Genomic DNA, 72,089 nt, shown 5'->3' with positions numbered 1-72,089 from the left:
AATGTTTATCTAGCTGTGTAGCGGATATCTCTTTATCTAGCAGTGTTGCTGTGTCTCCCTTTTCTTTAGTCAGCTTTAGAGCTGGAACCTTTAATTTCTATGGCATTCTAGTTACTTGGCGATAGGTTGAGAATACGTATGTCCTCATAGCTCTTTGGATACTTGTGACCAATTAGAAGTCTTGGTTTTTTGGGTACACCTCTGGTAAACCCTCCCGACATTAACTCGGTTTTATTTTTTATTAGTTTTGCTCGAGGACTAGCAAATAATAAGTTTGGGGGTATTTGATAGACGCATTTTTGTGTCTAATTTGTCCTCAATGTTTCGTATTGTTGGTACTCGATTTTGTACTAATTTTGGCGTTTTGTGTGTTTGTAGGTATTTTTGGGCAATAAATATTTTTGGAAAATTCGGCTCGAAAAGTTGCTAAAGGCACCCGGAGGACGCATGTTATTCGGACTCTAAGTTTTGGATAAGGGGCACCTTAATTTATAAGGGGTACCTTCGTTACTGTTCACATCCCAGTGCTATCGGCACATCTATTCTGGATAGGGGGCGTCCTTCTTCTTCACCTAGTTTTGGCGGGAAAATGGAGTTTGTAGCTGCGTAACTTTCAGGGCAAGATTGCACGTGAATTTTGCCGAGTTTCTCTCGGTTTTGACTTGGAATGACACTGTTTTACTAAAACAGGAAAGGTATAAGAATTAGTGTCGGAAGAAAAAAAAAAGAAAGAAAGAAAACAGAGCACGAGATATACTCGGGATTCTGTTGGATGAGTTTTACTTGTTTGGAGCGTGTAGAAATCTTCCTGGAACGAGTTAGAGTCGATCTTGTACGAGAACATAGCATGTCGGGTGTGTGTCTACATCAACAAACACTTGAAGAAGGAATAAAATCTTCGCAGAGAAGGAAATTATACCGTGGAGAATAAAAACAATAATGGAGAAGATACGGGAATTAAACTCGATTTATGTTGATCCTGTGAGTATATATAGGGTGTTGGGGACTCATATAAGGGGGATGGCGTGATTGGGTAGAGTTTAGAGCATAACAGAGACGATTTCAGAGCTGCGAAATATTTTTTCTGCTGCTGCAATAGAGGAAGAACACGAAGAACATTGGACTCCAGAAGACAGTCTTATTTCTTACCGCAACAACGACACCTCTGGAGTAGATGTAAAGGAACAGTGACATTGGCAGTTATTATCTATCGTTCTTTGTAACAACTCGGTTTGTAACAATTATAAATGTTACAAATCCGTTTTTAATTATTTTTCTCCATTTCATCATTTGTACACCTCTTTTGAGCAATAAAAATGAATTTTGAGCGTGTTTCCAACATGATGAGCTAAAACCAATCCTTGGGGCGATGGAGGAAGCTGTTGTTTCGGTAAAAGTGATACATCTTTATTTTAATTAATTATAACAACTCTACTATGATTTTGCATTGAACTCAAAATTGATTATATGATTTTTATTAGTTAGGTGTATTTTCTCTTGATAGAATATGTTTGCTTTAGTGTTTTGATATTCTATGCTTGATCTCTCGGATTGCTCCATGAACCTCACTACGATCCAGGATAAGAAAAAGAGAAAGAGAACCACACGGATGCAAGCCATGAACAAAAGCAACAAGAAGTAAAGTACTCACATATTTAACGTGGTTCAACAATATACACGATGTGTGAATATTGTCTACATCCACCAAACGGCTACGACCTCTTTCTTTATTATAGAACCACCAATCGAGAATTACACAAAAGTTGAATAATCAATTAATCGATTCACCACAATGTGACCAAACACAAGAACTCTCACAAATGCCCTATAAATCCAAAGTAGTGTCTTCACCCATACGAGATAATGTTTACCATATTATCAATCACAACAAGACGATCTGCTCTACACCCTGACATAGATTACCATGGACGCCTTCAGCTCAACACCAATAATCTAATCCAGCACCATCAAGATGATCTTCTCCTTAAGAAGATGTCTTACCAGCATCTCCATACAAATACTCCATAACAACATATCTTCCAACATCGATAAGTACTCCATAAACACAGTAATGATGTAATTCCACCATTAATGGTCTCTCATATCCACCCCAAGAGGTGGGATGAATTCCTCACATCTCTAATGAGAATTTTCCTTGAGAATTCCATAGCTAAAACTCATAGCCTAGACCTCCTTTTATAGTAGTCATATACTTAACCTACAACTTTAGGGTTTCCTAACTTAGCTATTAAGTTCCTAGACTTTAGGAATAAGTAATCCCTTGAGAGTTATCTCAAACTCTTGTTACCGGCTAGAGTTGGTCATCCGATTAGTTTTCCACCGACTAAGCAACTATGTTTTAGCTTATCTAAAACTCTAACTTGACCGACCTTAAATTGGTATGAGCTTTATTAAACTCAAAATCCTAATGGACCGGATGTTTCCAGAATTCTCCACCACAACTAATATCACATCTCATCCAACGATCATTATTTTGCAATTTAATTGTCAAAACAGTGTCAGAAAACAAATAATTTTTCGGAAGTCATATTTCTACGAGATTTGTCACCTCCATATTGGTGTTTTATCAAATGCAGATCATACTCGCAGATAATTCATGGATCCAGCCATATGTTGCCAACCAATCTGGATAATGATTGGATATTGCACGACAATGAAGAAAAGGTCGCAAAGGAATGTAAAAGGAGAACTTGGAAAAATGGGAGAATATAAACTGGGGAAACAAACGTCCATAAGACGGATTGTTGAGAAGCCTTAGGTAACAAATAATGAAATATTACTCTTTTACGAAAATCTCTACCGCTCAAAAATGTTTACTTTTGATACATGTGCCTCCCCCGTTTGACATAGCGAAATTAAAGGACTTCTTCTAAGCACACCACATGTGCCATATTATTAAACTTCTGTAAGATAAATAAATATGAAGACTATTATTGGGGCGTCACATTCCATTAGAAGGGCGTCACCTAATAAGATAAAAATGGGTCACCCATAAGTAATATTAAAAACCTTTTATCTCAAATAATTTTGTAATGACCAAACAATCCTTATGTAGTTAATTTTAATTTAATTAGATAATAATTAAATTAAGAAGATGAATTTTGTTAGATGGTAGAGAGTGTTTAACACGAAGTGATGATGAATCTCCACCAATTGAAGAAATAAATCAACAAAGTGAAGAACCAATGGATGAAAATCAACATGTACACCTCTAAACTATCTCCCATGGGTTCAATTTCGCCCAAAACTAGCTTAAGTACGTAAAAATTTTCAGATTTTTAGATTTTCATGGCAAATTACGTCTTGGTTGGGCTTCGTTTCCAACCGTAATTCAACTTTACGCCCGGGTTTGGAAGAACTCCAAACCATAACTGGTTTCCAATAAGACAAAAATTGAATTACGTCTGGGTTCCCTAACCCAACCGTAAATATGTTTTCCATGGGTATTTATTACCCGTTTTACGTCTAGGTTAGATTTTTGGATTTCCAACCGTAATCTAAAACGTCTGGTTTAGATTTTCTTCAAAAACCCAGACGTAGATAATTACGTCCAGAAAAAATAAGCCAGGAACCTAGACTTACACAATTACGTCGGGAAAATCAATTCACAAAACCTAGACGTAATCCAATATGAGCGAAACTCTCAAAAGATACAGGAACAATTACGTCTAGGTTAGCCTATAAGATAAACCTAGACGTAAATTCAATTCTACGGTTGGAACTAAGGGAACTCGAACGTAAACCAACATGCAAACTATTTATACGATTGGAATTTATCCAACTTGGACGTAAGTTCTTCATTAATCAATATTACGGTTGGCGAAGCTAGGCGTAGCACTAACAGTGGAGGAGAGGAAGACAAGAAAGATGAAGGAAGGAAGATGAGCAATTTTTTTTTTAGGATTAGATTAGAAAAGATTAAATCTTTATGTTTTTATTTTAGTTAAAGAGTATTCTAGACATTTTGTACCTAAGTGAAGGATATCCCATAACCATTTTTTTAGACACTAAGAATCTAAGTGAAACCTCTTTAAAGAAGTGTGACGTCCCAATAATAGCCTTCATAAATATTATTATTGACCTGATTTTGAAAAACACACCCAAATTAGCCCAGCCAAGTTCTAAGATAAAATAAGTCAGAGCACCAAGGAAGCAATGTTGCATTGGAATATAGAAAAGATGCTTTCTGTATACCTATTTCAAGATAAGCACGTAAAGTAGATGCTATAGAATTCCAAATTTGAAATGCTTAAAACAAATTTAGTCGATATATATATCTTCATACGTGTTAAATTGTAACAAATCAACATGACATTAGAATTTCTAAAGACTTCATGCATCCTCGAAATCAAAGGTATGAATGCTATTTCTTCAAATCGATGAAGTGATCCTTTTTGGTATGCTTCACCACGAAAGCGGTTAATACCTAAATCACGTAGTTGGAACACGGATATTAGACACACACAATAACAAAACAACAACTGCAAGCCATCCCCACGGTTCATTATTCTCATTACATGATGATTAAATCATGTCTGGAGTAAATTCACATCAGTAAAACTTCAACCTTATACCCAGAGAAAAGTTCATTCAAAATCTAAACTTTTCTTGTACATGATACAGAAGCATGCATGAGATGAAGCACAGTCGCATAGAGCTCATATATTGATAAGAAGATATATAAAAAAATCATAGATCAGAAAAACTGAGAAAATTGGAAACATGTACTTCAACATGTGTCCAAAAAACTGTTTAGGCAAACCTTAATTGCTTGTTGTTGACATTATTGTGGAAAATTAATAAAATATCACCCGAGAAACCTAGATTATTAGAATGGTCGTCACAGCCAGCAAAACGACGAAATAATGTTGGAAAAAATTGGGTTTCACAAAGGATGAATGAATCAGAGAAGAAAGTGTTGCACTCCAAAACTTTCAAGGCTTGTATAAATTTCTTTTAGACAAATATTTCTACCCTCCCAATAACAATTGGCGATTACAACAGGTATGCGAAATATTGCCTTCAGGATACAATGAAAGCCCTGCAACGAAAACTGAATTCAAGGTTTGTACCCCTTGATTCAATCAAGAACACACAAAGAGATTTCTGATTTCTGATGATGCTTTTTGAAACAGAGAAAACAGATTGATTTTTTCTTATATCTTAAACGAAACTGGGAGAAGCTATTTATAAAGGGTTTTGCACCTGTTGGGAATAGGTTTTTATTCGCCAACAGGTTTCTATTCACGAAACGTCAGGTTCCTTCATCAACAGACATCAATGGTGTCTTTTGGATTCGAAATTTTCGAACAGGCTTTTATCGGCCAAATAAAACCATCAATGGTGTCTTTTGGTCGACCACAGCCTGGGGGGCGATGCCCCCCAGGACCCCCCTTTGGTTAGGCGTTGAAAATATTCCAACAAATAAGAGTACCTTCTTAACATGGACAGGGGTGAAAACATTACCTCAAATAATTAATTACTGCACTCTCACTTGCATCGCAAAGACCTCAACGGAACTTTTGGCTACGCAACAATAACAACAAAATTTGAAACTGCTTGAATCAACAAAACTTTTTGCTACGTAACAGTAACAACAAAATTTGATACTTCTTAAAATATGTACAATGCACAATATCAGTTTGAGCTGCACTACAACCCAGGTCCTTGATGATCAAGGAGACCCTTTGGGTTGCAACTTGGATCTGAAGATATTTATCCCTACTGACAGGTTTTTGCTTTCAGAGTATACATGAAAGCCATCCAGCAAATACTCCTAGTAGGACAGCCATTGAGATTAGTTTATACCTTATCCAACAACCACGCTTTTCTTTGAGGAGGAGGGCACTTGACGTCAAACTTGATGCAGGCATCCAGCAAATACTTGGTTGTATCGCCTGATTGACCCAAGGCCAGCCATCCTTCTCCGGATCTCGTATCATTTCACTCCTTCTGCAATATTCCCAAAAGGCCGAGCGGTTAACAAGGAGACACGGCCACACGGGAGGAAGGCGTAACAAAGAAGCAAGTCACATGCGCTCCTTACTCCGTGAGATCCATTAAGAGCATCTCCAATGGCACATCATTAACTTCCTATTAACTAGGCCACATATGATTTATCCGATTTTTACTAACATCCTTAAACATCTATGATTTACATATAGATCAAATATTTACTTTTAAAATCAAGGGTTTAAAAGGTTCCCTAACCAATGTAAAGATATTTATGGTCCCGTTGGAGATGCTCTACGTCATTGTACGTAATCTGCAAAAGCCATATAGAACTCACACGTGGTGGACTCTGCTTTACAGACAAGTTATGTTCTCCGGTTCTAGTTAAGAGTCTTCAAGGTTGTTTTTCGGTGGAAGATATATTGGTGCTTTTTATGCTAATTGGGCTTGCAGAATAAAGAGAGGGCCCGCACCAAAATCTAGCCCGAATACGTAACTAATTTCCATATTTACGACATTAAAATAATCCCGTAACGGTGAAATCAGATATGGTAAATCAGTTTATAAGGGATTTTTGCCGGAAAACATATTGCCAATAGCAAAGAGTTTTTGCACAATCCTCTCTCCTAAATCCTATGCATAACCGTTTTTTCCAAAAAATTATCCAAATCTAGTTTTGGATTGAATCGGTGCTCTTACATTGAAATTCGATGAGAGATACAAGCATATCTTTGAAGACGATCAATTCCGACATGACGATGATCAAACTTTATATAAAGAAGATCAATGGCTATCAGAATGGATCGTGATTACAATGATTAGCGAAAACTACTTCTACAAAGAATTTCATCTTACTGAAGAAGAAACCTCTAAATGGTTGAAGATTAATCAAAATACCATTAATCAGATTAGTCTTTTCCGTTTTTCTTGGTTTCATGTAGATCAAAAAATTAACATTGTAAATTGGTTGTATCGGGGTATGTTTATCTACCACTTCTGTCATGTAACAATCCAAACCTTAATTTGAATGAGGTAATTTAATAAATATTTCTAGGGTTTTCCAAAGCCCCTCTTTCCATCGAAAAAAAAATAGCAAAGAGTTGGGCTTGGGTATGAGAAGTTAGCATCCATAGTTCCCTGGGGCCCTCACCGAGTTGAGTTGAGACTAACCAAGGTTCATTTGTTGCTCCCATATTGAGTACACGGTCTAGTCTAATTCTCTCAGAACCCATGGTATTTGCCATTATTTTTTTTTTCTCGATCTCTAAGGATTTTATGTTCGAAAACCAGGATCACACTAGTGAAATCCATAACCATTGATTTTATGTAGAGAATAACACCATACCATCTTTTGTTATATGCCATGACTGTATCTATCAGATCAAGTATTTAATGTCGCTTCCTAATGGCACAACTGAAATCCAGATTATTAGCAATCATAACTAAGGTACATGTCTGTTTAACCAATACCTCGGAATTCGTTGAGGTCCGATATAAGTTCTCCTCCAGAAAAGAATCGCGAATCATCTTGATTGACATCATGATATTTCCTCTCAAGACATCAATAGCATGATTTCCATTGTTTTTGAGAGAAAAAACCACGATGGAAATCAAGGATGATTTCTGTTACCATTGTCTTCCAAAGCAGCAAAACAAAACGAAGTACAGACTGGCGCACATATGATTTTAGAGGCTGAAAGGAAACCCTGGCGGTTTTACTATTTATAGTCATTCGTTCTAGGGTTTTTCTATCATAAAGTACCGTTTTAGTCCTTCTAAACGTGTTAGCGGTTGGCCAGCAGCTAGGGTCCGGTCCGGTACCGTACGATTAAGTACCGAGTCACTAGTTAGTAACTTGTGTTTGTTGTTCGGTCAACTCGATCCCGAAACCAGCTGCTAGATTTTTGACTCGGCAGTTAGCATCAAACTCGGTCGCCCAGACTCACCAAGAATCAACACTCAAGAAGAATATGTAACGATAAATTGTCACTTGGTCAGATTGATAAGATAGAATATTTATGCCATTGCCACCATTTTAAGTCAAGACTTCAAAACGAAATGCCTACTGGTTTGACACCTCTTGGGCTTTCTGGTTTAACAACTTCAAAACCTCAAAACAAAGTGCACTTCTACGAGTTCGTTCTTAGTTCTGTACTTGAATTCGCTCGAGTTGTGTTTATCTAAGGATGTAATAGATAAATTGTCACTTTAACAGATTAATACAACTACAAAATGAGAATATGTATGTAACCATTTTAAGTCAAAACTTCAAAACAAAGTGCACTTGTACGAGTTCGTAGTTCTTTACTTGGTTTAACAAATTATTGAGGATTGTCCTGATTTATGAAAGATAAGCTTCGACAAGTCAAATCATAGTTACATTAGAGGAAAGGACGCACATGAAGACAATCCAGAGCAGGTTCTACAAGTTTAAAACTCTTGGTCTTTAAAGTGTTGTTCGCAAATGCCAGGTCGTAGCGGCCGCCAAACAAGCTCTGCCTCATCTTCGTCTAAATTATGTCCAGTACTGGCTAATCAGATGTAATAGGAAGCATTAACAGTTTTTCCATCTTTTGGTACTTCAAAGACAGCTCTGTCAAAAGGTTAGTAGAGAGAGTTTCAATAAACCAATCATAAGTGGTACAAATATACAAAAACAATAAGAAGCAATGTTGGAATTTTGAGTTAAAATTATTTATGAGAGTGAAAATTGTTTTCAAGAATTAACCTCAAAGAGATGTGTTTGGATTATGTCTTTTCACCACAAGACACCTAGTCATAAATAGGTGTTATGGAGAGTCAACATTGGCCATGGAAAGTCACCTATTGGTAAAAAGACACCTTGTAGAGTCACTATACTCTATATAAACCCATCTCTTGTTTTAGTTTTATATGAGTTTTTCACTAGTTTTTGAGAAGTAGAAAACAAGTTTCAAAGTCAAGAGTCAGAGTCATTTAAGAGCACAGTAATTGTCAACATTCGCGGACCTAATAGTATTGTAATGCTACTTACTATAAGGCGTGATAGTTGTATCTTGGAAGGTGACATCCGTAGAACCGTGAGCACCATATGCGGGGATGAATTGTCTTTAAGTAAAGAGGAGTACCTCGCCTCAATCAACCAATCCGATAATTTTTTCTAACTCTCTTCTTGTTAGTATTTTGTTTATAGCATGAATCTGATTTCCGAGAAACCGAAACTGCATGTATTTTCCAACAAGCAAGAACAATTTATGAAGAGGGAGGCACATCATGGCAGCATGGCTTAAGATAATTAATATGACAACCAAATTTTTGGTGGCCTGCTATTATAGCAAATGGCTCTTCCTAGCACAATCAATCAAGAATTGAGATAGAAATGAAATCAAAGTAAAATCAAGCACACACAATACAAGGATTTATAGTGGTTCGATCAAGATGATTTACATCCACTCGCGAAGACAACGAAACGATTCCACTATGATTAATCAAGTTTACAAGGTATTTTCCTTAATCCCCTCTCAAAAACCCTAGCCCCCTTTTGGTGCCTCTCTTTCTCTCTATTACATGAGTTTCTCTTACCAACAAAAGGAAATAAGTTTTCCTTTTATTCTCCTGATGCGCTAGTTTTGGTGCAACAAAAGTTTATCACCTGGGCTCTAAAAGAATTAAGCCCAAACAAGACTAACACTTGTATTCAAGGCACAAATACAAGAAATCTCCACCTTGACTTGAATACCATCACCATTCATCATCATCGTCTTCGCTTAGCCCATCAAGGGCTCTCAACACTTGTTGACACCAACCAAGTCCAAGCAATGCTTGAACTTGATACTTGGATTTCCGGCTTAGTCAACATGTCTGCAGGGTTATCTGCTGTAGGAACCTTTAACATCGCTATCTTTCCTTCCTCAACTGCATCCTTGATAAAATGATACCTGACATCGATGTACTTCGTTCTCTCATGATACATCTGATTCTTGGTCAAGTGAATGGCACTTTGATTGTCACAAAACAAAACTGCACTCTCTTGCTTGAATCCCAGATCACCAATCAAACCCATCAACCATATACCTTCCTTCACCGTTGTAAGGACCCTCAAGCTCGTCGACGCTATTAGACCAGTCAACTGAAGATTTAGCCGCTAATGACTCGATCATTTAGAGACGAACGTTAATTAATAGAAACTAATATAACAACGATCTAGATATGAAACTAGTATCAGTTGTTAAAACAGGAAAAGTTATGCGAGATGGACTACTCGAACGTGTCTTTCAGATACCAGACGAAGAAGATATCATCGGAATTGTCGAAGGGAAAAATAGTCATTTCATTATCAAACCGCTGGCTTCCCGTATCAATTTCCTGGGTTCCTTAATAATTTCTGTTGGCCTTAGCACCTCCCAACGTGTCGAAGAGAATTTCATTCTCTTATTTTCTTCCTCTTTCTTTCTCTTTCTTTCTTCTTCCCTGTTATTCTTCTCCTCATCTCTGTCGATTTTTTCTTTAGTGGTTTGAGGTTGAGTCTCTCGAGTTTAGTTCGTATGAAGCTTGTAGTTGTTGAATTGAGGGTGAAAGTAATGATGTTGTTGTCGATTGGTTTTGGAAGAAGCAGAAAATTGGGGTTTGAGAATAATCGAGTTAGGGTTTCATTTGTGATTCAAAGAGGAATTAGAAGATGAAGGTGAAGGTTTAGACGATTGAATTATGTTGGGTTTATCATGAATTAGAATACAAAGTTGAAGAGTGGTTTGAATTTAATGTTAGGGTTTCCTGAGTTGGATTGGAATTCGGACTAGGTGATGGTTCAGAAGAAATTGGAGGTTGGGTTTAGTTGATTGAGGAACGAGATGAAGTTAATCAGATGCTATGGAGTTGTTCTGAGGAAGAATTGGAGAATTAAGGATTTCAATTTAAAATAACAATTTCTTAGTTAATTAAATTTTAGATCGCGTCTTCTGTGATGTGTGTGTGTTTAGTCTTCGTTGTTTATGTGCGTTTATTTTCTATGTTATTGTTGAGACTGGAAATATAATTGGATTGTTAAGATAAATTAGAGACCTAGAATTCCTGGTGTTGGGTTGTTTGTGTGTTGTGACTCCAAGTGTTTGGAGGTTTCTTTATTAATGGACTGTAGTTGCTAATGGTGTTGTGCTTGGAACTGGAATTGCTGAAGTGATAAAGAAGATGATGCAGATAGATGTGTAATCTGTGAAGTTGAGAAACTAAAGTTGTAAGTGGGTTTACAGGGGATGAAGAAGTTTTAGATGGTAGGTTTCAAAGCTTACAGTTCAGTGAGTTGTGTTTTTGACTTAAAGTTGTAAAGGGGGTTTGGTTTTGATTCAGTTGATCATGTGGTGTGGATTATGTTGGGATGGTGTAAGTATGGATTTGGTTAATTGTGAAATTTAATCACAAAGATGAAGGGATTAGGAGTTTAGTGTGGCCTGAGGTAGTTTGGGGTTGTTCTTGGTAAATTAGAGTTAGGATTTGTGACAAGAATTAGATCTAGAGATGGAAATATAGTGATTGAATTGAATCAATGAAGAGATGTTTAAACTGTGCGTTTTGTTAATAGAATTAAGAATGCTTTTTGGTTTAAGCCTTAACAGATGTGTTGTGTGTTGTTTTTTTTGTTGCAAAATGTTTGTGCATCTTGTCTTGTGGCATGAGCTAATGGCTCAGGCCTTGTGTTTTAGCCTAACCAATTAATAGTCTAGTCTAACTCGCCTGAGTCAGTTTATCTGCCTGAATCAGTCTTCTGACTGAGTTGACCCTATAACCAGACTTGACCCGCTTTGACTCAGTGACTTAACTCGTTTGCCTGACCTTGGACCAATTGAATTTCCTTGACCTTTGACTACGGACTTGACTTATGTTGACTGTTAATTGACCTTTTGACTGTTATTGACCGTTAGTTGACTCTGGTGGACTGGATCTTAATTTAATGGACTTGGGCTTAAGTTTGGTTTTCTTATTTTGATGTATTGGACCCTTAAGGTCTGTATTAATCTTTAGTTCCTTCTATAAAGTTGTAGATACTCTTTAGACTTATCAAATGGACTATAGATTATACCTAATTGAATTGGTAAATCTTTGTTATGCTAAAGATAGATAATAAAATGATGTAGAACCATAAATGTGCTTAATTAGAACCATTAGATAGTTCACATAACGTATAACTAGAGAATTGTATGAGATTATGTTATGAGTCTTGTGTGAGCCTTTTTGGCTATCCTTTAGAGTGCTTGTGTACTTAATAGTTAATCTGTATCAACAATGATCGATTCAAATGATGAACCAATGGATTATGGATCTCAAGGTATGCGAGCCTTGTAATCAAAAGAGGTGGTAATCGATAACGAAATCTCTTGTACTCATTATTGTTTTACAAATCTATATCTTATGAAATGCATGCATATCTTTGTTACTATATGATTTGTGTATGCATGTATTATTTATGTGTAATACAAACTAGTTTTCTTTTACATTTTGGGATGAAATTGGATCTTTAGAAACAACTAATATCCGTGTTTTGGGAGTACTATATTTATTCTCAAAAAGTGATTCTTTTCCATTGACTAGAAAAGTGGTTACAATCTTTACTTATTGTTAGCATGAAAGGGAGAAGGTTTTCTTTTGATTGGTGTGTGACGTGGTTGCTCAAAAGGTGTATCTATATTTATGCGCTAAAGGAGTGAAAATTGCTGCCACTAATAAACTAATAGGTGTGTGACACGTCACTGAATATTATTTTCCCTATTTCTGTACGTGCAACGCATGTCTCATACATGGATGTTTACTGTTCTTTTAAATTACTTTCAAAAGCTATTATATTATGTTTTGGTATTTGAAGAGAATGATGTTGAGAATCTTATATATGATAGTTTAACTTGTCTTGCGAGAGGTATAGAGTTGTCCATGATTAAGTTCTTCTGTCGGATATAATATTGTCACCATTGGATCTTTTTAGATACTTGATATGTAGAGTGCACGTAGAATGAGGTACTGGTAAGGTACTTATCATTTATGACTTCGAGGCTGGAAACCTCACGGTGCTTTAATGATCATTGAAGAATCCGCAACAGTCATGCCTTGTTACTCCGAAGGAAGACGTCGCTCAACTATTATTTCTATTGTGAATGTTTGCCGAATGATTGGTTGGTAGAACTTTATAAATCAGTACAACTATTATTTTAATATTCTTTATCTGTTTTTCGCGTTTTATCGGCTTTCAGTAAAACCTGCATTGTATTTAAATCATTCTATTGATTACTTGAAAGTTAGTTATTATTTCTACTGGGAACCCTTCGGGATGATGTGCTCATGCAATTCCCACTTTCAGTTCCAGAGACAGATCAAGATGCGCACATGGCGATTAAAGCTTCGAGGAATTGTTTTCGTTAGTTGGTTAGCTTCCGCTATGTTTATTTTTGTGTTTATATATTTTATTTGTAAAACAACTCATTATTAAATATGCATCACTTGAGAGGAGTTCTTGTATTTATTCAGAGAGGGTTTAGATTAGGGTTAATATTTGTTTAGAACTTCTTTCTTAATGTTTAAATAGATGTATTCGATCGTTAGTGCCTCAGTTTTTATCCAATCTCTTGGATTAGTCAGCTGCTAGCTTAGGGGGCGCTACGACTGCTTACGCAGCTGCCATGTACTCTGCGTCAGTTGTAGACAATGCAACTGTGATTTGCAAAACCGACCTCCAACCGATAGTACTACCACACAATATAAAAGTATAACATGTCAATGACCTTCTTCTATCAAAATCACCTGCATAATCAGAATCAACATAACCCATAACATTTGTTGAATCACCATAGTTTTTATCAAACACTAAACCAACATCTGTACTGCCCTTTAGCTACCTTAAAATCCACTTTACAGCTTGCCAATGAGCCTTCCCGAAATTTCCCATGTATCTACTTACCACACTCACATCTTGTGCGATATTCGGCCTTGCACAAACCATAGCTTACATGATGCTACCAACTGCGCTTGCATATGGAAATCGAGACATGTACTCTGCCTCATCTGCAGTTTGAGGTGATTGCCTTCTAGAGAATCTAAAATGAGCTGTCAAAGGAGTACTTACTGGTTTCACATTTTTCATGCCAAACCGCTCAACACTTTCTCGATGTAAGCCTTTTGCGACAAATACAACTTCCCTTCAGCTCGGTTTCTATGAATCTCCATGTCCAATATCTTCTTTGCTACACCCAAATCCTTCATCTCAAACTCACTACTCAACTGCGCCTTCAGCCTTTGTATTTCTGACATGTCTTTGCAAGCAATCAACATATCATCAACATATAAAAGCAAATACACAAATGAACCGTCTTGGAGTTTCATGTGATATACACAACTATCATACTTACTCTTATCATATTCATTTGCTAACATAAACGTATCAAAACGTTTATTCCAATACCTTGGAGATTGCTTCAAACCATACAAATATTTCTTCAACAAACATACATGGTCTTCTTTGCCAGGAACTTCAAACCCTTTTGGTTGTTGCATATAAATACGCTCTTCCAAATCAACATGAAGGAAAGTTGTCTTAACTTCTAGTTGTTCCAATTCTAGATCATTCAAAGCAACTATAGCAAGCAATGTTCTAATAGAACTATGTTTAACAACATGAGAAAATACCTCATTGTAGTCAATGCCTTCTCTTTGTGTAAACCCCTTTGCCACACGCCTTGCCTTGTACCTTGTTTCTTCACCATCTGAAGTACCTTGTTTCTTCTTGAAACCCCATTTGCTTCCAACAATATTCTATCCGTTAGGTCTTGCAACTATCTCCCAAGGGCCATTCTTGTCATTTTGCTGATTCTTCACCACCGATTGCTTCTTCATAGGTTCTTGGCTCATACCTATCAATGCTCTCACCCATTTCAAGTCCATACGCAACTAAATCAGCATGGCCATATCTCTAAGGTGTCTGACTTGCCTGCTCTCTCTCTGTCTCTTACAAGGTTGTACTGATGATCTTGTGCTTCATCTTCCTAGGCAGACTCTTGCACAATATCTTGATCATCATCATCAGAAACAACAGTCTCATTAATTATTTCCTTGAACTTGCATCTCAAGTTCCACCTGGTCACCAATCTCCACCTTATCACTAACACCCTCTTCAGCTCTTCCATCTAGATCTTCATTCTTTTGCTTCAACATCGATTGCTCATCAAATTTCACATCTCTACTAATAAGAAACTGTTTGATCTCTCTTCCAGACACCATAACCTGTAGCCTTTCACACCCTTTGCATACCCAAGAAATATACACTTATTTTCTCTCGTCTCTAGCTTCCTCTCATTCACATGAGCATAGGATGGACATCCAAAAATCTTAAAGTATTCATAGTTAGCATGTGAACGTGTCCAAACTTCATTTGGAGTCTTACTCTCAATGGAAGTCGATGTAGATCTATTCACTAAATAAGCTGATGTGTTTGATGCTTATGCCCAAAAATCCCTTGATAACCCTACATTGGAGAGCATGCACCGTTACTTCTCCATTATGGTTCTGTTAATCCTTTCTGCAACACCATTTTGCTGTGGTGTCTTTCTGACTGTGCGTTGTCTCACAATCCCTTGCTCCTTGCAGAACTCATCGAACTCATCCTCATAAAATTCCAAACCATTGCCTGTCCTCAAGCACTTTATCTGCCTATCAGTTTTCTTCTCAACCGTAATCTTCATTGCTTGAACTTGACAAAAGTTTCATCTTTGTGCTTAAGTATGAATACCCATACTTTTCTTCAGATATCATCAATGAATGTCGACATATATCTACCACCACCAACCCTAGTAGGACCCCAAAGATCAGAATGAATGTAATCGAAAATACTTGGTGTTATGAATAAATGTACTAAACTTGACTCTACATTGCTTTCCAAATACACAATGTTCACATAAATCAAGCTTACCTGTTTTATGACCATAAAGCAATCCCTGGTTACTCAAAACACCCAACCACCTTTCACTCATATTCCCTAACCGCATATGCCACAAATTGGTAGTATCATCCTTAGAACTTGAAGAACATACAGCTGCATCACCTGTCACGGTAGTACCTTGCAGCGTATAAAGACCATTAATTCTCTCTCCCTTCTTAATTGTAAGACTTCCCCTTGAGACACGAATAACTCCACCTTCACCTTGATACTTGCAGCCATTTGAATCAAGTTTACCCAAAGAAATTAGATTTCTTCTCAAGTCCGGAACATGCCTAACCTTAGTTAAAGTCCTCACAATGCCGTCATACATCTTAATTTGAATTGTACCCACACCCACCACTTTACAAGTAATATTGTTTCTCATAAGAACTTTACCACCTTCTCTAGCTTAATAAATAGTAAACCACTCCCTATGAGGGAACATGTGAAAAGTACACCCCGAATCAAGAATCCACCCGCTCTCCGAGCTTTCGGTATAAACCTTGAGAACCGTTCCATCATCCCTTTCTATTTCAACATTTGCTGCAGTGCCTTGGTTAGTATTCTTCTCAACATTCTTCCTTTTTGGACAATCCTTCTTGAAATGCCCTTGTTCTTTGCAAAAATAGCAATAGAATTTACCGGATTTAGATTTAGACCTTGACTTTGATCTACTTCTATCTAAACCACCCTTTTGGTTTCCTCTTCCTCTTACAAACAACCCATCTCCCGAATTATCTTTACCATCAGTACCCGTCTTCTTTAACTCCTTAGAGTTCAAAGCCGCTTTAACGTCTTCCAGGGAAATTGTGGGTTTTCCATACATTACGATATCAACAAAATTATCATAAGATGGTGGTAAGGAACAAAGCAAACCCAATGCTTGGTCTTCATCTTCAATTTTGACATCAATATTTGCCAAAGACAATTTTATTATAATCATCAATATAATCTATAATAGATATTCTTTCATGCATTTTAAGAGTATGTTATTTCTTCTTAAGATATAAACGATTAGTTACGGATTTAGTCATATACCTCTTTTCCAACTTGTTCCATAGCCTATCCGGTGTCGTTTCCGTCGCAACTTCTCCCAAAACCTCGTTGCTCAAACACAACAAAATTAGTCCATGTGCTTTCTCCATTTTTTCATCCTTTTCCTCATCCTTCAATGTTTCTCCTAGACCCGTTTTACCCTTCAAATGTTGGGATATATATTTAAAAACATAGTTTTGTAATATTGTACCAAGCTTAGAGACATAGTGTGGTGGTATTATTTTGGGCTCCCACACTATAGACTTGGGTTCAAGTCTCACCCCACACATTTTACTAGGTATATTATATATATCTATATTACTTAATAAAATCGAGGAGAGCGGAGCCTTGGGGCCTTGGAGGTCTGGTGATTCAGAAACTGATTTTTTACAGGTTTTAACTGTTGATTTCCAAAATGGTTTTCTACTTAATATTCTCTAATTAACTCTATTAATTTTTGGTAATTATATTGTTACCGTTTTATGACTGTTATGGAGGATTTTCAGTGAACACTAATTACGAAATTTATTTTCATTAAAAACCGTATTGATTTCTTTTTGAGATACAAAAGAACAGTTTCTGGAAAAGATGAGACATATTGTTTTTCATCTATTTTTTGAGTTCTGAGCAAGTGAAGAAAGAGTAGTTGTTGGTTCGATTTCTCATAGTGCAGAGAAATCGAACAAGAGAGTATCAGTTGTTTTATTCCATACGGTTTTCGACAAGTTTTGACTGCTAGCACAATCAAGTGGTAGAGTCGCGAAAAACCATAAAGATAGCGACCTAGTCCGCGACTCAGTTGTTTGAGATTTATTTTTGTGAATTTTCTATATTGTTTCTAACAATTTTAAGGTGTTTGGTTTTTCTATGGAGGTTGAAAAGAAGCGCGTTGATGATACCAACAAGCCATTCAAATTTAAAGGGCTGCATTTCAGAAGATGGAAGCTGAAGATGTTCTTTTATCTCAAACTCATGAAGCTGCATATGATTGTGTCGAGTGTTCATCCTGGAACCCTGGAACCTGCTGCTGATAAGACTGTTGCTGCTGATAAGACTGTTGTTGTTGCTGCTGATGCCGATGATGGTGCTACTGTTACTGATCCACCTCCTACTGGTGGTGCCAAAGACGTTGTTTCTCAAACTCCCGAGTAGAAATAGAAGGCCATTGACAAATGGGTCGATGATGACTTTGATTGCAAAAACTACATTCTTAACGCATTATGTGATGATTTATATGAGTATTATTCAACTTTTGAAACTGATAAAGATGTGTGGGATGCATTACAGAAAAAATATGACACCGAGGAAGCTGTCTCAAAGAAGTATGTTGTGAGCCGGTATTTGAGATACCAAATAGTGGATGATAGGTCAGTTGTTCCACAGGCTCATGAACTTCAAAAAATTTACCACGAAATTGTGACCGAAGGTATGAAAACTGATGAACAATCTCAAGTTTCTGTAATGATTGACAACTTACCACCTAGATGGAAAGATTTTCGTAATACTTTGCGTCACAATACTAAAGAATTTTCTCTTGAAAGTTTGATTGTTAAGCTCAGGGTTGAGGAAGAAGCTCGGAAACAAGATAAGAAGGAAGAGATTCTCATTGTTTCTAACAATAAGACTCATCCTAGTTTGAAACCTAAGAAGAAGGACCTGAAACCTAACCCGAACCAAAAGAAAGGAGGAAGGCCTAATCAAAACAAGAACCAACACCCATCAAGAAATGGACAAAATTCCAATTCTGAGTTTTTTTTTGTACATGTAATAAACCAAACCACATGGCTAGGAATTGCAGGTTTAACAAGGAAAAGAATAACGTACAAGCTAATGTTGTGGGTGACGTTATAATTGCCATGGTCTCTGATCCAGAGTTCTACATGGTTGGTGGATCTGATGGGTGGTGGATAGACAGTGGAGCTTTGCGTCATTGTTGTTTTGATAGGTCCATGTTAAGACTTATACTGAAACCAAGGATAAAAAAGTGTTGTTGGGAGACTCTCACAACACTATGGTGAAAGGTTCTGGTACGGTAGAGTTGAAATTTAGTTCTGGGAAGACACTCATGCTGAAAGATGTCCTTCACACTCCAAAAATGAGAAAGACCCTTGTTTTCGGCTATCTTCTCAACAAGGATGGGTTGTATCAAACTATTGGGTCTGATATTTACACTATAACTAAGAATAAGAGTTTTGTATGAAAAGGTTATGCTACTGATGGAATGTTTAAGCTTAATGTTGATTATATGAATAAAATTGAATCTTCTGCTTATATGGTTTGCAATTTTAATGTTTGGCATGTTAGTCTTTGTCATGTGGGTAAAAAGTTAGTAAATAACATGAGCAAGTTAGGTGTCCTCCCTGAATTTTCTGAAAATGAATTTGAAAAATGTGAATACTGCAGTCAAGCAAAAATAACCAAAACTTCACATAAATCTGTTGTAAGAGAATCCAAACCACTAGACTTAATACATTCTGATTTGTGTGAATATGAAGGTATCCTAACTAGAAATGGAAAAAGGTAATCATGACGTTCATTGATGATTGTTCTAATTATACTTATGTTTATTTGTTGAGCCATAAAAATGAATCTATTGAAAAGTTTAAGATCTTTATTGCTGAAATTGAAAATCAATTTGGTAGAAAAATTAAGAGGTTTCGTAGTGATAGAGGCACTGAATATGATTCTGCTCCCTTTACTGAAATTTATCAAACTTATGGCATAATACATGAAAGAACTGATCCATATAATCCTCAAATGAATGGAAAAGCTGAAAAAAAGAATCGTACTCTTACTGAATTGACTGTTGTTTGTTTGCTTAGTTCTGGTGCTTCTTCTCATTGGTGGGGTGAATGTTTGTTGACTGTTTGCCATGTTTTGAATCGCATTCCCAATAATAAAACCAAAATATCCCCTTATGAAATATGGAGAGGTAGAAAACCTAATGTCTCTTATTTTAGAGTTTGGGGTTGTTTAGCTTTTGTTAGAAAACCTGATCCTAAAAGACATAAGTTAGAAAGTAGAGCTTATGAATGTGTTTTTATTGGTTATGCTCAAAACAGTAAAGCTTATAGGTTCTTTGATATTAATAATAAGGTTATTATTGAATCTATTGATGTTGATTTCTTTGAAGAGATATTTCCTTTTAAATCTAGAAATAGTGGGGGTTCAATACCAAGTACTTTACCTAGTTCTGATTCTGAACCAAGATTAGAAGAACCTAGAAGTGAAGAAACTAGGATCACTGAATTTGAACCTAGATGCAGTAAAAGAGCTAGGACTGAGACAAAAGATAAAAATCCTGAATTTGAATTTTACGCTATAGAGGAAGAACCTTCTAATTTACAAGAGGCGTTTAGTTCTGCAGAGTCTAGTTTCTGGCAAGAAGCTGTAGATAATGAATGGGATTCTCACATGTCTAATGGAACTTAGCGTATAATAGATTTACCTCCTGGTTGTAATCCTATAGGTTGTAAATGAGTTTTGAAAAGGAAACTCAAACCTGATGGAACAGTAGATAAGCACAAGGCTAGACTGGTTGCTAAAGGATTTAGGCAACGAGAGAACGTAGACTTTTTTGATACTTATTCTCCTGTTACTCGATTAACATCTATTTGTGTTTTGATTGCTGTTGCTGCTGCTCATGATCTTGTTATTCACCAAATGGATGTTAAAACTGCTTTTTTGAATGGTGACCTAGAAGAGGAAATTTACATGGATCAACCTGAAGGTTTCGTAATTACTGGACAAGAACACAAAATATGTAAGCTAGAAAAATCTCTTTATGGTTTGAAACAAGCTCCTAAACAATGGCATGAGAAATTTGATAATTTAATGATTTCAAATAACTTCAAAATAAATGAGGGTGACAAATGCATCTACTATAAATCTGAGAATGATGTGTGTGTGATTGTTTGCTTGTACGTGGATGATTTGCTGATATTTGGTTCCAATTTATCTGTTGTCAATGAAACTAAAAGCATGCTTAGTTCGAATTTTGACATGAAAGATTTGGGTGGAGCTAGTGTAATCTTGGGAATCAAAATAACTAGAACTGATAGTGGTATTTCTTTAGATCAATCTCACTACATCGAAAAAATTCTGAGGAAGTATGAATCTTTTGATTGTAAACTTGTTTGTGCTCCTTTTGATCCTAATGTGAAATTGTTTAAGAATACTGGAGAAAGTGTTAGACAATCTGAATATGCTAGTATAATTGGCAGTTTGCGTTATGCAACTAATTGTACTAGACCATACATTGCCTATGTAGTGGGAGTTTTTTGCAGGTTTACCAGTAATCCTAGTTTGGAACACTGGGATGCTATTAAGAGGGTTATGCGGTATTTGAAAAGAACCACAAACCTAGGATTACAATATCAGAGGTATCCCGCAGTCCTTGAAGGATTTAGCGATGCTAATTGGAACCCTCTTTCAGATGATTCCAAGGTCATCAGTGGATATGTTTTTACTATTGCAGGGGGCGTTGTATCTTGGAGATCAAAGAAAGAGACAATTATAGCCCAATCTACGATGGAGGCTGAATTGATTGCACTAGCAGCATCTAGTGAAGAGGAAGGATGGCGGAAGAGTCTGTTATTAGACATTCCAGTATGGGAAAAACCGATACCAACCACTTTGATCCACTGCAATAGTACCGCGGCTATCGGAGTAGTAGAGAATTGTTATAATAACAATAAGAATCGACAGATACGTCGAAAGCACGACACAATTAGATAATTTCTCACAACTGGTGTTGTTAGAGTAGATCATGTAAGGTCTGAAGGAAATATAGCTGATACTTTGACGAAAGGATTAGCAAGAGAAAAGGTATGGAATATCTCTAAAAGTATGGGACTTTTGCCCGTGAGAAGTTGAGTCATTTGTAATGGATACCCAACCTAGAAATAGGTTCAAAGGGACTATACGAAGTTACAAATGATATGATAGAGTCATGCATTCCCATAGAATGATATCTTGAAGTGGGAAACAGGCTGAGTGTTTGAACTCTTAATGATGTCTATAGCTCTTAAGTTAGAGTGGGATACACAGGAGTATTCTTGATAGACTCACCTATACGGATGTGAAGGTGTGGCCGCCTTCTATGAGAACTTGGGCACTTCTCTAGACCGTTCGTTAAAAAAAAGGGATAAGCACATGGCCTTAATGTGCGAACTTAAGGACTTTACTCTAGATATAGTTGTGTGTGTTCAATAATCTAGTATTAGTTAGAGTTCAAGACGCGAGTCACTCTAGTTACCTGATACTTAGAAAGTTTAACACTATGTAGAGGTTCAAGTCGAAAGGAACCTTTGCTTATGCATAATTGTATATCACTTGCTCAATGTTTTGAAATATAAATGGGGAATTATTGGGATATATATTTAAAAACATAGTTTTGTAATATTGTACCAAACTTAGAGACATAGTGTGGTGGTATTATTTTGGGCTCCCACACTATAGACTTGGGTTCAAGTCTCACCCTACACATTTGACTAGGTATATTATATATATCTATATTACTTAATAAAATCCGGGAGAGCGGGGCCTTGGATGTCTGGTGATTCAGAAATTGATTTTTTGCAGGTTTTAACTCTTGATTTCCAAAATGGTTTTCTACTTAATATTCTCTAATTAACTCTATTAATTTTTGGTAATTATATTGTTACCGTTTTATGACTGTTATGGAGGATTTTCAGTGAACACTAATTACGAAATTTATTTTTATTAAAAACCGTATTGATTTCTTTTTGAGATACAAAAGAACAGTTTCTGGAAAAGATGAGACATATTGTTTTTCATCTATTTTTTGAGTTCTGAACAAGTGAAGAAAGAGTAGTTGTTGATTCGATTTCTCATAGTGCAGAGAAATCGAACAAGAGAGTATCAGTTGTTTTATTCCATAGGGTTTTCGACAAGTTTTGACTGCTAGCACAATCAAGTGGCAGAGTCGCGAAACACCATAAAGATAGCGACCTTGTCCGCGACTCAGTTGTTTGAGATTTATTTTTGTGAAATTTCTATATTGTTTCTGACAGTTTTCACCAAACGTTGTTGTATCAAAACAGCCATCATCTTTAGCCTCCATAGAAATCATTCCTTCCATCAAATTTCTCAATCTCATACTTTGCCCCCATCTTAGATCGCTTCCACCCAGAGCTCTGATACCAATTTGTTATAGCAAATGGCTCTTCCTAGCACAATGAATAAGTAATTGAAATAGAAATGAAATGAAAGTAAAATCAAGCACACACAACACAAGGATTTGTAGTGGTTCGATCAAGATGATCTACATCCACTTGCGAAGACAACGAAACGATTCCACTATGATTAATCATGTTTACAAGGTATTTCCCTTGATCCCCTCTCAAGAACCCTTTCCCTCTTTTGGTGCCTCTCTTTATCTCTCTATTACATGACTTTCTCTTACCAACAAAAGGAAACAGGTTTTCCTTTTATTCTCCTGATGCTGTAGTTTTGGTGCAACAAAAGTTTTATCATCTGGGCTCTAAAGGAATCAGGCCCATACAAGACTAACACTTGTATTCAAGGCACAAAATACAACACCTGCTATGGCCTCTAAAGATACACTTTCTGGTGGAACAACGCTAGTTTTGCTTCTTCAAATAGAGCGACCAACCCTAGGTATGATAACTGAGTCCAAATTAACCCTCAGTAGATACTGAGGCTAACTGGTAGTTTCAATTCTGTCTGGATACAACAAAAATGCACCAACACTCTTATATTCTTCAACTTAAGCTCGGGGAAAAACCTGGCCAAAGTATCCGATATTCCGATAGCTCCAATGGGAGTGTGTTTATAGTACTCATTGCATATATGTGCAAGTCTGGTTCAGCTTGGTATCGAGGGTTGCTTAGATTACATCATTTTCACAAAATTGTTGAAGGCTTAGTTCAGCTACTTAGCACATAAATAGTACACAGCATACCAAGGGTCGATACCTAGAAGGGAACTTCGTGTTGTGCCAAAATAGACATATTTGAAGGTGGTGTTGGGGGTTTGCTTGGTTGAGGGCTTATAATGCAATTGCGATATTTGAAAACCAATGAATGAAACAGCCAAACTAACCAAATCAACAACAATTTGTCAATAGTTATCTCCTAGATATAGATCATAATTTTGGGGAAATAGGAGTCTTTAGCAACAACATGCGCGCAAAACAAGTTCTAAGATCCCACCACTATTGGGAACCAACCTCCCACACTGAACTAGATATACATACAGAGTGAAGATCAAAATTCTGGTACCCATCATGCACACCGTCCCTGATATTAGTTATAATTAAGACGACGAATATACTAAGCAAATTCTGGAGAGCGGCATGAGTCCTATATGCTTAAGGTTAAATAGTTACATTGCTCATAGACACTTCGTACGCAAACATCAAATGTGGTTCACTCTATCTACCATGGGACAAAAGAGGCCCATTCTTTGAAGGGACCACTGAACCTGCCGATAATCAGTATCCAATGAAGTGACACTACTTCGTATGTCACAGCAACGGATCTTAACCTAGGAAATATTAACTTATTAAAATATTGGCAATCGGGGGTGGTTTTGTTGGCAGAGATCAAATCAGGTTCTCCAGAAGTATGTCATAGATATTTGTTACTGATACCATTGAAGAGTCTGGTGATTAACCACTAGAATGGTGACAAATCTCAAGCCCAAATGTGATTAGGCTGAAAACTTAGTTAATTTTCTTGCCCAGAAACTTCAACTAATAAACCCTCCAGAAAATAATGTACAAGAGGGTACATACCAAGTTATCATTGAAGTGGGAACGACACCTTTTAAATCTTGAATATTAGTAGCTTATCATCGTTAGATCTTGTTGGGTGTAGTCATCAGAAAAAGTAGTCATCAAAAAAGATGCAACTACACTCGCAAAGGCTTGCCAATTGGTTCGACATGTGTGTGTGTGTGTCACAACTTACAAATTTCTCCTTTGATTATCCATTTTTTCAGTGGATGCATATGGAAGCACCATTCTAAAACTCAACGAGGAACTAATTAGAGGAGGTACGGCTAAACACAAGAATAACAAATCATATCTTCATCGTTGATTTTTTTTCTATCTCATTGCAGTCGGCCAATTTAAAAACTACGTCCAGATCCCAGCTTACTATATCGCAAGGTGTCTTGTTTCAAAGAAAGGTGCTGTCCGAAATCGAGAAGATCATGAGAGCCTTCTGGTGAGGGCACAATAGTGATCACAGGAAAGTACATATCACGACCCCTCGGATTCCTAGACTGATTAATGGTTATGTACTGTTGGCGAGGGTCTCATCTCTCATGGCACAGCAATGTCATGGTAAGATTCTCATGACACCAATATAATAAACTTAGATCAAACAACAAATGCAATGGATGCTAGGAAGAAATTGATCTATGTTTATTATAAACTATCATGATGTATAACGTACTAGAGGCTGCTTTCTTTGATTATATCGAGCCAAGTTGCAATTGAGCGGATATGCTGACGCCGCATCCTGCGTTTAGATTCGAATAAGAAGCCGAACAATAGAATACCATTAGAAAAAAAAGTGGTTTGTTTGAGGATTCTTATTACGTACATGTGTTGTATTTCCATTTTCTTAATTCAATCCTCCGTATCCTTGCAGAAGGCGGTTAGCACAGTAATGATAAAATCGGGTTCGTCAGCACCTCGAAGGCTCATGAGCTAGTTATACTAATGCTGTCTTATCAATGTTCCCTGCTTTCATCAAACAAATACAGCATACAACGATCACATTATTAAAAATCTAACAAGATACAGATCCAACAAAAGAAAAAAGAAAAAAAGAAAGACCAAGTAGAATATACTAGAGAAGAATTTATCATACGTCATTGAAATTCCGAGCTAAGATCTGACCAAGATCATGCCCAACTGTCACTGGCATCGGTATTTTCCTGATGAAGACGATACAATGTTGCCCACGAGATGTACAATGGAGAACCAATGTGATTCCACAAGAACAAACTTGTTAGTTTGATGCGTGCCATTGAAGCCAAATTTTCAGGATAGTCTCCATTCAGTGCAACTTGTGCTACTGAAGGATTAGCTGAACTTTTTGGTTTTGGACCTTCAGGATGCACATAGGAAATTGACTGGATGCTCATCATGGAGTGTTGGAGGATTTTTGTTAGTCGAAACTGGGATCAAACCTGTGACCTCATGGTCGGATTTCGATTTCTATATACATATAGAGCCATGCATATCAGCATTTGTTTATGCTTGTTGGTAGCAAACAAGGGAAAACGGAAAAAAGCTATGAATTGGAGTCGCTAAAATGGATTGGTGAAAATCATTTTCAGTGATCGACTTGAGAGTTGAAAGAGTTATGCCAATTTATATACCACGTAAGAGCATTACATTCATCGTATATGTTATTGGATTATGATGATGCATCGTAAATATTTACTGAAGGTCCGGCGCGTATCAGTGAGCAGTTTAATGTTTATTGAATTAGAATGAAATATTTTGTGGTCATTAGAATCATATAATAAGTTCTAAAAGATACGATTGCATCAATACATACATAAATGTAAAAATTAAATTTCTTAGATAGATATTTGTTACTGATGCCATTGAATAATATCTCTAGAATGGTGACAAATCTCATGCCCAAATGTGATTAGGCTGAAAACTTAGTTTTCTTGCCCAGGTAATAAACGGATTTGAAACTTCAACTAATAAACCCTCCAGAAAATAACGTAAAATATACACAAGAGGGCACATACCAAGTTATCATCTAAGCGGGAATGACACCTATTAAACCAAGTAATAGGAGGTCCTGATGAACAAGTGCCCAATGAGATTCATCTGCCAATATACAGAGGATGTTGATGTGGTTCCTCTGGTCCATGGGTGATGGATCTTACAAAGGAGATTATTCAATTTAAAAATGTAACAGTAAACTAATAGCATCTATGCGGGCACCCTCCAAAACAAACTAGATGTAGCAGGATTCCATATACTAGACCTATTTAAACCACTTTATGAGTGCAAACAGCAGTTTTACTTATATATACAACCATTGAAGACCCAAAACAAAATGAGAGAAAGTTTTACACTCCTCATAAAGTACAAGTCAAAGCTTCTATATACAGCTCCCTTGTCATGCCATTTTTTGCTCTAGCTCCTTGGTACTTGTCGAGATTTCCAAATTTGAAAAGCATTCTCCTGCACAATTTAGTAAACATAAGATCCATGCCTGCAATGACATTAACATTTAACACTATGGGGAATTGACTAAATTAGGTGGAGATGGAATCCACATACATGAAAAAGAGCTTCTATTAAAGGAATTCAACAGGAAACATATTATGATAGCAGTTTTAGATGCAGGAAGTATGACTACTGCTCATATGTTGAGAAACTAAAGTTTTGTATTGGGAAAAAGAATGATTATCATCGGGTAAACAGAAACGGGAACTACTGAGTCAAGCATATATGAACTAACGTAATTCTGTAATTTATGCAGGAACTATTAAACCATACAAGCAGGTACTTTTTGAAGAAACAAATGCAACAGACCTACTGTCAATCACAGGTTAGACATTGTTTGTAGATCACGGCGCCAATGTCCGAGTTACCCGATCTTCATGTCTGAGTTACTGATCTAATCACACCCTTTTAATGTTAAAACAGAGAAGAAAACATATGACCATGTTTTTGTTGTTGGACTCGGTGACATCCCAGCAACTCTTGTGTTAAAAATGATGATGTATCTGAACCTCAGAATTTAAAAATACGAAAAAACTGATGCAAGCACAGAAGTAAAGATCCATTGTGCAGATAACTACATTCATAAGAAAACACGTCCATACATAAGAAGATGGCAGAATCTTTGCTGCCAACAGTTATTGCATCCTGGGTACTAGTGTGTCAGGTACCTAGCCAGAAATGAGCTTAATTCCAATAGATACGGACACGTAGCATTATCTCAAGACAAACAATTAGCTTGGTTGTAATTAACGACAGTTGAAACACAACTCAAGATAGCTATAACACAGAACCCTGCCTACTTGACACTATTGTTCTTACGACTTCACTGATGAATGATAACAAATTTAGTGTTGTTTCCTAATGCAACTTCCAAGTTTATGGTATGATAGTGATTTTAACTCGACATAGTATGCGGAGGTGCAAATTTGGATCCCCATATTACTATCACTTACACGAAACAAGATTAAAGTATGCATCACATTCTCAAATTGCATTTAGATCGAGTGGCAACAAAGTGCACATCGACAAAGCAGTATATAGCTTACCTTAAAGCAGAATAACTTGATCGAGTGGCTTTCTGTCTTCAGGTAGTTTAGCTGAATCCATTATTCCTGCATCTTTTTCTCCTAATTCTCTCAATGAAACTAGGGTCTTCCTGTGAGGAAATATTTGACTAACTCCACCAAAACGCACAAGCTCTTTGGAGGTTGAAGTCACTGAATTGTAAATTCCGAAAGACCTGGAATAAAAATATAAAACACTGCCAGTCTTAGTAAAGGAAAGTGGTTTTTCATTAGAAAGGCTAAATCATTTACTCCAACCCAATGTCTCTTGCTCCACTTGCTCTTTATTGTCATGAATATCGTTTTTCCCTTTCAGTAGCCATATCTCAGAACATCGGATATCACCCATTTGAAAGCCACATTTGATAGCATAATATAGAACCTCACCCAAAACCCCTATAGAATCGGCATACCACACACAACCTGGTGGAAAAGGAGGTGGTGAAATATATTCACAGAACTTCTCCTCAGTCAAATCAAAAACAAAGACAGTTCTTCCATGTATATCAACCCAATACAGCGCTCCATTCGCAAAAACACCGCCTTGGAGAAAAACATAGCCAGATTTAAGATCAAACCTCCCAACATTTCTCCAACCATTGCCACTTCCAAGAGTGTACACCGCAACCTCAACAATACTGCCAGACGTAAAAATTACAACAACTTTATACTCATTAGTGAAAGGAAGGTTCCAAACCCTCCCCAGTGCGAATATCTATTAAATTTTGGTAGCTTAACAAATTCTTTTGTCACGGGGTTGCAAATACAAATATCTTGGAATCCAGAAAAAACACGCCAAACCATTGATCGAACCAAGTAAAGTATAACGAGAACATTCCATTGGAGGGGTGAATTTGATCCTCCTAATACCATCAATCGGTGTTTCATCATTATTCTCATTATACTCGAAATAATAAAAATGCCTATCCTCATCTAAGACAAGAAAACTTAACTTACTAGAATCAGCGGATTGATTGAGGTGAGTTAAATGTATTTGGGAGAAGGATGGATGATAAGAAACAGGATTTCTCCACGGCGTGCAAACTAATTTACACTCTAATACGGATTCCGTTGGTAAGCGAGTGATGATGTCGAGTACTATGTCCGTTGTTAGACGACTGAAATTCTCCATTAAACAAGAGGAGAGAAATGTTAGGGTTCTGAAAAGATGAAATTGAGAATTTTGAGAGTGGAGAGTGAAGAAAGGTTCGGGGCTTTTTAACGAAGGCACCAAACATGTGTTTGTTTTTGTTAGCAAGACTCCATAAGACTTGCCTATTATGCCTCAAATCTAAGACCCTGACCAAGTATTCTGTCAAAGTCAATTGCCTACAATAATGGCATGTAATCTCATTTAGTTGTTAAACACATTGTAACAGATTGAGATTCATTTTTGATATAAATATAGTTGCTATCTACACAACAAAGGTGTGGAAGCATTCACCATAGAAACTTTTTTCTAACTTGGTATCAGGAGGGTTTGATCCCCTCGCTCATCCGCTGTTACAAACCAAATCAACACAAGAAACACACAAAAACATCAATGGCAGACACCACTAATACCCTCAGACAGGTTCAGATTCATCATTTAGTTACATTAAAACATACAGAAACTAATCATATTCTGTGGAAAGCACAGTTCAAACCCATTCTAAAGGGGTATGATCTCAATGGGTTTGTGGATGGATCCAAAACAGTACCTGCAAGAACACTACCAAACAGTGATGCTGTTAATCCTGAGTTCACGGCTTATGAACATCAGGACTCCTTAATTGTTGGATGGTTGAATTCAACATTAACTCCAGAGGTTCTCAGCAATGTAGCCCATCTCACATCTGCAAAAGACGTTTGGGACAAACTTGAATCGGAGTATGCACCAAAGACATTTCATCATCATATGAATCTAAAGAAACAACTTCATAGCATGTCCAAAGGTAACAAAACACTCAAAACCTATTTGAATGATGCTAAATCATTATTTGCTCAGTTAGCAGAGTCTGGCTGTGCTGTTACAGCAAATGAAAAAAAACAGGCCATAAGTAATGGTCTCAATCAAAGTTATGATACCATTGTCACGGCGTTAAGCACTGTAGATGACATGGACATCGACACCTTCTACTCTCATCTAGTTACCTTTGAGATGCGTCAAGAGCAGCAGTTATCATTATTGCAGACCCCAGTTGCAAATTTAGCTGCATCCCACGCAGGGTCATCCAGCAGAGGAGATCCAAGGAGGTTTAACAATCAGGGATATCAATATAACAACAACTCATCAAGCAATCGATCGCAGCAGAATCAACGCAATCAACAGATTGTAGAGAAGTGCCAGATTTGTAAGAAAAAAGGACATCTGGGTGACAGATGTTGGTTTCGTTATGAGAAATCCACCTTACAGCTGACATGCGCAACCTGTCCATTCCCCATGAATACCATGGAACTGAACAAGTTCATGTGGGAAATGGTAGTGCACTGGATATTTCCAACGTTGGTAATGGTTCTTTTACACTGAACTCACGTACTTTTATGTTGAACAATATCTATCATGTTCCTGAGATAAAAACAAATCTTCTGTCAGTTTCACAATTTTGTAAAGACAACAATGTCTTTTTTGAATTTCACTCTGGCTTTTTTGTTGTAAAGGACAAGCGCACGGGGAGTCTGCTGCTAAGAGGGATCAATAAGAATGGGTTGTATGTGTTTGATGGAGTCTGTTAGCCAAAGTTTTCAATAAAACCAACAGCACTGGTTTCCTCAACTTATCCATTATGGCATCAGCGTTTAGGTCACCCTATGCTGACCACTGTGTCAAAAATTTGTCGTCAGTTTTCCCTTCCTGTTAGCAATAAAAATTTTGAGTTCTGTCACTCTTGCCATGTGAGTAAAAGCAAGAAGTTATCTTTCACACTTAGTACCACTACTTATAATAAACCTTTGAGCTTAGTTGTCTCAGATATTTGGGTATCACCTTCTTTATCATGAACTGGATTCCGCTATTATATCTTGTTTATGGATGTGTTTTCCCATTATACATGGATTTTTCCACTAGTACAACGTTCTGATGCTTTGCAAACATTTATTCTATTTAGAAAGCAGGTTGAAAATTTTACAGACAACAAAATAAAAATCTTTCAGTCAGATAATGCTTTAGAATAGAAAAAGTTCACTTCTTATCTAAATGACTCAGGCATCCAGCATCGTTTCTCATGTCCTCACACATCTCCTCAAAATGGATTAGCTGAGCGTCGAATCAGACATGTCACTGAGTCTGGTTTGGCCTTACTTTTTCATGCACATATGCCTAAATCATTCTGGTCAGATTCCTTTCTTACTGCATGCTATCTCATTAATAGACTGCCAAAGTCACGGTCAGAATCAAAAACTCCACTTGAACTTTTATTCAATAGGCAACCAAATCATTCCTTTCTCAAGGTCTTTGGCTGTTTGGCATATCCTTGCTTAAGGCAATATAACAGCGACAAATTAGAACCTAGGTCTCTTCCTTGTGTCTTTATTGGTTACAGTAATGCTCATAAGGGTTACATGTGCTTCCATAGAGAATCAAACAGTATATATATTTCTAGACATGTCAGGTTTGAGGAAAACACATTCCCATTTGAATCCCTCAAGCAGCAGTCACCGATGTCAAATCCAGGTATAGTGCATTCTAGCACAGGTATTTTCTTTAAGTATCCTTTTTGCAATAGTGGTGTACAACAGGCTGCCAATCATCATCAACTGTCTGCTCCACTAATTCAAGTAGATGCTCCAATTCAAGCAACATCCTCTGTCTCTGCTAATACACCTGACATGGAGCTGAATTTATCATCGACTGCTGCATCTCATTCCAATGCATCCTCATCTAATGACTCCGCATTACCAATTAGACCTGCTCTTGCATCTGGGGAGGACCAGAATGGAGGACAAGTGCATCCTATGATGACACGTGCAAAATCTGGCATCCACAAGCCAATTCAGAAGTTATGTCTCACTTCCTCAAAACACTCTTTGCCTGAAGCAGACTTCATGGAACCAACCTGCTTTTCAGCTGCAAATAAAACTCCAGAATGGAGGGAGGCGATGGATGTTCAAATTAATGCACTGATTCAGAATGGGACTTACTCTCTTTTCAAATATGAGCAAGGTATGAATGTTGTGGGATCGAAATGGGTTTACAGAATCAAACAGAACCCAGATGGTTCAATTAACAAAAGGAAAGCCCGTCTGCTGGCCAAGGGTTACAACCATCAAGAGGGCATCGATTATAGTGAAACCTTTTCCCCGGTGGTTAAACCATGCACCATCCGTCTTGTTCTATCTATTGCAGTCATGCATCACTGGCCAATCAAGCAGTTGGATGTAGAAAATGCGTTTTTGCATGGAACATTGGAGGAGGATGTTTACATGCAGCAGCCACAAGGGTATGTAGATGCAAACTACCCTACACATGTCTGCAAGTTTCAAAAATCTCTTTATGGACTCAAGCAGGCGCCTAGGGCCTGGTTTTCAAAGCTCAGCGCCTATCTACTTCATTTAGGCTTCAAGGGGTCAATTGCAGATAGCTCACTTTTCATTCACCAATCAAAAGGGTCAACACTATATGTTCTGGTTTACGTAGATGACATTATAGTTACAGGTTCTCATGCAGATGAAATATCTTCTTTGATTGCTGATCTCAGTGCAGTCTTTGCACTAAAAGACTTGGGTGATTTATCCTTTTTTCTGGGCGTAGAGGTGCTCAGGCGTGGAGATGAGCTGATTCTCAGCCAACGTAAGTATGTCACAAATATTTTACGTAAGACAAAGATGGATGGGGTAAAACCAGTAAACACACCATTGGCTGCAAATGTTAAAATTCAGAAGCAAGGTACTAGTGAGTTTCATGACCCGAGTTTATATCGCGGTGTTGTGGGTGCGCTGCAGTATTTGCATTTGACAAGACCGGACATCTCAGTTGCAGTAAACAAAGTCTGTCAGTATATGCATGACCCTTATGATGAGCACTGGGAACTGGTGAAGCGTATCATTCGGTATCTCAAAAACTCAATTGATTATGGACTGCATCTCAGACCTTCAAGTGATATTTCCTTACAAGCCTATTCTGATGCGGATTGGGATGGCTGTCTTGATGACAGACGCTCTACAAGTGGCTATTGTGTCTACTATGGGGGCAACCTAATTTCCTGGAGTGCAAGAAAGCAAAAGACTGTCTCCAAGTCTAGCACGGAAGCTGAATACCGAGGCATTGTTATTGCCACTTCGGAGATAATCTGGATCCAATCATTACTACGTGAACTTGGTGTTCACACCTCGCCACCTATACTTTGGTGTGACAATTTGGGTGCAACGTACTTAACTTCTAATCCCTTGTTTCATGCTCGTACCAAGCACATAGAGATAGACTACCACTTTGTTCGTGAGCGTGTAGCATCAAAACAACTTCAAGTCAGGTTCATTAGTTCAAGAGATCAGATAGCATACATATTCACTAAGGGGTTACTAGCGCCGAGGTTTCATTTACTGCGGAGCAAGTTACATCTTCACGAGTTACAGTACAACTTGAGGGGGAGTGTTAGCAAGACTCCATAAGACTTGCCTATTATGCCTCAAATCTAAGACCCTGACCAAGTATTCTGTCAAAGTCAATTACCTACAATAATGGCATGTAATCTCATTTAGTTGTTAAACACATTGTAACAGATTGAGATTCATTTTTGATATAAATATAGTTGCTATCTACACAACAAAGGTGTGGAAGCATTCACCATAGAAACTCTTTTCTAACTGTTTTCAAGTACCGGGTTAACAAGGAACCCAATAGTAGGAAGCAGATGGAATACGCCATAGACTCATAGGTTTGTTTACGCGTACATGTTAAGGGACCATCTCTAATTAATGATCCATGTGGTGGAAATTGAATTATTGTCCCTCCTTCTCATGGGCCTTCACAAATATCCTCCACACCTATAATTATATGGGAAAATTAGGCGCAGGCCCAAAATAAATGATATGTTCATTGTTAGGCCCACAATTAATTTTAGGTACCCTTACACCCATAATTATATGAAATTATTAAAAATGTCTGCATGACGGATTATGCATCCGCATGACGGGTTATGCATCAGGGGTATAATTGGCAACGCAACTTGGATATAACATATCTACAAAATCCGCGCCTTGGAATTTTACAAATTTTCTATTGTTGGAAATCTTTTTAAGAGAGCTACGCAATGAGTACAAACAATAATATCAAATTTTTGTTTTTCAAGAAAAAATCGGAGGTGATCATCATTTTAGGCAAAATTTCGAAAACTGACTTCATAATCATTATGCAGCCAACAAAAACGATGCATGGCACATTATGCACACGCATAACGAATTATGCAACCATTTTCTCGACTGCATAACAAGTTATGTAACAATTATTTTGGTTGATTTTAATGCGTACATAAAAAAATTGATGCATAATGCAGTACGCATCCATATTTACGGATGCACATTAAGTTATGCATCTATTTTCTCGATGCATAAAAGATTGTGCAACAATTTTCTCGATGCATAATGCATTATGCAGTCATATTTTCGGATGCATAACAGGTTATGCATCCATTTTCACAACTGCATAACATGTTATGTAGATATTATTATGGGTGCATGACAAGTTATGCAACCTTATTTTTTGTTGGTTTCAATACTAAGAAAAAAGTAGTTTCACAGCGTGTTATGCAACCGTTTTCTGGACTGCATAACAAGTTATGCAAAAAAAACAACAACCACAGAACGTGTTATGCAACCATTTTCGGGACTGCATAACAAGTTATGCAACAAATTTTGTAGATGCATGACAGAGTATACAATCATTTTCTCACGTAGCTTCCCAACCAGCAACGCCAACTCCTCAAACTCAGCTTATCCAACCATCCTCCATCCGTAGCTTATCAATCCACTACTACAGGCTTTCTAAATCCAGACCATCTGAAGCCACTACTCCACCTGCAAGCACCCATTATGTACACACCCATTGTAAACCAACAACAACATCATTTGAGAAAGAGAAACATTTGAGAAAGAGAACTACTAGAAATTAGAAAATCTAAATCCCAATTAACCTGTCCACAATCTAATCCTACTTTTTAGTCAAGTATTTTATAAAAAGAAAGATTGAGATAAGACGTTAAATGATATGGAGTTATGATTGTTCAAGGGAAATGTTTTGCCAAAAGCGACAAATATTGTGCGAATACAGAAATCGCAAACCAATCATAGGTCACCAGTGGAATACTATACAATATACAAGTAGACTTAGAAGGCGTACGATTTAACATCGATAAGATATAGGTTGGATAGTTCCCAGTATGTCAAAACTATATTGGCATCTGAAATTCCCTAAACCGTAAGTGAGAGAAAATTAACAAAATTATTTAGTACAAAATGTCAACTTCATGCTACATTTAGTGGCTCATGAGCATCATGGCCTTATAAACCTCATTTTTCTCGTGTTGTATTCTAAGTGATTATAACAATATTTCAGAAAAGTGCAAGGAAGATTCTATTTGTAATTAATCACCTAATTGAACCCAAATCTACTATACAGAACAGTAAATTAACTATACAGAACACTAAATCCCTGAATTGAACACAAATCTATACTAGAAAAAACTAAAATGTGATTGAGTAAAAGAAAAAAATGTAGAACTAGTAAAGATAGAAAGATGGTAGGACAGGGACTGATTGCACCATACGGACCTGTTGAATCTTGTTCCATCACGGCTCAAAGTCCCACCAACATACTAGTACCGATTCCTCCCACAAAGAAGTAAAGCGGAATCATCTAGTTGGGTTTTTTCAAACTAAAAACCAATCCAATGAAAATTATCAGTGACCCCATGAATTTTATATGATTGAGAAACCCTTACTCACTGTCAGAAGAGTGTATTATCAATACTTCATTGTTGCTCCTTCAAAATTTCTTCAATTAATCAGAATCGAGATGCGGAACATCGAAGTCCAATCAAAACCTAACGAATAATGAAAGTCGTATTAAACGAAAAAGAGAAAAGTTGAAAAAAACAATCAAGAATTGAAATCGATGGAACCCAGAGAAAATCAGTCACTTAGAAAATATTAACAATTACTCTTCTTGCATCACTCTGTCTCTAAAATAAAAGGGAAGTTCGGCCACAAAAATAGAAAAACATCTCGGACAAAATATAATACCAAAAAAAATGGGTCTCTCCATAATATTCTCTTCAGATTTGGGGCCGCGCGTGAGGTTTCACGCCCGTGGATTTTATAGGAGAAAAACAATGAAAAATGGGTTTGGCGGTAGTTTTCACTAATTATATCCCTAACAAGTAAAACCGTAATTATTAATAAAAACATAACTTACATAATTCCTTATCTAACCTCGGTATCTTATCCATCTACACTTTAGATAAAGCACTTGCACAAAAATCAATTAAACCCCTCCGCCTCCATTGAATGGTACATTACCACCATCGTCTCTATCGTCATCACCACAACCAACACCACTAGCACCACCACAACCATCTCCATCGTCACCACTACAACCGTAATCACCGTTTCTCCACCTGCCTTCTTTTGATAATCTTAAAGTTGATTCTAAAAATGTCGGAAATTTCATTTTTCATTTTCATTTTCAATTTAAATTTCATTTCAGTTTTCAAACATCAGCTGTTACTGCATCATGGTTCTGGTTTTACGAGAAGAACGAATAGAGATTCAACCATTTCAGATCGAAAGAAGACAAATTTGATTTGATGATTTTGACCTAGATTTTTGCACTGGTGTCTAACAATCTCATTAGACGTACGTAGAGGTGGTGGCCATGGTGGTGGAGGAGGATTAAATTGAAACCAAGTGAAGATATCATGTAAGATCAAACAGAGAGTTAGTTTATCAGATTCATAGATTTAAGTTGTAGATTTAAGACTCGTAAATATGATTTTTTGTTATTGTATATTGATTTTGTGTTATTGTATATTGAATTTTTGTAGTTTATCCGTTCTGCGGTTCCAATACTGATTGTATATTGATTTTTTTTTTTAATTTTAAACTTCTGTATATGATTCTATGGTTTTATCGGTTGTAATTTTTTATGTATATCCATGAATTTCATGTATTTTCTAGGTTTCAGGATTTTTAAAAGTTTTTCAAATTAAGGTTTTATTTCATTTATATGAAATTCATTTTTGTTTTTGTTTGTGTTTTATATAGATTTAATGCGGAAGGATGTATTACTGGGTTAGGTAATCCATCTCCAACACCCGTTGAGGCACCAGCTCCAACACCATTGACTTATCTTGAAGGTAACATTATTCAAACCTTACTAATTTGTTACTTTGCAGAACCTTGTATTCACAAAATGTGAATAAATGACTGAAATGTGCTTTGACTAGTTTTCTGCTAGCTTGCCAGTATTACGCGTCAACCACTGTGCAGTTCATTTTGAGGAAAAATGTGTGTTTTATGTGCATGAGCTCAGTCACCTCAATCATTTTAGGTCTTATTAGAACTTTTGCGAATTGAAAAGCATGTTTCTTTTTAATAGTATATATAGCAGCAGTCTTGTAGTTTCATCGTTCACCCTGCTGGTGGTGGCTTTTGTGGAACATTTTATCTAGTTTGAACAGACTCATCTACACTTTCAAAGTTACGTCCAAAATCTTACAGCACTAATAAATTGGGATTCTAAACAATATCATTTTTATTGGTGAATTGATTGATGGTCTTTTAGCTACTGCATATGTTTAGTGTAATTACATTTCTTGTTGTAATTTTACGTTTTTTAACTACTGCATATGTTTAGTGTAATTACATTGACTTTGGTTTTTATTGGATCAACTCCTATTGTTGATCCCATTTTTTATGGATCAACTCTGTTGTTGATCCTAGTTTTTTTATGGATCAACTCTCATTTCCTTAGATTAGTATAATTATGCTTGTAGTTTAAATGCTTGGATTTTGTAGATGTAAATTATTCAAATGTTGAATTTGTGGTGCAATGGTAGCATGACTGACTCCATGTCAGATGATGCGTGTTCGACTCACGCCAAGTTTATTCATTGTCATTTTTTTGTGTATACTTTGGTTGTTGACTATATTCACAAAGATCAACTTCCATTGTTGATCCAGTTTAGGGGATCAACTACTGTTGTTGATCCCATAAATTGGATCAACTTCTACTGTTGATCTTTTTTTTTTGGATCAACTACTGTTGTTGATCCCCTAATTTGGATCAACTTCTTCTGTTGATTCTATTTTTATTTGGATCAACTATTGTTGTTGATACAAAATATCTAAACCAGTGGTGGCGGAGGCGGCAGACGGTGGTGGCGACGGGTGGTGGCGGTGGCGGATTGATGGCGGCATTGGTGGTGGTGTCGGACTGGTGATGGTGGTGCAATGATGTTGGTGTTGGTGGCGGCGGAGACAACGGTAGACTGACGGTGGTGGCATCAGTGGTGGTGGCGGACTGTTGGTGGTGGTGTCAGTGGTGGTGGTGGCGGACTGGTGGTGGTGGCGAACTAGTGGTGGTGGCGGTTGGTAGGTGGTGGTCGTTGAACGGTGGTGGTTGAATGGTAGTTGAATGTTGGTGGTGGTGGAATGGTAGTGGTGGTGCGGGTGAAGTGGTAGAGGAAGAAATTTGTTTCACTTTGAAATAAATAAAAATATTATATTGGTGAGGGTATTAAGGTAATCTAATTTTAAATGGATAAGGTTATTAAAAAGTAGGGATATATTTATTGTTGTATAAGGATATATTTATTGGGTGTCAAAAATAGAACATATAAATAATATACCCTGTGAACATTGATTAATGATCAATCTATTCCATTTTTCTTATTAATCAATCGCGACATTGTGTTTGGGATTTCGCCAAATTTTAGGTGAAAGATTATTATGCTTAAATAACAAAATGGTTGGCTTACAAAAAAAGTGATCAAATTTTGTCTCATGAAAAGCAAAGAAGAAAAGAAAACAATGCATGTTCTTGTTGGCCATGTGCCTTCATTGCTTTTCCCAAACGCTGGTCCTTCCGTTCCTATTGTAGCTCCTGTTTGTCAATAATACATGTTAAGTGGAAGCAAGCATAAAGTGTTCGTAGTAAAATATAAAGTCAGATAAAAATGGCAAAACGCCAAATCTATATGCATCTTCAATCTTCCACAACTGACATCGAATATTATCAGATTTTGTCCACTACTAAGTACTTACCGAAAAATAGTGTCTATCAATCATTCATTCTGTATAGACCTGTATAACAAGCTGCTAGGATATGGAATTTCCAAGGAGTTGAGATTTCCGCAAGACATATATACAAACAACGCCAAGTATTCAACTTGAGCGTTGTTGTGCTTATCTTGCGAATGCTAACAGGCTATTAAGCAACGGCCAAGTATTTCCAAGGAGTTGAGATTTCCGCCAGACGTATATATACAAACAACGGCCAAGTATTCAACTCGGAGATCCCAAGCCAGAATGCTCACAGGCTATTAAGCCGAAAAAAAAACCTTGCACTACAAACAACCTATTCTAAATACTTACCAAACATGATGTCGCTCTAGTGGTTCTCCTAATTCTTGTTTTTTTTCGCAAGAACTTTCCAAAAAATATTTTATTGGATGCCCTCTAATCCAATTACTAGCTAGGGAATCGTCGTCCCAACTCCCTGAACCAAAGAAAAGAGTTGTTGAAATATGTTTTGTCTGCGCGGTCCGGCACGAGTGGGTCACTTACTAGTTGTTGGGACGAATATCTTAGGAATCATGTGTCATGTAAGTGGCTTATCCCCTCTTTTGGCTGACCGGGTTGCCACGAGTGGGTCACTCACTGGATTGAGTCGGCCATTTGTACCTGTGATTGGTAATATCGTGACTTCTCTAAGTGCACATATTATTTGTTCTCCAATTAAAGGCCAAATTCTCATCTCATCCGGCCGGCGATGTTGTATGGTCTTCAAATTCTTTTCTTCTTTTTCTTTTTTGACTCAAAAAGGGCAAGGTTTATTAATGAAAAATAGTGAGTCTTCAAATTCATCTACTACTAGTAGTGATCTAAACATGTATTCTTATCGAATGACAAATCATTATTTGTAGCTAGCTAGTTCTCCAACAAGTGAAGGAGAACAGGAAAGCCGTAAGAAGCATATATACAAACTATTCAATCTCAAAAATTAAGTGAACATATTTGAGAAAGCGAGCATAATATTGGGAATGCAAGTCTATACAATTTGGTAACTACTCTTACACACACAGGCGGATTGATTACTCTCTATAAAAAGTACAATAGGGCCGGCATTTATCTATACTCTAATTACTATTGACCTGCAGTGCAGTAACACTTTAGCTTAACACCATGGCATAATCTGAAGCATTAAGAAGGGGTTGTGCATTATTAAAGAGATGAGATGAGATGAGATGAGAATGTGGTCTTTGCTTTTTTAATAAAGAAAAACATATGTTTGTACAAGAGATGGAAAGAACAAATTCGGCTGCCACCACCTTATCTTACTTTTTTACTTTGAGAGACATTGCAATCTCATGTGAGCATAGAACCCATGTTTCCAAATTTCCAATAATTAAAGAGAGGATGAAGCATGAAGTTAGAAGAATTTCTACCGATGATCAACCATTCTTGTTTGTTTCCGATTTATAAAAGATTCTTGCTAAAAGTAATTCTGATATACTAGGAAATTATGATAGTGACCAACAACCGTATCTATAGTGGATCACATGTAACTCTTTACTCTTGTCACCAAGATAGACTCACTTTTACAACATTACTCATTCTATTTCCACTTGCAGAGAATACAGATGATTAATCGAAGAATATCATTATCAAAATCCAAACCACATGTTCGGTTCGTCCCAAAGGCGCTTGCACTAAATAAATTTGTGCTAAAGAATCCTATCATCTTTTTTATTTATACTAGATTTGTGCCCGTGTTACGCTACAAATATTTTTTTCTTCTTTTAATTTGGTGTGTGTGGGTCTTCGTCTTGCCCCAGGAGATATATGAATTGATTTGGTGAGCACGGGGCTTCGCTCCTCCCCGTATGATGGGATACATTGAATAAGCGAAGAAAATATATGAATTGCTTTGGTGAGCGCGGGGCTTCGTCCCGTCCCGTGTGACGTGATATATTGTATAGGCGAAGAAAAGATATGAAATATGTGCGGATTTTATTTATTTGTTCCTTTTATTTTCAATCTTATTATAGGGGCTGCATGTTTTATTAGAGGGGCGGCATTCTAATAGGACAAAAAGGGTCATTACATGATCATTCAAGGTGTCCCTTATCAAAAAATTGGAAATGACAAATTAACCCTCATTATTGATAACCTAGTTTAGCGATGATAATCAAGTTTAGTGTTAATGATTAATTTCACTTATATTAACTCAAAATCAAAACAAAAATCAGATTTTTAGAGTTAAAAAGAAAAAAGTTTAGAGGAGAAGAAAAAGAAAAACTTTTGTGATATTTGTGAAACCATAGATTTTGATTCACTCAACCAAAATGAGTGATTCCAGTGACCCGGTATACTTCTAAATTAGTTCCCATTAACTTTTTCTCGCTCAAAATTATCTAAAGTACGTAACAAAATCAAAACTTTTAAATTTTCAGAAGAACTTACGGTTGCAGTTTTGCTCGTGACCAACCGTAACTCTTAGTTACGGTTCGTAAGTTATTGAATACCAACCGTAACTGGTTAAATTTGGGGAAGATCCAATTGTAAAACCAGTTACGGTTGGTAATTAAATTTGGACAACAACCGTAATTAAATTACGGTTGGTAATTAATGAATCGAGACCAACCGTAACTACCCTACGGTTGGTGTGTCAACTTAACTTTTGAACCGTAAATTATTATTTGACAAATTATTAAGACACTAGATTATTTACGGCTGGTATGGTTGATTGAGTAACAAACCGTAACTCAATTACGGTTGATAAATATGATGCAAATACAAACCGTAACTGACCATATTTCTCAAAACTAAGAACTTACGGTTGGTATTTGAGTTAAAACCAACCGTAACATCAACCCAATCTATAGTTACGGTTCGTATTTGAGTTATTACCAACCGTAACTCACATGCAACCAGAAATTTCAATTTCAATTTTCATAGAAAACCCTAATTTTTGATACAAAATTAACTTAAATCCGACACGATAAACTAAACCTAACTGGGTTTTCCAAACATTTTTCGAATCGTCGATTAATCGAAGACGATGAAATTTTCAGTTTTAATGGAGGTTACGGTTGATGGAGGAGAAGAGAAGATGAAGAAGATGATGAAAAAAAACTGATTTGATTTTTCTGAATCATTAGGTTTAAAAAAATTGATTTGATTTTGGTTGATTTAAGGTGAAAAGGGTAATCTAGTCAATTTACATCCCCTTTAGGATATCCCCTAACCAACTAAAGGGACATTACTATCACAATGCCGCCCCTGTAATAAATCATGTCGCCCCTGTAATAAGCTTGTTTATTTTTATAGAAAATAATATGTTGTTTTATTTTTCCTTTTTTCTTCGTGTATTAAAATTCTCAAAGAAGAGTCTTAATATGGTAGGTAATCGACTTCCGAATTGAATTGGACTTTCATAAAATTCCAAACATGGTTAGTTAACTTTTCCTTTTATGTTTGTAATTTTTTAACCAATCATATGTTACCAGGTGTCCTCACCAAAATTCTTGTTTCACAAAACTAAAAGAAGCCTATAGGAAACGAAGGTTTTCTCAGAATTAAACGTCGGAGTTTTTTTTTATCTAAGCTTTAAATCTTTAGGTTTTAGTGTACATGGAGTGTCAAGTTCGTGACGCTGAATATGAAATGTGGTTTTGTTCACCATTGAATGAGTGTCAAGTTCGTGACGTTGAATATGAAATGTGGTTCTGTTCACCATTGAATGATGGGGTGGCTTTTCTCACTGTTTAACGTGGGGCTCATGTGGGATTCGACTTTAAAAAGGAAAACTAAGTAAGTCCATAGTTTCGTGTGAACTGATTTGCTGCATTAGCAGGTGCCGGGTGATTTTATTTGCACGCATTACAAAGAGGAAGCTGATCGGAAGGAATTAAATTTGGTTTCAATTATAGCTAGAAAAGTTGAATTTGATTCTAGGAAAACTTAGGAAAATGCCCCGATACGAGGTGCAATGTTGGAAATCTGCCTCAACATTTAAAAATTTGGAAAAATGTCACGTTCCATCAAAAACTCAGTTAAGTCACATGTGTGAGCCCACACACGCGAAAAAATGCCCTTCAGAATTCAAGTTTCAGGGTTTAAAATTCAGGATTTAGGTTGAGGGTTCATGGTTTAAGGTTCAGGTGGTGGCGACGGTGATTTTTGTAGTGGTTCTGGCGGTGATCGTCGCCTTACACATGTGACTTAACTGGGTTGGATGGCAAAGTTAACGGAATGGGACATTTTTCCAACTATTTTTAAGGTTGGGGCATCTTTCCAACATTGCACCTTGTCCCTTGATTCTATCGACAATATTACAGGCATGGGAGAAGCCAGGGTATAACATGGCTGTGGAAGCCTAAATTTCTCCAGAAGTTGGGTTTTAGGTTGCTTCCCCATAGGAAGATATTTGGCTTCGCCCATGTTTAGGTGACCCGTGAATGATATGGCTAGATTGGTGCATGTGCTACCCATCGGATCTTATATCCCATGCGGTATATTATCAACCTTCTTTTGTAGATAGTTTTTGTTTTTGGCTTCACTCCAACGCGAACTGATCCCTTCAATAAGAACATTAATCGCAATGGAGCAACCATCTCTGATGTTTCATTAACTTTAGAACCTGATGAGAACAATAACTATTACAATATCGAGAAATTAGATGATATGAACGGAGAAATTGGATGATATGAATTGTTATTTTGTGAAAATGTCTGTATTTGGTGATAGAATTCATCTTGTAAAGGTACCAACCTACTCTTAGTAACAGACTCTCCAGTCATTAGTTATTCCTCATGATCTAATTCATTATTTTCTCTGTGCTCATCCAGCTTTCCATTAACGGATTCATTCATGTGCACCGGCAGTGGAAATCATCCACAGAACACAAATTATATTAAGCACTACTTATCATATGTATTTGTAGTCATTTTTTTCCCCGTAGCTAAGCTTTAATTTACCTCTTGCATGCCATAGTAATTTTCTGGTTGACTGGTTGTTCTTGCATAAACATTTAAAGTGTTATGGATACATGTATATGAATGATATAAGAATGTAAAAGAGGAGCTATTCCTACCTTGGATTAAATTTTGATTTTGAAAATTACGCTTGCAAGTAGGTTTTTTCATACTTAACTATTAATGTATATACCAAATCATGCATCGTACACGTGGACGCTGATTAGAAGTCGCAGCTGGATATAAGCATACAACGGCGCACACCGAATCAGTTCTAAGTTAGCTTAGAATCTAAGCGGATGTCATTTTTGTAAATAACTAACATCCCTTTTCCTTATAAATAGGGGAAGATAAGGAAGAGAGAGGGGGGATTGGAGGGTGGAAGAAAGAGAGAGGAGTAAGAAACCCAATACCTCTGAAGAGAGGAATAATAGCTGGGTAGTATTAATACCTTCGTTCTATCTTCTACCTTCGTTTTACCTTCGCTTTACCTTCGGAACCTTCGTTTTACCTTTGGAACCTTCGTTATACCTTCGTTATACCTTCGTTACATCTTCGTTATACCTTCGGAACCTTCGTTTTACCTTTGGAACCTTCGTTATACCTTCGTTACATCTTCGTTATACCTTCGTTATTGAAACTTTCACTGAACATCATCATCATTAATGGGGTTCATCACCCTTGTAACAGATAAAGATCATAATAAAACTCTTTTACCCTCCCGTGGATGTAGACACTCCGATGTCGAACCACGTAAATTATGGTTGTGTGAAACTATTGTTATTTATTTATTTAAATTCATCTTCTACTTGCTGTTTTATGGTTTAGAACTAGATCCAATGATCTTGTTCGTTTGGTTGTTGCTACTAGAATAATGGTAGTAACAATTTGGCGCTAGAAACAGGGACTAGGTAAAGAATTTATTCTACCTGTACAGATCTATTATCTTTTAACATTTTTATCAATTTCCTGAAATTTTTGATTTTTGATTGATACTGCTTTGTACTGTAAAGTGGGTTTTGTTCCCGATCTGTTTATTTTTTTATTTTTCTATGAAATTTTCTCAATTGGGTTCTCACTAAAATCTCTCTGACGGGTGTTAGTGAAATTCTTCAAACGAATGTCTTCTTTGTTTCTTGAACTTCGGTCAAGAGATTCTATTCAGCCAAATTTACATTTACATGAAATTAAATATATCAATTGATTACATATGTGAAGAATGTTTTGCAGCACAAATTTTGATTTTGGTTAAAATAGAAAACTAAGTTTTGAACTGAACTTCTTACGTTATCTTTGTCTTGAAAAAGTGATTCAATGAACTGTAGCGCTTTATAATGTTTTCTCCAAAAGTATGAGCCATAGTTCTGTTGTTTTTTATCCCAACTCCATTTATTTTTCGAAATCCCTATGGTTTTCATGATTGGATGAGTGAAATTTCTCCGTTGATTTCGAACCTTTAGCTTTCGATTATTAACTAATCAAAGTTGGGATTGAGCCATCTTTATATAGCCAAGCTAACTACCTAATGATTATTTAAGTTTTGTGATTGTACGATAAACAGATCTCTCATTAGAAAAGGTTTGTAGGAGCAGACTAATCAGTACCAGCCGAGACTATGACGATGATAGCTACATTCCCATAATATGATGATGCACCTTCCCGACGTGAAGACCAACTCATTAGGAGGTAGGGACTAGCAGTTCAAGTACAAAGCTCACCCACAGTACAAATCCAATGATGCAGTTCCTATGATGATAGGCGGCCCTGCGAGGATATTCCTTACACTCCGATACAGATCAACTCAAATTATCACTAGCAGCAGGAGCAACGATGATAAGTCAAAGTCTCTCGTTAGAAAAGCTATGCAAGCTAATCAGTACCAGCGAAGACTCAGCTTCAACTGGAGAAAACTAAAGCCGTTGCTGACTCACCGGTGTTGCTGCCGCAATATGAGGACAATCAGGTGCAGACTAGCTCAGTTAAAGATGCCGACCAAATGAGGAGTGATGCTAATCCCACTAATCCGCCAACGATGATACGAAGTTTAATATGGATGATCCAAGTGAACCCGAAGTCCAACAACTCGTATAAGTTGAATACACAGGCTACCTGAAATACAAAGTCACCAAAATATGTAGTGGACATGCAAATAGAACGAAGTATACAAGCTGATATCGTGATACATTTACTTTAATGGATTCAGTCAGTCCAAGTTTCCGTGTTCATTCTCTATGCAGGTTTGTGACTCACAACAAATACCCGTCATTGTGGAAAGATATAGCTAAGCCACCATGGAGCTGTAGAAGCCAACGTGCAGAAATGTTGTAATATGAACCAAGTATGACTCGACGTACGAGCAACTTGCAATTATCCGAAGCCTGCGGCGCCGATGATATAGATGCTTCGTACATGCTAACCGCCGATGATGCTTCTACAAACAAGACGAGACTGCAAAGCTAGATGAAGAAGCCAAGGCCAACCAGGATGACAAAAAATGCAAGAAGACCGATGATATAAATCCTCATGCAGACAAATCAAAGTCAGCCGATGAGACAAAGTTATGCGCAGATGAACCAAAGTTGGAGGCCAACGATGACGATGGTGCAGAGTCTTGCGAAAACGAAGCCCAGTTTTGGTCCGAAGATGTAGTCCTAGTCTGACAACGCAGGCTTGGTCTGAATATGCAATCCCGATCATCCACTCGATACAAAGTCAAACGACGAAGGTGGTACAAGGTCTTGCAGTGATGGTCCAAAGTCGGTTGTGGATGACGAAGGCATTCAAAGCTTGGTCCGTGCACATATAAGTCCCTCTACGTAACCCAAGCCTAGCACAGCTCAAGTCCGACGACGATGTTGGCGCAAACTATAACAATGAAACAAAGACTGATGCTGAAGATGCGAGTCTTGCCGTGATGTCTCAATTCCAATGACGAAGAGACAAAGCCTCGCCACGATGATCCAAGGACGAAAATGAAGAGCCAAAATACGAAGATGATGGACCAAAGCTGGATGACGTCACTAATGACAAAGGTGTGAGCAAACCGACGATGCTGATAACGATGATACAAATACCGAAGACAAAGAGGCAAGGGCTGGTGCCGATGAAGCAAAGTCCCCGGACGATCAAGCCAAGCAAAAAGACCCTTTGTTTCAATTCTGATTTTATGTAGGTACATAATCTCTGAGGAGGAGTATCATTACATCCAAAAGGTAGTACAATGAAGACGTACAAGTCACCTGACATTCAAGCTGCTCACATCAACCAACATCCCGCTGGCGATCCAAGTGCAGGGTCCTGACACAAAGGATTAGTTACCAACCAAAGGCCACCCGATGGTGCAAGCAAGTTCAAAGACAGAAGTATCTATAGAACAAATCTGATGACGTTGATAACCCCGATGACGCAGCTTCGGTCCCTTACTCGGACAATAGCTACGATCCCCTAATCCGATGATGTAGCTTCCAAGCAAGATAGATCGCCAAGCTAAAAGAACCGGAGTACGACTAAAAGAAGTTGCAGTTCAAGTAATCTTCGAAAGTTACTGTCATGCCATGCTGTTCAAACCCTATATTGGAATGCACAAGATATCCTAGAACCTAAAGTTCAGTTTGTGGAGGCATTCGAAGTCTTCATATGGCGATTACAAAGCGCATGCAGCTTAGCTCAGCTCCGATTTCCCAGCTAGCTTCCGTCCGACCCAATGTTGCAGTACAGCCGCTATGCAAATTCTGGGAACGATGATACAAAATCCGAAGAACAAATCCAACGATGGTGGTGTGAAATTTTGTTACTAACGATCAAAACCGGTGCAACACCAAACGAAGATTCATGGTCCGACGACAATGATCTGTGAAAACGAAGAGCTAGAGTCTTGTTACAATATCCAAAGTTCATCGACGCAAAGCTGAAGATCACCAAGCTATGATAGTGAAGAACCACTCGAGAGAAGTCACAATTCCAACTCAAAATCAACTTATTTTTTCTCCATTCTTAGGCAAGTAGATGATACGGCTGGATTGAGTACCTTCCAGAGCAACAAGACACCAAGCTAAATGTTGCAATTCAAGATAAAAACGACCTGAAGCCGCTGCCTAGTGTTGTTGCTGAGATGTAAGAATAATCAAATGCGGACACAGTCTTCACAAAGGATGAAAAGAAGCAATGTTGTGTATATACAGTAAAGGTACGGAGGAAGTCAGTTCATGAAGATGGCTTCCAAGCAAGATAGATGGCTCCAATCCTCCATTCCGATAATGCAAATTTGTTGTAGAGCCAGCTGCTCAATAATGACACAATCTTCACAAAGTTCAGAAGGACGCGCAGATTACAAAAAGTTCTGAATAACCAGACACTATCTCTTCCGGCGGCCATAGATACTCACTTAGACGAAGGGAGCATCTGTCTGCGTGTAAAGAAACACCAACAGCACCCTAAAGGACGAAGCTTCAAAACACGAAGCTTCAAAACACGAAGCTAAGGACGAATCTTCAAAACACGAAGCTTCAAAACGCGTCATCATAATTAACGAAGCTTCAAAACACGAAGCTAAGGACGAAGCTAAGCTTCAAAACACGAAGCTAAGGACGAAGCTTCAACACACGAAGCTAAGGACGAACATTCAAAACACGAAGCTAAGGACGAAGCTTCAAAACGCGTCATCATAATTAACGAAGCTTCAAAACACGAAGCTAAGTACGAAGCTTCAAAACACGAAGCTAAGTACGAAGCTTCAAAATACGAAGCTGATGACAAAACCTTCAAATTACGAAGCTAATGACGAAAGCTTTGTATCAGTACGATAGACTTGCCTTACATTAAGCATCAATGCTTAGTATGATATGAGAGTTTATGCTTCATTGTTTATAAGAATGATTCTTATACTTCCATTCATATGCAAAGTACGACAGTCATGACAGTATATATACTTTGTCGTACTATATATACTTCCTCAGACTGTCGTAGTTTACATGATTTGAGAATTTTGTGGGAGACCTCACATGCCCAAAGCTCATATGTAGGAGAAGATGAAGTAACCACGGATGCAGTGTAAACTCCCAAGTTCTTTTCGGTTTTTATGTGTAGGTACTTGATTTATAAGATGTAGACTCATCACACCCAAGCCGAAGCAAGGATGAAAAGGCACAACAAGGACGAGAAAAGTTCATCAGCGCCATCAACAGTGTGTGAGTTTGTTCAATTTGCAGCAGTTAGCAAAGTAGCTAGCATCTGCTCAACTAGGGGACGCAGCTGAAGGCGCACCACCACTGACCATTACAAGGCTCAATTCTGGAATAATTAAAGGATGCAATTCAAGCCCAACAATGCCAAATTTGTATACAGAAATACATATCCACACACCCCAGCGGCGCGAAGACAACTATTGTCCCAATCACAAGGGGTACACATATAGCATAAGCCTTGCAACCATTGACAGCAGCGGGGCGATTACTTTTGCTTTCACAAGCTTCGGCAACCAGCTTCCCAAACCAAAACGGGGCATACATCACACCCAACAAAAGAGTTTGCAAATATTTAGACTCCTTGCATCTTGTTTATATTAACATACATTGTTATATGCATTTGATACATTTCAATTCTGAATAATGCATACATTCCCATAAATTGGATACGTTTTTGGATACTAATGCATATAATGGAGAACCGGGGCAAGCACCACCGGTCTCATATCTTCATACTGGGTAAAGCGTTCACATGTAATCTCTCCGGACTCCCCTATAAGCGTCTATGAGTGTACGACCAGGGGGAAGGCTTCCATAAGAAAGAGATGCCCAACATGACATGCCTTTGGCAGCTCAGCGGAACGGGTGTTTGCAAAACATTCAGTTTTACACCACGTCTCCGGGAGATTTTCAACCCCCACCGTTCGGTAATCTCCTGGCCCGAGATTGGCCAACGGGGTGACAGGTTCAAACACTCATCTTACCTCAGCGACAATGGATTTACGATTCCCCACAATGCAGGAGCAAAATCAAACCATACAAATACTTAAATAAATTTGTTACTGCTCATAAGATGAATTTACCTTATTTATTATAATACAAAAAACTGATACGAAATGTTGTCCACTTACATTTTTGTGCCAGATATATTTGAGTAATCCTACGAGGTCCTATGACCCCAAATAATTCGGTGTTGTGAAGTAAAAGTTGTCGACACTACAATGTATAGGTTGTTGCTGCTCAACCGGCCTCACAAAGCATTTTCAACTTGAAGCATGCAACGGACAAGCACCAAGCCGGGTATTGAAAATGTCAAATGCCAAATACCAACAAAGAACAAGCCACGAAGAGTGCTTGTACCAGTACGATAAGAGTACAGAACCTTTCGACAAGGAGCGGCCGAAGGAAACAACAACCGAAGCATGAACGATTATGGTGAGAGGAATTTTTCTTAAGGATCGCTTATCATCGACCCTCAAGAAAAGGGGCAAATTGTATATACCAAATCATGCATCGTACACGTGGACGCTGATTAGAAGTCGCAGCTGGATATAAGCATACAACGGCGCACACCGAATCAGTTCTAAGTTAGCTTAGAATCTAAGCGGATGTCATTTTTGTAAATAACTAACATCCCTTTTCCTTATAAATAGGGGAAGATAAGGAAGAGAGAGGGGGGATTGGAGGGTGGAAGAAAGAGAGAGGAGTAAGAAACCCAATACCTCTGAAGAGAGGAATAATAGCTGGGTAGTATTAATACCTTCGTTCTATCTTCTACCTTCGTTTTACCTTCGCTTTACCTTCGGAACCTTCGTTTTACCTTTGGAACCTTCGTTATACCTTCGTTATACCTTCGTTACATCTTCGTTATACCTTCGGAACCTTCGTTTTACCTTCGTTTTACCTTTGGAACCTTCGTTATACCTTCGTTACATCTTCGTTATACCTTCGTTATTGAAACTTTCACTGAACATCATCATCATTAATGGGGTTCATCACCCTTGTAACAGATAAAGATCATAATAAAACTCTTTTACCCTCCCGTGGATGTAGACACTCCGATGTCGAACCACGTAAATTATGGTTGTGTGAAACTATTGTTATTTATTTATTTAAATTCATCTTCTACTTGCTGTTTTATGGTTTAGAACTAGATCCAATGATCTTGTTCGTTTGGTTGTTGCTACTAGAATAATGGTAGTAACAATTAAGCCGTGTTAGTATGAACTGCATGTTTTCTATAATAAAATCTCTATTTCCCCAATAAGAGTTATGGTGGTTTCCTACTTAATGAGAGTAATATTAGATCAGCTGATTCCAGTTGTGAACAGGACGTGAAGATGTACTCTTTGAGAGACAGATTACCTGGCCCGTACTTAATTTTCAATCCTCAATTTTCTTCGATCCTCAATTTTTCAATGACCCCACCCATGCGTATCTTCTCTGGGGTCGTTTGCATTACTATCAGAGATTATGAATTCCGCCCCATAATTTGTACATTGAAGGTCTCGTATCATATTATTATATATATGATGTGTGTTTTTTTATCCTATGGAGTCGTAAACATCTCCAACCAGCCGTTTTAAGACTCATGGCTAGCCGGCAAGGATAATAAAGGGTGGTTTCCTTTTTCTTTGTTCGACACGACTTTCGTTTTCTAGTTAAATTGGTTTTTTTTTAACCAATTATACGTTGTCAAATGTCTTCACCGAATCTCTCGTTTCACAAAACTCAAAAAAGCTTTGTTTCGACCAATAGGAAGCAAGGGTTTCCTCACCATTCAACGTGGGAGCACTACACCATTTTTCCGGAATCGCAACTAAAATTCGTAACGGCCCAGCAGCCGTTACAAAGTTTCCTGTTGCCGTTACGAAAGTTTTTCCAGATGCGTAACAGGGGTAGCTGTTACGAATCATAACATGCTAATTTTTAACGTGTGCTAATCACACGCTCGGTCACACTAGAGCCGGTAACATGGGTTTATTTTGTGCGTGTCATTCAGCTGTGTGCCGTTTTTTCCCACCCAACTTTGCTTTTGCTAGAGGATAATTCCTCCCCTGAAGAGATAAGGGATATGTCATCCAATACCATCGACTAAGCTCACCATTTCTCTTTTCCCTTTCTCTCTATCTTTTCTCTTCTCATCTCCTCCCCTGCAGAGATTGGGGTTTAACCAGTTTCGATCTGTTAATTCAATCATATGATAAATCGATCAAAGAGACTAGAGATTAGAGTCTTACAACAGTTTCGATCTGTTATTTCAATTATAATTTTTTTCGATTTGGGGTTTTCATTAATCGTGTTAATTCAATCGTCTGTTTTCTTTTCATTAGGGTTTTTCATTTTAGGGTTTTTTTTTATCTGATAAAGCTTATATGATTTCTTTTTCTGAAATCATTTTTAGAGTTTCATCTGTTGAAGAACTTGAGAGGTATTTATTTCATCATTTGTTAAATCAAATTTTAGGGTTTGAAAGATATATGGTTTGAAGGATATATACTAATCTGATTTTCTGATTTCATTTTAGGGTTTGAAAGATTGAAGAACTTTGAAGAACTAAAGTTGAAGGTATATGAATTGATTTGTTTAATTTTAATTTGTTTAATTTCTATTTTAGGGTTTCAGTTAGTATGAATTGCATTGTTTAATTTTAGAGAGATGAAGTTAGGGTTTGGAAATTGATTGAAGGTTCAATTTTGTAATAGATAAGAAGAAATCAAAGACTGGGTTTGGTGGTTTGAGAGGTGAATCGATGTTTTGAACTTTGATTAGAGACAAGGAATTGGAAATTATTTTCTGGTTCTGAGTATAGATGATGGTGATTAAGATGAAATTTATGGTTAGTGGTTGAAGTGATGATTCAGAAGTTTAATGAGGCATAACAAGGAATCAAGATAAATTACTTCAATCTAGCTAGGAATTCGATTTAACGTAAACTGTCTTTACCTCATAGAAGCATGTTATGTTATGTGACTAGCACCTGCAAGGCAATAACTAGAGAATTAGAATATGTGGACACGCGGACACGATAGACTTTATATATGTGAAATATATATTTATTATGAAGTAGCTGTTTTTCTCCAGATGGATACATGCTTCCATGTCTTATCAATACTTAGATGCCGACCACTCCGCATTTGAAGACTCGTCTTCCTATTACAATTGCTGCTAGCTTTGCAGCAGCACTGTTAGTGATTCTGCTCACCTTGTTCAGGCTAAATTTAAAAATTATGGTAAGGATTGTGGTCACCGGTTTAACCCAAAAAATTCTCATAAAATATGTTATGGCCTGTTTCTGCCGGATATGGATTGTTTACGTACTTTGATAATCAATACGAATGCTAAATTTATGTAGTAATGAAGCAGCAGTAGATTCATATCCTGCTGCGAAATGCTACATTTAAATTTTAACTCTAGTGTTTGATTAGGTGACGGATCAGCTAAGTTGATATATATTTGTATCTTAAAACAATCAGTTAGCAATGTGTTACCCTGTGACGGTACTAATTTTTACTTTTTTAAAAGAGACAGATATCTCCATTATTCCCAGAGTGTACTATGTTAGGTTGTTGTTTGAATCCAGTGATACCGCACTTTAGTGCTTGAGTTTTTCTAATTCTTCTGCTTAAGTTCTTTTGAAGTTTTCATGTTTCAAAGTTGTTTGGTTTTGTTTTCCATCCCTTTTGATGTAGTTTGGGTGCCTCCTTTTTTTGAAGGGCTTGTAGAATAAAGGAGATGTTCCTTCTTTTCGGAAAAGTTTGTGAAACCGTATGAGCAAGAAGCTCCTGCATTAATGAAGGTATTCCAAGGTAAGTTGAGTTGCCAGGTACTACTTCTGAAATGAGGATTTATTGAGATGAATACAGGGTATGTGTATTATCTGAACTTGACGTTCTTGTGTGTGTTTTCTTTCTGCCATTTATTTGATTGTTGGATTTTCTTGATGAATTTTTAGGTGATAATAGTTTCACGGAAACTTGCTACTTTTCTCGTTTGGCCTAAATGTTTATAATGTGCACGGACATTTTAAAACTTTTGTATGGATTAAGCTGTCTACGAGTTCATAATTTTCTAATCTTTTAATTGCTGGAACAAAAATTCATTCTAGAAAAATACAACTACATAAAACCGATCACACAAGAATTCTGTTAAGCTAGGATTTTTTTTCTTTCTTTTTTTCTTTCTTTTTTTGCATCTTTAAAAACGATACAATCATATTAAAAAGGACATGAACCAGAATAAGTAGGTCGACCTATGCAAATTGAGCTGAAATTGTTACTCAAGCAATTCCTAATTACATATGGTACTCATGATTCTGGTAGCATTGCCAGATCTTGTGATCGCCTTTTGGTGTTCAATTCAGGTTTGTAGAATGAAGGAAATAAATGTTACTTCGTCGTTGATGAGTCATATTCGCAGGGTTCAATACTTCCTATATCTGACAAGTTTAGCTCCATTGGTTCTCCTTCTAACTGCATTACACATTAAATTTTTGGTGCAGGATTGGATCACTTATTCTTGGACATGAATTCTATTTTTACATGGTCTAAGTAAGTGGTCGGGCTTCTGGAATCTCAACAGAATTTTCCATTTGCACATTAACATATGGCAAAGTTCGGACCAGTCAATTGAGGCAACATTAGGAGAAGGATTTGCTTGTAACTTGTAAGCATTTCAGTTGTATTCACTACGTTATCGTTGTACACCCACAATTTTCTTTTATCTTATTTTCAATTAGATTTCAGGGTAGGTGGTAACTCTTCGGTAAAGATTGTTCAGAGACACCACTTTACGTCTCACTTTAAAGGTATGGCAGTTGTGTCTCGTATTCAAGATAATCTTTTTTTTCTTTTGTGAAGGTGGTAGTTCTTCCTTTCATATGTTTTTCTTATTTTATCTATGGAGTTTTTTTCTGTGTATTTTTCATAAAATGCTTGTTATCAATTTCGATCATGAGCTTGAACTTGGTGGGGGTAAGCTTGTAGTTGAGTTGAAGGAGAAGTAAAAATTCTGGTGCATACTTTGCAGGGCCAACATGATGAGCTTGAAGCGAAGATTTTTGAGGAGAGGGCTGCTCGTGAAGCTAAATACCAGAAGCTTTATGAAAAACTTTTCCCCAAGGTATTTTTTGTGTTCTTTTATTTAGCAAGTTTGAATTCATATATAAATTTGTGTCTCCCTTATTAGTTTTCTATAGAGTTTATGGTCGTGAACACTGCACCATAGGCCTAAATTCCAAGATATGGATCTTGTCTGTTACTGCTTAGGTGGACTTAAAACCTTGGTACGCTTTAGGCCCCTAAACCATATAGGAAATTTTTCGTCGCCCATAAGCCTGTAATTCTCTTGGTAATGTTTAGTAGCAATGAAGTAATTAAGAACCATCTTTTTTCCTTTATATGTTTTATTAGTTCAGTTTGAAATTAAATCTTACTTTCTTCTTTGCAGAGAAAGGAGTACCACAACAATAGCATAAATCATGGGCTTGTTCTTGATTACAAAACCACAGTAAGTATTTCTCATTGTTCTTCTCCCCAATTTATATTTTTTTGAAGTTTTTTCTGCTTTTAACATAGGTTGGTATACATGCTTATGAAGTTTAAACTTAGCAGATACTTTTCATCTATAACTTTATGCATGGATTTCTGACTTGATGTCTTAAAATTTGCAGCTTCAAGTTGGTCTAGCTGTTGTTGTGCTTGAAGGCTTACTCCAGATTTTCTTATTTAAGTTCTTAGATGGCGTAACATCCTCGGTATGTATAATAATTCTGAAAAACCATAGATGTGATAACTATCACAGCTTACCGGTTCAATTGTTTGAAGCTGCAAGTTTTGAGTAACTTTCTACAGTATCTACTTATAGTGATTTTCAAGTGAGAATGAAATGAACTTAGGAATTGAAGTAGGTTTCCATGTATTCCCTAATGTAGTAGGTTTCTACGAAATGGAATGAACTTAGGAACTTAAGTAGGTTTCTACGAAATTAACAAGAACTTAATGTAGTATGATCCTCCACTTCTCTTACTAGCAGCAGTAACCTCATAACTTAGGGATGATTTTTTTGCACATACTTCCATCTAAGTATATGATTTTTGTGTTTGCAGTTTAATTGGATGATGCTCTGCTGCGACAAGTTTGGAGCAAAAAGGTTGGAGAACAAGGCAGACATTAGGTTGCAGTAAGTTTCTATGTACATTCTAAGTTAAATAAATTTGTGAACGTAGGAATTTCTATGAACTGATACTTAGAAGAATTTGTATACATTCCCCTAGTATTTGATACTTAGAAGAATTTAAGTTCTTTTTTGTATGAATCCTTTATATGAATCCATTTGAATGTGATAAGAATTGATTGAATGGAGATGAATTTGATTGAAGAAAATATTGTTGATTGTGAAGGATAAATGCAAGGTGTATGCAGGTCGTGGTTATTTGGAATTCCGGCGTATTCTGGCCGAGAATGAGTTGCCAGTCAACCTTGACCTGGTCACAATTAGTCATTGCCGACTGATTTGACCAGGTCAAGGTTGACCGGAAGTAATTTTTTTACAGTTACAAAAAATTCGTAAACTTGTTACAACGTCTTGTTACTAAATAAATTCGTAACGGCTGACATATGTGACGACAGTGCCACGTAGTAACGCTCTATGCTGTTACAAGGGCCGTTACAAAAAAAATCGTAACGGCTAGTTGGCCGTTACGAAAAATTATAGCACCCCCTTTCGTAACGGTCTCAAACTGTTACAACCCCGATTCTTAACGCCGAAAAACCGTTACGATTTGGAAAAAATGGTGTAGTGGAGATTTATTTGTCTAGGCCTTTAAGTCTTTAGATTTTGTGGCAGTCACCATCGAATCATTTTGAAGTTAAAGGATTAATTGTAACAATGTGAACATATATAAAAACAAATCCTCATCACCTTTAGCATTTCTCGTGATCACGATGGCTTTAGGACGAACCAAACATATGGTGCAAGCCAAAAGAGGGGATAAGGAAAAAAAAAAGTGAGAATATCTTCTTATCTTGTAATTTCAACCTCTGAAAGATGATCCATGATCGGGGAAACATTAATTTGTATTAAGGGAAGAAGTGTGTGGTAAAAAAGTCGCACTCCCCCTCTTATTAATATCACAAACAAAATAATTTTTCTTTTGATCGTAACAAATTAATTTTGCCATTAGTTATTTTCTTTTGGCTTTTATCTCCAAAGAAAAGGAGATCCATTAGTTATTTTCTTTTGGCTTTTATCTCCAAAGAAAAGGAGATGAAAATGGCTAAACCATCATTTTCTGTTAGAATACGGGTATCCAACTCAAAACGAATTGGCGATGAGTGGAGAGGCCCTAAGGATTATAAACCGCAGAATGTTAGATTGCCCAGACAATGTGAGACTAATAATCTCAACACGCCCCCTCACGTGTAGCCTCGTCGGGTCTAACACGTGGAAAGTAAATCGGATAACGCGGATTAAAGGCGCGGTCAAATAATTCGGGCATCCAACTCAAAACCAATTGGCAATGAGTGGACAGGCCCTAAGATCGTGCGGTTTATAACTTTTTCTTTCACCGTGGGGACTAAGACCCATGTGGTGGAATTGAACACCAAAAATTTGGTGGTGCGATGAATGTGGAGGAGAAAACAAAGAATATTGAGTCAGTATCACTAGCCTCTCTCGGTGCCTCTGTGTGTGTATATTAGGTTCATCAACCATAACACAACTCAACAGAATCTAAAATACTTCAGACGCAACTCCTAAGTTAATCAACCAAGGTTTACTCACTCTTTCTCTAGTGGTGAAAGAAGAAGAAGAAGATTTTGAGAAGATTTTTTAGGTTGTTCAACTAATTAGTTTCATGGATGCCAGGGTACATATTGTTCTTTCCATAGTTTGTAGGCCGACTCAATAATCAAGCACGATGGTATATCCTCTCAAAACAAATAGCAACAGTAAGTTTTATTAATTTTGATCTTCTACAATTGATTCTTTTAGGTGGTGTGGTCAATTTTGTTTCCTAAAGAAAACTTTCCAAATATTTTTTGATATTTTCAACTGATTCTTTTAGTTGTTGTGCTTTTTCTCCCTGAAGGAGCTGGCAGAGATCACCCAGCTTCAAACCCCTTTGGTTCCTGTGGAATGGGATCAAGTTGCCCAAGACTCTTGTCGTGATATTTTAGCAGACCGAGAAATGGCGCATGTAAAAGATCCTGAAAGGAATGTGGATTTTATGTGACAACATTCAATTCCATAGGGTCATGCAGGAGATCAGGACCTTTGTCACTTCTGATGCTCAAAATGTTGGAGATTATATTTTCAGTTTTTCACGGAGCGGAGAAGTTTCATTCATTCCTATTTAAGTCAACGGGCAAATGGTGTATGTACAAGAACATGAAAGGATCCGGCAAATTATGTGAAAAGTATCAAATGGTTCCATGAATTAAATGACGATGGATTTCCGAATTCTTTCTTGAATTTTCAGTGACCTAGGTTACTACGAAAATTTAAAAAAAAAAAAAAGGTAGAGGGAGAAAGAAAATGAGAGAGATCGGCTAGGTTATGTGAAAAGTATCAAATGGTTCCATGAATTGAACTGATTCTTTTAGTTGTTGTGCTTTTTCTCCCTGAAGGAGCTGGCAAAGATCACCCTGCTTCAAATCCATTTGGTTCCCGTGGAATGGGATCAAATTCCCCAAGACTCTTGTGGTGATATTTTAGGAGATCGGCAAATGGTCGTATGTAAAAGATCTTGAAAGGGAGCTTCATTCATTCCTCTTTTAAGACTTCTGTATAAGACAAACTTTGTCGGCATATGATGTGAGTTGCAGAGGACTTTTGCTACTGTTGAAGCTCGAGATTGGTATTGGAAAGAACTTTACTACTGGTAGTAGCATCTGAATTCGATATTTTAGTAGAACGGAAAATGGCGTATGTACAAGAACTTGAAATGGCCATAGGGTCATGCAGGAGATCAGGGCCTTCTTTGTAAGTTCTGATACTCCAAGCGGATTAAGGATAACTTTGAATGTAGTCGGGGAAAACCCCACAACTACACCCATGTAATAGTTCTCTTGGTTTAAGCATATATCATCTTTAAAATGTAAGATAAAGGTGCGGACAAATTTTTTGATAAGGGCGTTTATTGAAGGGGCATGGGGACCAATAATATATTGACACATATCTTTGATTCCCATGAATTATGATTTTCAAAAATACAAATAAGAATTAAGATAACAGATTTCCTCTCCAAAAATACATTTTTTTTGCATTTTTGGAAACATAATTCATGGCAATCAATGACATGTGTCAACATATCACTGGTCCCCATGCCCCCTTCAAAAAACACCCCCATCAAATTTTTTCTCCAAGAAATGTAAATAGACGCATGATTTTTTACCTAGTTCAGGGTTCAGGGGTTTATTATGAGTATGAAACGATCTACATTAACGGGTTGTTTATTATGAGTATGAAATTATATTGGCGTTACATGAAGACTCCATTAGAGAGTTTTTGTGTTTTTGTGGAGCTCTATCTCTAAATCGCGATGGAAGATGAAAGAGAAGAAGTATATGTGTCCCCCTTTCTCTCCTAATCTCGGATATTTGTGTTTAGTCGGGGCTATTTTGTTAACTTGCACACAGCCGCCAGAATCGTGACATGTGCACAAAGGATTATTGGTGTTCACATAATCCAAGTCGAATTCAAGGTTTTATTGCCAGCTTGACGCGACATGAGTGGATGGAGAATTGTGCGGTTACTCAAGCAGACAAATTTGATTAACATAAAGTGGAAAAATCACAACTAGAAATGTATGGTAACTTAGAATTTACATCATTGCGATGGGGATAAAAAAATATTTGAGCGGCCGATGGAGGTGATGGTATGCCTTTGATGGCTGTTGCCTTCTGGTACTCTTAATTACAAACAGCAAAATCTGTTGAATTTGGGAACTTTGTCATTTTGATGTGCTTCCTTAATTCTGGTGCAATTAATCCAATGTAGGGGCGAAATATCACACCATAGCGTCGCCCAAAGGGAATGATTTAATGGTGCGACGAAATGATATCCAACTCAATCCGTGGCGCAACATGGGAGCCGTACCAACTTAGCAATGTAGGATCATATATATATTACCAAGCCTAAGTTAGCTTGAGGTAGTAAATGTAATTTTCTCTCCTATCTACCGATTTACCCTAGTGTATGAAAAAGGGTCTTCTTTTATACACCCCTAAAAATACTAACGGTATCCCATTATTTATCTACCCCAAAAGTTATTGTGCTACCCATCTAATCTGTTAAATTCGTATACCCCGTCATCAAGAACAAAATCACAAACCCAAAGGAAAATATTATCTTCTTCCTCGCTCTCTCTTCACAGATCACCCACTAACTTAATAAGCTTAATTTTCTAACCTCTACTTTATCCCACAAAACCCTAGTTTTTCGTCTTGATTACCAAAAACCTAACCCTACAAAGCCTCATGGTCTCTCTTCTTCTGGTTGTCTCTCCGATATGATTTTTGGATCACGAGAAAAGAAAAAAAAAATAACATCCACGTATTTCTTCTGATCAAGAAGAACCCAAAAATCTAACCTCATATGAAGATTAAATCAACTAAATTAGACAAAACCCAGACAATCAATTCACCAGAATTGATCAAAATTTGAATCGATAGTATCTAATTCTATAACTTTTGATCAATATGAGGTCTAAAATCCTTATTCTTTCGTTGAATCAGAGATAAATGGGGTTTTCAAGTTTTTTGTTATATAATTGGAAGTATGGAATCTTAATATTTTATTTTGGGTCTATGGTGTATCGGTGGAGAGAAATCTCATGAATCCGTGGATTCGGTTCTTGCTTTCATGTGGAAGCCATCAAGCTCGAATCCAATAGTGGCGTGTTCTTCACTATTTACAATTGATACAACAGACTAAATCTGGGCTTTACCAAGGAATTTAGAGATCTTATCAATTATCATAAGTATTCTTGATTTTCCTTCACTTTTTTTTAGCCCTGTTAAACCTTTAATTCATGAGTCATGACCCATATAACAGGTCTCCTCTTTCATCTTCTATGAAGCAGAACTACAGAGGATAATAAAACATACAATAGGAATTGTTTACTGTGAAGAAATAACTTATTCTAGCAGGTATTTAGGAAGGGGTAGACGTATAAAAATTTCACTATTTTTTCCAAAAAAATTAACGTGCCATTAGTGTTTTTAGGGGTATATAAAGGAACTCCAAATCAAATTTGTCTGCTTGAGTAACCGCACAATTCTCCATCCAATCATGTCGCGTCAAGCTGGCAATAAAACCTTAAATTCGGCTTGAATTCTGTGAACACCAATAATCCTTTGTGCACATGTCACGATTCTGGCGGCTGTGTGCAAGTTAACAAAGTAGCCCCGGCTAAATACAGATATCCAAAATGCAACAAATATCTTCTCTATCCATTTTATCTTATCTCGGGGAAGCATAACTCGACGGTAGAGATGAAAAGTTAGATCCTTGGATTGGGATGTGGCAGCTATCGAGGGGACAACAACAGGTGACATATCTGATCAGCATTTAATACAGTGAGTTTTTCTCCATAGGCGTGGTCAAAGCACGTGGAAGAAGACGAGGTGGCAATGTCTGACTGGTGAAGGTTCACGGCAAATGGAGGCACAATCTGTATTAAGGTTGGGTAGTTCTCGAGGGCACGTGGCTGAGCTGAGGTGGCAAAACTCCACTGGGAATAACATGTGTCCAACGATGGTAGAAAATATACGGAAGATACATCAGATCTCGATGGACCTAAAAGCAGCGTAGATGTTCCAGATACCAAGCCTTATCACCAAAGAAGGGTCTTTCAGTTTGGAAGGAAGATCTAGGCTTAGTTTGGTATTGCTGCAGCTTTTGTAAAAGCGCTTTTCTGCTGTGCTATGCTGTGAGAAAAAAGTAATTAGACGTTTGGTAAAATATTAATTAAAGTTAAACCTGATTAAAAAAGCAATCAAAGTGTGTTTGGTAAAATATCATATTCAACCGTTGTTGTTGTAGCGAATGACAAAAACAGACATATCTCTCCAAATAATTTTATTTAATTTTATTGGGTTTAAAAATAATTAACTTTTTTAGTATTAAATATAAATATAAATATATATATATATATAACATTAAATTTACTAATTCTCACTATTATTAGGATTGTTAAAATTGTACTTAACTACTTTTTGATATACATATAATTTTCAAACAAAGAGTGAACCTAAAATTAAGTAATTATGTAATATTTATTTTTATTTTAATTATTGACAAATTAAATGAAATGGCAATAAAATAGCTTGAATATAAAAAATAATAATAAATGATTGTATATAAATTTAAGGGTAAATTCTGTTATTTATAAAATAAAATAAAATAAAATAAGGATAAAAAAGACAAATCAATCATTAAATTTAGGTGGGACCAAAGCTTATGCTTTTGTAGCTTTTAAAAGCTCATTCTACCCAGCTTTTAAAAGTATTTTGGAAGTTCTTTAGGTTAAAAGCACTTTAATTTTTTTAAACCAAACACTAATATCAAAAATTATTGACATATATAAGTTTTGAAAGTGTTTTTGGAAAATAAAAAGCATTACCAAACCCATCCCTAGTCTTAGTCTTAGGCACAAAAAATCTTATGAACGAGCAAAAAAATCTCTCCACCCTGGCAGAGTACTCCTTTGTTTTGAAAGTCTCTTTAATATGGATTCTACTTGGAGAAATTTTTTGATGGGGACGTTTTTTAAGGGGGCATGGGGACAAATGATACGTTGACACATGTCTTTGATATTAATAAATTATATTTCTAAAAATATCAAAGAAGTATATTTTTGGAGAGAACATTTGTTTTCTTAATTGTTATTGGTAATTTTAGAAACTGAATTCATGGAAATCAATTAATATCAAAGACATGTCTCTTCTACTTGCATGGTCTTGCATGTCATCTTGTTCCTGTTGGTTGTAATAAATCAGCTGACGCTCTAGAACCGGCTGCTCTTGTTTCTAAATTATGTGAGGAATGGTGGAATACTGGACCTCCAACATGCTTATTTCTTAATACCTGACCTCCCTATCTATGGATGTAGAACACAATATAAGCATGCTTTGTTTTTATTAAGGAAATAAAAATAAAGGTTACCTGTGTAGGAATGAATATCGCACATATCAATAAGTATGCGAAGTAAGGATTATCTGACGTAAGAGAAGACTATCGCACATGGCAGAGTTGAAGTGACGTATTGGATGATGTCAGCAAAGTCACGAGTAAAGTGTGATGATCTATGCGAAGTATAAGCTGTGCGAGAATGAGTGAGTATACATGAGCGAATGTAATGCACAGTGATTCCGAAAATAATGGGTCTCTTAGTTGTCATCCACTATGAGGAATCCTATATAAAGGAAATAAGTCATCACATAGAGGGAGAGATCTTTTAGTGCGAGTTAGACAAGAAACTAGGAGATAGAAAGTTTATTGAGAGAGCAAGTAAAGTCATTGTAATCATTTGTATCCAATTATAAACCTTGATAATTAATAAAGAATTCATTATGATTACTTAGGTTATTATTTAGATACATTAGGGTGTGGTTGTATGTTTTCCTGCAACTACATTTTTGGCGCCAGAAACAGCTTTGGGTGATAAATCCTAGTAGTAAATTCATAGAATCTTGGAAAAAGTAAGATATGGAAATTGAAGATGGTGAGACTTGGATCTACTATTGAACAGGGAACAACAGCTAGAAGGAGCACTAGAATTGCTGAAAGAAGAAGAATTACAAATCTTGGCCAACAAGAAGAAAGAGTAAGAGAAAATCAAGGAAACGAAAATCCAATTGGACCACAGCGTGAACAAGAGCGGAACAATGATATTGATTATGATAGAGTGAGCGTTCATACTTCGCAAACAAGTTCAACTGAAGAGGAAACACAAAGAACTGGAAATGCAGGAAGGATTGATGGTAATGATGAGAATATAACAATTGCAGAACTCACACAAAGATTGATCGCATAACGACAAAGAGAAGGTGAAGAGCGTGCGAATTTGATACGTCAGAATGATGACTTAAGAGAAGAGAATCTTAGATTGGAAGAACAGAGATCAAGAAGCGCTACACGATCAAGGTCGAGATCAAACAGGAGTTCATCAAGACAAATTCAATCTAATCAAGAAGATATTAGGCGAAGATAACACATGGAAGCAATTGAAGAAAACCTGCAAGTAGATGATAATCAACAGGACCAACAAAAGAGAAGGGATGTGGCTCAAGATTTGGGAACTAATCGATATGAGCATCCGCGTGAACTTCTACGTCGCACACATAATAATTTTGAAAGAGAAGAAGAGGATCCGAGGCAAGGACAGATGATATTGCATAGAAGATAAATGTTGAGAGAAGAGAACGAGCGCGAAAGGGAAATTACACGTGCGAGGAATGAAAGAGACAGAAAATGACGAAGGGAAGAAATTGAAGAGAGAGAATTGCAAGAAGCATTACGTCAAAATAATCATGATAATCGAGTAAGGTGGCGCGAAAGTCATCGCATGGATGATATAGAACAAGGATGGGTTGCACCACAAGAAAGAGAAATGTGAAGACGTCGACATGATCGCACAGGTGAAGAGGAACGATATGATAGAGCACAGATTGAAACGAACATTGAAAGGCATAGGAGAAGAAGAGAATAAGCTGAAGAATATGAGATACAAGAGGAAGTACGTCAGAATAATCATGAGAATAGACTGAGGCAAACAAGATTAAAGAGACCTATGCGCGAAGATATAGACCAAAGCTTCAGTGAAGAAATTCTTAAAGAAATTGTGGAATTAAGAGAAATGATGACTGCGAAAAGAAATGGCGGAAGGAGACAACTAGAGGAAGCAGTGGAGGAAGCTGGGAAAACTCCCTTTACAAGGCAGATTCAAAGGGCAGTGATACCGTCCAAGTGCAATTTACCAGCGTTCACTAGCATATTTGATGGAAGCGTCTGTGCAATACAACACGTGAAAGCTTACACCCGGTCTCTATTGCAATGAGAAAACAATGATGCAGTAATGTGTAAATATTTTGCTGCGAGCCTGGCAGGGGAAGCTTTGAAATGGTTTGAAGTATTACCAATAGAATCCATTGGGTCATTTCACCATTTACAGAACGTCTTTTTAGGACAATATATCATCAATAATATGTCAAGAAAAGGGACTGAGACGGCATTTGGACTTCGCAGAAAAACAAATGCGAGTTTGCGTCATCTAACAACAAGCCGGAGAACCATGTGTAGCGAAATGGGAAGACGAGTGGATGAGCGACACCTTATTCTTGCATTTATAAATGCTCTTTTCGCTACAGATTTACTATATACACAAATCTTTAGGATAAAGGATACCATAACAATGTCAGAGTTGCGCGAATTTCAATAGGAGTACATAGCACTTGAGGAAAAGCAAAGAGATATGGAGTCGTACCCAGTTGCAATACCTGATGCGAAAGGTGGAAATACAAGTTTACTCCTAAGACTGACAAATGTTGTTGCGAGTACGTCGCAGGGAAATCAAGGAAGGAACATTGCAGAAATGGAACAAAAGCTAATATCCATGGGTAGTTGTTTGAGGGTGAAAACGATTTCTGCTGATTTTGGTAATTTCGGGTGTGTGGGTGAGAAACGAGTTTAAACCCTAAACAATGTACTGCAAGGGAGTACTTCAGATTCGAGAGATCAATCTATACAAATCCGGCCTAAACCAAGAAATGGTCGTTCCAGACTTGCTTCGGTCACAAAGTGAAGGAGAAGGGTTGGTTTTGGGGAGGGAAGCGAAGAGAGTGTTGAGACCAGAATAGTTGATTCTGGAAGAGTAGTTGTTTTACGACTTGTATCAGAAAGTGGGAAGCTAACAAATGGAAAGCTGGTAAATATTTTCTGAGTGTTGTATATTCCTGACCTGAACTTGTTTTTCGGTGGAAATAGGTAAGACCTATTTATACAAGTCGAAGTGAAACGTACTCTGGTCTCATTAAGAAATGGAAAAAGGGTGAGTAAATGGGAGGAGGTGGTAACGGTAACGCCTGGAATTGATGTTCCATAAAAGAAAGTGCTTCACCATTACTCCCTGTATTTACTAACCGCCTCATCCTTATGACACTGTCTTGTAACGGGCATAGTGTACGCCGCACGCTGTAAACTGCCAAACCAATACCCAATGAGCATCCCCTAGTTTGTGACATGTGTTGATGTCTCGAGTGTTTTTGTGGAAAACACGTAGCATGTTGTTGTTGTTTGGCAAGTTGAGCTTGGGAGACTTGTCGGTTTGGTGGTGACCTTCGACGGTCGAGATTTTGCATCTTGAGAGGAAGGGTAGCCGTTGATCGTCGTACACCGTCGTTTTGGTAACCAGTGGCATGAAAGCATGGCCGACATAGCTTTAATATGGCCTAGTTTAGGCATGGCCAAAAGTTAGGGTTTTGCCTTTGTTTGGGCGCGACCAAACTAGGGCTTGGATTCCATGCGTTAGCTAGTAACCTTGGACGGCCAAGATATGCATCTAGGATGGAAGGTTGGCCGTTGATCTTCGCACGCCTTCATTTTGGTAGCCGCATAAGGAAGGACGGCATGGTGTGGCGCGACAAGGTGGTTGGCATGCAATTGGAACATGTGGCATGGCATTCCTTGGCGCGGTTTGGCGTGGCCAAAACTAGGGTTTTGGGCCAAAAGTGACCATGCGCTGTTTGGCAACCTTGGACAAGTAGGATTTGCATCTAGGATGGAAGGGTTGCCGTTGATTGTCGCACGCCTTCATTTTGGTAGCCGCATAGGGAAGGCAGACATGGTGTGACGCGGAAAGGTGGTTGGCATGCTATTGGCACATGTGGCATGGCATGCCTTGGCGCGGTTTGGCGTGGCCAAAAATAGGGTTTTGGGCCAAAGGTTACCATGCGCTGTTTGGCAACCTTGGACGGCTAGGATTCACATCTAGGATGGAAGGGTGGTCGTTGATCGTCGCACGCCTTCGTTTTCGTAGCCGCATAGGGAAGGTCGGTATGGTAGGGCCAAGGCAAGGTGTGGTTGGCTTGGCATGGTGGGGCCAAGGGTTTGGCATGCCATTGGCGTATGGTGCGGCTAGTATGGTTGGGGCCAAGGCAAGGTGCGGTTGTCTTGGCATGGTGGGGCCAAGGCAAATGGCGCGGACGGCTTGGCATAGTGGGGACAAAGGTTTGGCATGGACGGCTTGGCATGGTGGGGCCAAGGGTTTGTAATGCCATTGGCGCATGGTGCGGCTAGCATGGTTGGGGCCAAGGCAAGGTGCGGTTGGCTTGGCATGGTGGGGCCAAGGAAAATGGCGGTTGGCTTGGCATGGTGGGGCCAAAGGCTTGGCATGCCATTGGCGCATGGTGCGGCTAGCATGGTTGGGGCCAAGGCAAGGTGCGGTTGGCTTGGAATGGTGGGGCCAAGGGTTTGGCATGCCATTGGCGCATGGTGCGACTAGTATGGTTGGCATGCCTTGGCGTGGTAGACGTGGCTGGCATGGTTTTCCATTGGCACAGTGGTGCGGCTGGCATGGTTGGCATGCCTTGGCGAGGAGATGTGGCTGGCATGGTTTTCCATTGGCACAGTGGTGCAGCTGGCATGGTTTGCCATTGGCACAGAGGTGCGGCTGGCATGGTTAGCATGCCTTGGCGCAGAAATGTGGTTGGTATGGTTTGCCATTGGGACAGTGGTGCAGCTGGAATGGTTGGCATACCTTGGCGCGGAGATGTGGTTGGCATGGTTTGCCATTGGCACAGTGGTGCGGCTGGCATGCCTTGGCGCGGAAACGTGGATGGAATGGTTTGCCATTGGTACAGTGGTGCGGCTGGTATGGTTGGCATGCCTTGGCGCGGAAACGTGGATGGAATAGTTTTCCATTGGCACAGTGGTGCGGCTGGCATGGTTGGCATGCCTTGGCGCGGAGATGTGGATGGCATGGTTTGCCATTGGCACAGTGGTGCTGCTGGCATGGTTGGCATGCCTTGGCACGGAGATGTGGCTGGCATGGTTGGCATGCCTTGGCGCGGAGGGGCGGCAGGCATGGTTGGTATGCCTTGGCGCGGAAGTGTGGATGGCTTGGTTTGCCATTGGCACAGTGGTGCGGATGACATGGTTGGCATGCGTTGGCGCGGAGATGTGGCTGGCATGGTTTTCCATTGGTACAGTGGTGCGGCTGGCAGGGTTGGCATGCCCTTGCGTGTTAGCCTGAGAATTAGGGGTTGGCATAGATGATGTCGGTCAATGTTAAGGGTTCTGCCGTGGAACATGACACATAAAAAAAAGGTACCCTAGTAATTCTTATGTAGGCATGCTGATCGGTTCAATAAATGTGCTAAGGGTCATAGTGACGTCATGTCAGTTGTAGAGTTTTACGATTTTAACCCTAAGCTAAAAACCACCATCAACATTAAGTCCCCTGCTTAGCTCGGAAGATGAGCATTGTTGCGAGGTAAGCATAACCTGGTGACGGGCAAGGACAAAAATCGAAACGATAATTCGTGGAACGATGGTCAGGAAGGTCCGACTAACCTTTTTCGAGAGGTAAGGAGAGTCCATGATCCTCGTGTTTAGCGGCCTTGCGCAGATTCTATTCGTGGTGTAGACCGTGAAGTGGCGAGATGAAGATCGTCGGCTTAGTTTGACTATGCATCACCTTGGTTGGGTTAGGGAACATCATGACGCTGGCTTGGTGAGTTGTTGGTGTTGGCGCGGACCGCTTGGCATGGTGGGGACAAGGAAATGCGTGGTTTGGTGAGGCAAAGCATGCGCGAACGACTTGGCATGTGGTAAGCATGACGTGGACGGTGGTGCAAGGCGTGCGCGGACGGCTTGGCATGGTGGGTCCAAGGCATGGCGCGGTTCTGGCAAGGCAAGCATGGCGCGGACGGCGGTACAAGGCATGACACGGTTTGGTGAGGCAAGCATGGCACGGACGGCGGTACAAGGTAAGACGCGGTTTGGTGAGGCAAGCATGGCGCAGACGGATTGGCACGGTGGTGTCTTATCTTTGCGGGCATGGTTGCCTCCTTTCCTTATTTGACTCACATAGGAAGTCCTTTCCTTATTCAAAACCCCGCAAGTGTTGTGCCCGTAGAAAGGGGGAGAGAGATGACAATGTCTTAAGTAGGGTGTATGCGAGAGATGCTGATGGAAGAGAAATTCTCAATCTTGCGAAAGTATCACCATTGAAGGATTGGCAAAAACAGACTATCTCGTTCAATGCGGAAGAAACACCAGGAGGAGGGGAATCGCATGAATGTCCATTAGTAGTGAGATTAGGAATTAATCCGAAAGTAAAGGCAGAAGATGATGAGGAACATGAAGCAAACACTTGGGGAATAAATAGAATACTTATAGATCCTGGAAGCTCTGTCGACATTCTCTTTTATCCTACATGCAAAACCATGGGTGGAAGGGACGACGAATTCATTCCTTCAACGTATAAAATTTATGGCTTCAATGGAACTGTGAACAAGCCAAAAGGCGAGGTGACAATGAGGATTCTTCTTCAGAATATGCCAACAAAAATTGTATTATGTGTTGTGGATGTCGAATCACCCTATAACGCTCTGATTGGAAGACCATGGCTGCACAGTATCTTGGTTGTGGCTTCGACATTTCACCAGTGCATAAAATTTCCTTTACCCCAGGGTGTTGGTATTATAAGAGGAAATACAATTGAAAGTAGAAATTGTCAAGAAATTGACATTGATAAGTGCGAATAAAGAGAGAGTAAGTGAAGAAATTGGAAAAAGCATGTTGCGGATAGTCAAAGAGCTGAGAGGTTAATGGTGGACGCAGTATATAATGTTGTAAAAACAGATAAGAAGAATACTAAAGCAGGGTATTCTTCGAATAATGATACTAAGCGAACAAGAAATATTACTTCTACAGAAGGAGGAAAAATACAGAGGCAGAAGTTGTGTTCTCAAGACAAAAATGAAGGGTGCGATGGTTATCGCGCAGAGGAGATTGAAAGGGTTATGAGAAATAATATTCTGAAAAGCATCTGCGAGCTTAAGGAGATACAAAAACTGAAGGGGATTAGTGAGTAATATGGGGAATGCACATGTCTTTCTGAGAAACAAGTTAATAAAAAATCTATGTACTAGAGTTGTATAAATTCAAAAATTGAAAATGGAATGAAAAATTCTAATTTCATGAAGTGATACCGTGTCAAGAAAAGAAAAATTAAAATATTTATAATAAGACCTTAATAAAAGGCACCAGAAATGATAATTTTTATCAAGATAGACTAGAAATCTGAATGTGGCGTGCAACCTAGTTCGCATACATGCAAGAGGCAAAAAGTAAGACCTATCACACGTCATAGTCGGAGAAACCTAGAAATCATGACTCAAGGGAAAGCTATACCGACCCTGGAACTTGAGTCATGGAGATTTGGGGTGAGAATAAACGAAAATTCCCATCCGGGAGAGGTACCTTAAATTTTTAGTCTAAGATAAATGATCTTAGATTAAGAGACTAAGGTGAGAAAGTATTTCCTAAGGAGTGCAGAAACTCGATCAGGGTGCCGAGGTACACGGTTGAGTCAAGAGTGCCCGGGGAGTCTGGAGTGTACCTTGCCACTCTTGACAAGTCCTGACTATGATGCACTCGGTCCGAAGATACCCCACTTAGGGTGCGGTCTCGCAACCATAAACCTCATCGGTAGTGGGATGTGAGACTGCGAAATCAACTGGTTGTTGAATTACCGGATGGGAAGAGCCATAACCTTAACCCGATAGAGGTAAGCTTCCTTGAGGGGGCAACCAGGGGGAAGATAAGGACAACACCCTCCATTAGGGAGCTTAATTGTGTCAAAAGACGTAAATGTCATGAGGCTTTTTACTCAAGGGAGTATTAAGACTTATCATATTTGTGCGATAAAACCTGAAGAGGAAATAATACAAGAAAAAGATAAGATGAGATCAATGGGTCAATACACTACATTGTAAAGACCGCATGCGATCTCATCGCACAAAAATGAGGCAAGATAAGACCTTTACATAGGAAGGAAAAATAAGACCTTGTGAGAAACATAAAATTTTAAATCAATTTTGTTTTGCAGGAATTCACAGATAAAAAAAAGAGTACTGCGAACGCATTCGCACCAAATGCATGAAGAACTATAAAATAACATTAATCATACTAAGTCTATCAAGATGTGTCAATTAACAGAGGCAAGAATGGGAATGCAAAGGGAATGTTATTTGCCCCATTTAATAGACTCATATACATGCGAGAGAATGATATTTTGGACACGAATGCGAACAAAGGGAATTTGTATTAAAGGAGTGAAAATTAATGCTCAAAAGGTGCATATTTTTAAGATTTCATGAAAATATTCAGAAGGCAAAGAATTTACAACAAGTGAAATGATCAATCTTCATTTTCTTCGTCTCGCTCAGTCTGAAAACCGCTTATTTCTTCTTCAAATTCTTCATCTTCTCCCTCACTGTACCAAATATCAGAAATATGTTCATTGTCAGGGATTTCTGGAAATTTGTAGTTTGTAAGAGGAATGTTATTCTCAACGCAGACTTTCTTAACAGCAACTTCGCGAGCACGATTAGCATCATTACTATTGTTTGAAACCATGATGGTGAAATTCTTCTTCAATTGTCGATATTTGGAGTTACGAGCAGATAAATCTTT

General features: G+C 37.8%; 6 long non-coding RNA genes across 7 annotated transcripts; 4 read left to right on the top strand and 2 right to left on the bottom strand.

Annotated features, from left to right (window-relative positions):
• Positions 1-24,870: 24,870 nt before the first annotated feature.
• Positions 24,871-25,936, bottom strand: LOC113278422. Its single transcript, XR_003325512.1, has 3 exons — positions 25,807-25,936; positions 25,537-25,676; positions 24,871-25,452 (listed from the first exon to the last, which is right to left on the bottom strand). It is a non-coding gene; the product is annotated as an uncharacterized LOC113278422 (long non-coding RNA).
• A 9,076-nt stretch (positions 25,937-35,012) lies between these two features.
• LOC113278421 lies at positions 35,013-36,460 on the bottom strand. Its single transcript, XR_003325511.1, has 2 exons — positions 35,999-36,460; positions 35,013-35,245 (listed from the first exon to the last, which is right to left on the bottom strand). It is a non-coding gene; the product is annotated as an uncharacterized LOC113278421 (long non-coding RNA).
• Positions 36,461-36,741: 281 nt separating this feature from the next.
• Positions 36,742-38,763, top strand: LOC113278420. Its single transcript, XR_003325510.1, has 3 exons — positions 36,742-37,145; positions 37,490-37,581; positions 38,581-38,763. It is a non-coding gene; the product is annotated as an uncharacterized LOC113278420 (long non-coding RNA).
• A 12,656-nt stretch (positions 38,764-51,419) lies between these two features.
• Positions 51,420-53,583, top strand: LOC113278419. Its single transcript, XR_003325509.1, has 3 exons — positions 51,420-52,818; positions 52,915-52,955; positions 53,472-53,583. It is a non-coding gene; the product is annotated as an uncharacterized LOC113278419 (long non-coding RNA).
• A 1,318-nt stretch (positions 53,584-54,901) lies between these two features.
• LOC113278418 lies at positions 54,902-56,650 on the top strand. 2 transcript variants are annotated; one of them, XR_003325507.1, is made up of 6 exons: positions 54,902-55,052; positions 55,133-55,194; positions 55,416-55,508; positions 55,836-55,895; positions 56,059-56,142; positions 56,494-56,650. It is a non-coding gene; the product is annotated as an uncharacterized LOC113278418 (long non-coding RNA). The 2 variants fall into 2 exon arrangements; XR_003325508.1 differs by having other exon boundaries at positions 55,126-55,194.
• Positions 56,651-58,002: 1,352 nt separating this feature from the next.
• LOC113284183 lies at positions 58,003-58,918 on the top strand. Its single transcript, XR_003327976.1, has 2 exons — positions 58,003-58,336; positions 58,477-58,918. It is a non-coding gene; the product is annotated as an uncharacterized LOC113284183 (long non-coding RNA).
• The last annotated feature ends 13,171 nt before the right edge of the window (positions 58,919-72,089 follow it).

Source organism: Papaver somniferum, chromosome 5 (genome assembly GCF_003573695.1).
Source record: "Papaver somniferum cultivar HN1 chromosome 5, ASM357369v1, whole genome shotgun sequence".
NCBI classification, from domain to species: domain Eukaryota; kingdom Viridiplantae; phylum Streptophyta; class Magnoliopsida; order Ranunculales; family Papaveraceae; genus Papaver; species Papaver somniferum.
This window is presented reverse-complemented; position numbering and strand designations above follow the sequence as displayed.